Source organism: Nuphar pumila, chromosome 5 (genome assembly GCF_984573655.1).
Source record: "Nuphar pumila chromosome 5, dmNupPumi1.hap1.1, whole genome shotgun sequence".
NCBI lineage: Eukaryota > Viridiplantae > Streptophyta > Magnoliopsida > Nymphaeales > Nymphaeaceae > Nuphar > Nuphar pumila.
Genome location: NC_143253.1, coordinates 22,610,856 through 22,682,944, shown reverse-complemented (window position 1 = coordinate 22,682,944; position 72,089 = coordinate 22,610,856). Strand labels below are relative to the sequence as shown.

The 72,089-nt window shown below is 36.4% G+C and overlaps 2 protein-coding genes across 3 annotated transcripts; one reads left to right on the top strand and one right to left on the bottom strand.

Annotated features, from left to right (window-relative positions):
- Positions 1-18,340: 18,340 nt before the first annotated feature.
- Positions 18,341-23,790, top strand: LOC149837097 (UDP-D-xylose:L-fucose alpha-1,3-D-xylosyltransferase MGP4-like). Its single transcript, XM_090007244.1, has 4 exons — positions 18,341-18,843; positions 20,035-20,196; positions 20,373-20,588; positions 23,153-23,790. Exons 1-4 carry the CDS (start codon positions 18,355-18,357, stop codon positions 23,360-23,362), a joined length of 1,077 nt encoding a protein of 358 aa, XP_089863370.1. The 5' UTR covers positions 18,341-18,354; the 3' UTR covers positions 23,363-23,790.
- Positions 23,791-30,122: 6,332 nt separating this feature from the next.
- Positions 30,123-67,803, bottom strand: LOC149837096 (small ribosomal subunit protein bS16m/bS16c-like). 2 transcript variants are annotated; one of them, XM_090007242.1, is made up of 3 exons: positions 67,557-67,803; positions 67,406-67,451; positions 30,123-30,866 (listed from the first exon to the last, which is right to left on the bottom strand). In XM_090007242.1, exons 1-3 carry the CDS (start codon positions 67,687-67,689, stop codon positions 30,647-30,649), a joined length of 399 nt encoding a protein of 132 aa, XP_089863368.1. In that variant the 5' UTR covers positions 67,690-67,803; the 3' UTR covers positions 30,123-30,646. The 2 variants fall into 2 exon arrangements, with proteins under 2 accessions (XP_089863368.1, XP_089863369.1); XM_090007243.1 differs by having other exon boundaries at positions 67,578-67,803.
- Positions 67,804-72,089: the final 4,286 nt, after the last annotated feature.

Genomic DNA, 72,089 nt, shown 5'->3' with positions numbered 1-72,089 from the left:
CTTTTCAATCCATTAAACTCTCCTCTCATATTACTTGCTTCATCATAAAGCTGTCCACGCAAACTTGATATGCTTAATTTATTCTTACAAAATGCTTCTTCAACTGCTTGTTTGAGTGACATAGAACTTGTTTTAAGAACATGCACAAGAGTAAAAAATCACTCAACCACTAGACCTTTTTCATTAACAAACCGTAAAACAATAGCTATTTATTCTTTAGTTGATACATCATGAAAATCATCAAGTAAAATAGAAAAAAAAGTATCTCCAAGTTCCATGATAATAACATTTATGGTTTGTATAGAAGCAACCTTGACAATATCTTTTTGTTTATGAGGAGATATCAATTTGTTATTTTCTGAAACACTTTTCAATACAACTTTATTTACATCATCATTGATCTTTGCAAATATCTTCAATAACTCAATAAAATTTTCTCTATTAAGAGATTCTTCAGGTTCATCATGCCCTCGAAATGTCAATCCTTGATTTAACAAGTATCTGATTACATTAACAGTTGCCCAAAAATGAAGTCTATATTCATCTTTTTGTCGAACACTTTGTTTATAAAGTATAGCATCAATATGTTATTTTTGTTGTATCGAATTTTGACACTTCATTTATGCTGAATTGTGAAAACTGCTAGAGCTTTCAACATGTTTATCAAACCTCTTCTTGCCTTTCCAGTTATCAAATCCTTCAGATATGAATGCCTCTGCACTAATTTTCTCTGTGTTTTTTAGCCTGAAAAGATAACACTGCAAACAATATGCTTTATGCTTACTTGTATTATACTCCAACCAATCCTTATACTCATCATACCAAGCTGGAATGAATCTTCATTTTTTGTGGTTTAATTGAAACGTACAATCTCGAGGTTGACAAGGACCTCAAATCATATATGCTCTATGAAAATTATCTTGGATATTAGGATGATAACTAGAAATAAAAGGACGAAGTGCAGGGTCTGCAGGTAACTCTGATTCATTAATTTTTGTTTTGCTTATTTTTTGACTTGGTTCTCCTTCTCGAGTTACAAAACATTTATCAGAGATTGACTTTTTCATTATAAACTTATTCATTCCTATGCAACAAAAAAAGAAAAAGACAATGTTCTATGAGCCAAATCTCATTACAAAAAAGGATCGAGCAAAATGAAAATGATAATCTTCTATGAGGCTAGTAATATGCCGCTATGCTTAAAACGTTAGTAATATACTACTAAAAGAATAAACGCACAAGCATAAGTTGAGCCTTAACCCATCATCATATGATCATACGAAGGGGCTCGGTTCCCTGCTTGTAGGCAACAGAGGCTCCCTGCTTGCAAGCTGCAGAGACATGGGCAGAGACACCTCACCCTACCTGCAAGGGTGCCAGGGGCAGGGGCCTCACCCCTGCATAGCAAAGAGCAGCAGAGGCAGGGAGCAAGGGCTCCCTGCTTGCCAGGACAAGGAAGGCAGGGGAACGAGAAGGGACTCCCTACCGAGCATGCCACAACAGAATAGGGGGCGCAACCCCCCCTCTCCCCTGCTGAAAAGGAGAAAGGCAGGGCTCCACCTCTGTCGGCAATAAGAACAAGAACAAGGCAGGGGGGCGAAGCCCCCTGCTGTCAATCAGAGGAAGCAGACCCCCTGTCGACAATCGAGAGACAGGGGGGCAAAGCCCCTTGTCGAGAAGAGCTCACAGAGGCAAGGGGAGTGAAGCCCCCTACCGAAAACACTAGCAGAGGCAGGGGGTCTGCCCCCTGTCGAGAAACAGTAGAAGAAGCAGGGGGGGGGGTCACCCCCTGCCAGGAACTAGGAAGAGGGCAGGGGAGGCTTCGCCCCCGTGCTGGAAAAATATCAAGGAAGCAGGGGGCAAAGCCCCCTGCTTGAAAACATAAGAGGGAAAGGGGGGCTCGCCCCCCGCTGGGAAACAAAAGGACAGAGGCAGAGCCTCTTGTCGGGAAACAACACAAGGCAGGGGGGAGCGAAGCCCCCTACCGAACAACATCAAGAGGCAGCCCCCCCCAAAGCCCCTGTCGACCACACTCGTCGGCAGGTCACGCCCTGTCAGAAAACAGAGCGATAGGCAGGGGCTTCATCCCCTGCCGATCGACTAGAAAAGCAAGAGAGAGAGGGGTGGGGAGGTTATCTGCACCGGTCGGCGGCTGGTGATGGTCGCCGGCGAAAGGAAGATGACGAAGGAGGAGGAAGGTCTGACACGACGACTTGCATCGTCGGAGCTTGCAGCAGAGAGGGAGAAGCTCAGAGGGGGCACCACGGGTTCATCGAAGGGAGGCCGACGATGTAGTCGCCGGTGGTTGCAGAGCAAGGGGGAGGAGCGCCAACGAATGTGGACGTCGATGATAGATGGGAAACAGAGGGGCAGAGCATAGGAAAGAGGGAAAGTGGCAAGAGTTTTACACCTCGCCCCTTTCGGCCTGCATCTTTTAATGACGCAGGCTCTCGAATGATCGAGAGCTCGGGTCAGGCCCGGGTCCGAGCCTGGCTTGGATCCGATCCAGGTCTGACTTAAGGGAGCACCCTCGACACGTGTCTAAATTTTTTTCCTGACTCGGTTTCTAATTCTGGGGTGGGCGACTACCCACCCCTGGCTCCGCCACTGGTTTCTGGTTCTTGTTTTTTCATGGACAAACAATAAACTCATGTTTTTAACCGAAAAAAAGTATCATTAACTACGGCCGTTGGTTGTGGTTAATAGTCATCAATGACTATGGCCGCTGGCCGTAGTTAATAGTTTGCCATTTTTGGTTAGTACTCTCATTTGCTATAACTATCGACTGTAGTTAATGTTATGCTCATTTACTTTGTTGTATTAACTACATTTCGATCATAGTTAATGGTTATTAGATACAATACTAACCACTATGTGGGTTGGCATAATTAACATTTATTTACTATGGCTTTTTTTAGCATTAACTATTGACAATGATCGTAGTTATTAGTATAAAATTTTATAATTCCAACCGAGTATTAATCAGGCTCAGATACATCTAACACGACTCGATGAGCTTATCAGGTTAGGTCAACAGGGTATGAGTGCTAGTCAGATATGAAATTGGTTTTCGAGTTTCTGTACTAAACCAAAATCAAAATACTGATTCAAATTAGATCTGAACTATCCATATGTACTTTTGAAAAAGCAAAAAAGAAAAAGAAAAAAAAAGTGTCCTAGTTGTTGGCATTGCAACTCAGTCATAGGCACCACTAGCAGTCATCTGCCCTAGCAAGTAGCATGAAGATATCCTAACCCCGAGGAGTTTGGCATAGTGGGATGGGGCTTAGGCCATTAGACGGGTGGTCAATTTATGTGAGCTTCACTTTCTTACACAGGCCAACGTCCAAAACAGGCCCTAGGGTGAGGGTCCTAGCCTTTTATGCCTCAGGACAGATGACTGTAGGTATGGCAGGTGAGCCAGCGCTACCAGGTCTTAGAGCCCACATGGTTTCTTCAGTGATAAACCAAAAAACAAAAAGTAGTGTGAAGATATCATAGTGGGTCGAGACTAGATTTGACCGATGGACCTTCATGAGAACAGTACGTGTGGCTTTATTTCTTTGTTTTATCTTGATGTTGATGTTTAGATGATTGTACACAATTAAGTAAAAATGGATGACACCGATCAATATGTACATTTTGTTGTCATATGTTTCTTATCTTGTGCCTTTAAGTAAGGATTTGTCCGAGAATTGAGAGTAGGATTACCACCCGTGAGCTTCATTGTCTTAAAATTGATAACATTAATAAAAACTCAATATTCTAGAGCAAAAAAAAAAAGAGTAAAAGATTACGACGCTAAACCAAATTTAAGGTCTTACCTCTAGGGTAGCAAGCAGTTGGGGGAGCTTAGTTTTCCAAGTCAACAGCTTGGTTCATAGCATAATTTTCTTTTCAAATTATTGAGTAAATTTCAAAAAGAAAAAACACCCCAACTCAACACATGAGCTATATACAATAATAGCAGCTTCCTTTTTCTTTGGTTCATTTGAGTCATAGTCGCAAATATTGATGATTTTTTTAAAACATTAATTGTGCTTTTATAGTGATATTGTCAGACACCAAATATCATGGCCCTATCATGTTTTTTTCTTGCGAAAATATCAATAATTCCCAAACCATCTTGATTTTATCATGGTATTAACGTGTATTTATATTTCTTAAAAATTTACTTTATATATATATATATATATATATATATATATATATATATATATATATAGAGAGAGAGAGAGAGAGAGAGAGAGAGAGAGAGAGAGAGAGCTGCCTATCATGTGTGAACAAATGTTTTTTTCACAAATCTGACCCACAGATGTGTTTGGCATGATCGATTTGCTAGAAAAAAACACTTGGATCATGGTTTTTTGATAAAAAAATGACTTTTTAAGCCTTGAACATTTATAAAAATCTTAGACTGTTGATGTTTAAAGGTTATAAAAACTCACACGTCTATTGGAATTGAATGATCCAAGAGTTGATTCTTATAAAATCATAAAAAAACCCTTCAAAAGCATAGTAAGCTGGTGGTAGGCTAGAAATGTGTTAGGCAGATATCACCTTCTCACAAATCTGACCTTGTAGATGTGTTTGGCACGGTTGATTTGCTAAGGAACGATACTTGGATCATGTTTTTTAATAAAAAACATGATTTTTAAGTCTTGAATATTTATGAAAATCTTGAACCATCAATTTTTAAACCTTATAAAAACCTACCTGCATGTTAGAATCAAACAATCCAAGAGTGGATTCTTATAAAATCAAGCATGTACAACACATCTGTATTGTCAGATTTAAAAAAATATATATGAAAAACCCTCCAAAAGCATGGTAGGCTGGCAGTAAGCTAGAAAAGTGGTGGATCTCTCTCTCTCTCTCTCTCTCTCTCTCTCTCTCTCTCTATCTATATATATATATATATTAGTTTCTAGAATCTTATGTAGTTTAATATTTTTCTTATAACAGCATAAGATTTTAGTGTATCACAAGATTTTCCCTTGTTAAGAAAATCTCAATTATGAGATTTATTTGAAAGGTACAAAATTTTATTTTTGCATTTTCTTGATAAAATGAAGCTTCCTGTATTTTTCTATTAACGCAATAAAATTTGTAGGATTCTTAGATAAATTGTGTCTAACGGTTAATTCAGTGATTTAAAAAAAAAAGTGCTTAAATGTAAACCCAATGCTGTGAACTTTTTTCTAAGTAGCTGATTACTCGGCTGCCTGCATTCAACAATTTACTCTACTACAGTTACCAAAGCACCTGCGCGCTTCAAAAGTAAGAAGCACCACATTTCACCCAAGCGCCTGTCTAGGGTACGAAGCACACACTTGCAAAGAGGGAAGCACCACACTTCAAAGGAGAAACAAGACTCATTATTGGGAAGTGCACTTTTTAGGTAATGAAAAGTGTGCTTCTCACTCTGCTTCTCAAATCACTTTTTAATTTCTTATTTCTTAGTTCTTGCTTCCTATCATTTTTCATTTGCTTCTCTCTTGTTTTTTTAGAAAGGCAAGCTGAGGTTTAGGCCAACTCCTACCAGAACAACAAGGGATTCGATCCTGGGCCTTCAGCTTGACACAGGACCCCGCTTACCACATGGGATACCACCTCAGTGGTCTCGTTTCTTTATTGTTCATATAGTAATACATGCTATACAACAACTACGCCTTCATCCCAAACAATTGGGGTCGGCGATATGAACCAAAAAAGAAAATCATTATGGGTCTTCCACATGAATCCTTCTCCTCCAATCATTTCTATCAAAGGTCATGTCCTCGGTGAGGTTCAAAGCATTCATATCCTTTCCTATCATCTCCATCCAAGTCTTTTTAGGCCTACCCCGACCTCTTTTAACTAATATATTTTCCCATTTCTCCACCCTGGAGCATCCTTAGGCCTTAGCCGAATATGTCCAAACCACCGTAAACGATTCTTTCTCATCTTATTTTCAATGAGTGCAACATCTACCTTCTTACGTATCTTCTCGTTCTGAATCTTAATTTTTATTGTATTTTCACACATCCATCTAAGCATATGCATCTCAGATACACTCATTTTTTGAATATGATGTCTCTTGGCAGCCCAACATTCCATACCATATAGTAAAGCGGGCCTAATAGTCATCCAATAGAACTTTCTCTTCAACCGTAATGACATTCTACGATCGCACAACACTTCAGTTGCACTTTTTCATTTCATCCACCCAACCTTTATCCTATGATTTACATCTCCATCAATTTCTCCATGCTATGTTTTACTATAATCAATTTTAAACTTGCTTTCTACTCGTTTATATATTGTTTCTCATTCCTTTTCACTTTAGCTTCTTGTTGCTGCTCACACGTTTCTTCTTGAGCTTCCTATACATTTTCACAATCCCTTTGAAAATGTATTGTGATTCATGCATCATATTATTTTTTTACACTTGCTTTATCAATTTTATATCTTGATCATTATGCAATTAACTTCACCAACAGGGGCTCCACGTGGTTGGTAAGAGCTGTCAGTGCGCACCACCTTGTGTTGGGACATTGCAAGTTCAAAACCCAATGGTACGTTGAATAACTGGTGGGGCTCTGCCTAACCTCAGCTTGCCTATCTTAAGAAAAAAAATGTGCTTAACCTCTCTTTATGAGCTCAACTTGTTATATGGTTGATTTTTAAAGCCTGTTGTTTTCCCAAAGACAATGTCCAAAGAAAACTGAAATTGGCAAAGAAAGTTGAAACTAAAAGGTAATGCTTCAAGGAGTGCATAAAGAATTTTCTCCAAAGTGTTATAGATTCGCGAAAAACAAGTTGGAGAATTGGGTGCTTCAATTTCTTTTCCCTTTTTAATTTCATCACATAAGCAGATGTGTAATCCTTTCTCTATCCAAACACCGACTAAATATCAACTATGATCATCAGGTATCACCACAATCATCAATCTTAATCCGGATTTTCTCAGAAGTAGAAAATCTTGCCATAAATTAAAAATTCTATGTTCTTGAGAAAAAGTTCAGAAATTCTTGATACATTTATAAGTACGGCACGCAGAGCCAGTGCGGCTAGGTCTTTGATCCTGGGGTGGTTTCTCCATGTAAATATAAAAAAAATGTACAAAAAGTTATGATATTATCATGATAATGTTGTTGGTGAATTCTGTAAAACAAACATTGACAGAAAGTGTACCTGAATTCGCCATAGTGCATGTAGGAAATTCAGTGTTCTCCTTAGCCGGTCGACGCCCACAATGAGCCCAGGGCTTAGGTCAACGGTGAGCAGGACCCTGTTCCGCTGTATCCGAATGCAGCACTAAATTTGGCAGAGTAAATGCTATGAATGTCTCATCATCCTCACAACCCCTAACCCCTTATGTAATGGGAGATTAGGCAGTTACGTATCCACATTCACGTAACTCCCACCCACTATCCCCATTATGTGGCCACTAATGTGACCCACTAATGGGTGTCAAACCGGGTCACACTGTGGGTTGGACCCATAACCCATAATGTCCAACAAATGTTGCAACACATTGGAAACAAATGAGATTTTGAAAAACTCATGATATGATACAGGGATTTTCTTGGCCTGTAAGAATTTCATAAGATAGTGATACTTTCAAAATCATGGTAAGTACTTTGAATCTTGGAGCAATTATTGCAACATAGCCCCATCAAGAATCAAGTGAGGATAACGTTCGAGGCTCTTCTTCAACCACAAAAGCCAATTTCAAGACAAAGCAAAACTGACGTTTTTCTACAATCTTTAATGAAGAGGTTTTCCATAGAGCCAATCCTTTGTAGATGTCACAAGCCTTTTATGCCTATTATGAGCCTTATTAATTAAAGCAGTGGATGTGGAATTTTTGATGTGAACCTTCATTGGTGACACCATGATGTGGCTTATCTTTACAATGAAAACATGTTGTAAACATTGCTTTGCTTATAAGATATGGTGAGATTTTTGGGCACCTATGAGTTTGACCCCAGTTAAGTATCTTTCCATTTTGTTCCATATGCTTTGTTAACCCTAGATATAATTTTAAGAGAAAAAAGAGGGGTAGAGAATAACTAAAGCATGTTTGTTACCTGGTGAATGATCTATTTGTCATTGGTAGTTCCTCATGTGCTTAAAAGAGGTCATTTTTACCAACTGGAGGGGGGGGGGGGGGGGGGTGCTCTGGTACTAGTAACTAGTGCACGCCACCTTGTGTTGGATGTTGCAGGTTCAAAACTCAATGGTATAGTTGTACATCCGGTAGGGGTCTGCCTAACCCCAGCTTGCCTTTCAAAAAAAAAAATCATTTTTATTCAGGGCACTTAGCATGCAGCTGATGACCATTCATCTCAATATTTTGCAAGATGGACATCACATCCATCTCGAGAAATGCCAAGATGGTTAGTCAGTGGCTGCATATAATATGAATACTATGCTAATTATTATTAAAAGAATTATATGATTGACTACTTGACGGGAAAAGATCAGGTGCAATACGATTGCACACATTAATATTTGTGCATTAAGTATCTGATCACCCTCTACCTTGGGGACAGGGCCCGTCAGGTGTGAGCCCAAGACCTGATGGAGGGCGATGAGGTGCTTAATGCACAAGTTTTGTACAATCATATTGCACCCTATCCGGACTCCTACTTATAGCAATTATCTTTATTTGGGAGTTGGGATCAGTTCAGGAGCAGCCCTGCAGTCAGAGTTGCCTTGGATGTCATTTAGAACACCATAGGTTTGCTTTGTTTTTAACCATTCATTCTTTGCACTGTAGATGGAGGTAAATATTTGGTACCAATGAAGGTATGAAACTATTGAATAGAAATAGCTCTTTTCTTCAAAAAAAAACAATTTTTTATAAATCATATGTTACAGATGTGATCTAAGGTGGCTGTTGAATCTTCGAGATGGGATATTGTTGCTTAGGCAAATTAGCTCCTGGATGGTCGAAATCCTCTAGTGACGACAGGTGGACTGGGAGACATCCTTTTGAGATTTGATCGCATTCTTGGTGTTCGAGTAGCAGCAGAGAAAAATTATGTTTTTAGGTGTTTGGATTAATTGAAACTATATCGGGAGAATTAAATCTGGAAAGATAAACCTCTTGATTGGGTTCCCATACTCTTTACGTTGTTCTATTGTATATGTAACTCGTAGGGGTCTGCCTAACCCCAGCTTGCCAATAAAAAAAAGTGCGATTTACATGGTTTGTTTTGGAAGAAATTTGTTTTGAATTATGTGATTATGACAAGTAGGTTTTTAAAGGATTAAAAAATCAGTGGTTCATAATTTGCCAAAACTTCATAGCTCCAAAAATTGTCTTTATATCGGATAGGGATGTCAATGGGTCCGATTCAGATGGAAAAACAGAAACCAAATCCGATTTAACCTAATTAGATTCAGAGTCTGATGAAAAAAATTAAAACCAAATTCGGATCCAACTGGCTTAAAACTTGATATTTACACTTAATCGGGTTTGGGTTTTAGTCGGATTCAAATTTTAATTGAATTTGGGTTGGGTTTCAATGCAAAACTCAATAGTGAATCTGAATATGATTATGGATTTGGTTACCAAATTCAAGACGGTTTTGGATTCGGGTCAGGTGTCTGGTTACATTCGATCTATTGGCATCCCTAATGTCGAAAAAGTACAATCCAAGTCATGATCCTTAGCAAACAAACCATGTTAAACACACATGTGGTTGGATTGGGTTGATACAACTTGCACCTATGATTTCTAGCCCAATAATTTCTTACCTTAATTAGTACTAATTAAATATTTTTCCCTCTAGGTGTGACTCATAAAAAACAAACATGGCTCCAAAAAAATTCAAAAAATGATTGTATGCTTTCCAAAATATATAGCAATTTGATAAAATCCTCCACATAACCAAAATCACTGATGCTTGACTTTTTTAAGATATTTTTTTCCTTTATGGTCAAATTTCTCCGCTTTTGGGTAGATTTTAAAGTGTGTTTTATATATATTGTTTTCTTGTATTCTTAATTTTTTTTTGTAAATATATATATATATATATATTTAATACAGACTTGTATTATTTGTGTTTGTTTGTTATTGTGGAAGATTTATACATGTTTGTATGTATTTTATTTAATATTTAACACCATATTTTTTGTTTAAGCTTTTCTATTTTTAGGGTTTTTTCATAAATATATATTTTTTAGTATTGTAAATGATTTGTGTTTACTTTATTATATTTTGTTTAATATTTGATAGTTTTGTTTTGGGGCAATGAGTTAGGGTTGACTGTGCACAAGCATTCAATTTGTGTGATAGGGTTAGGGTTGACTGTGCACAAGCATTCAATAAGGGTTAAGGTTTTTATAGGTAGTTGGTTTTCAGTGTGGTTGTTGTAAGTATTTTTGTTAATTAAATATACAAAGGATATATTGATGACCTTTTTATCACATGCTATTTTCATTAGATGAATGATATGTTGTGTGGTTGGTGTAGGCAGTTAATGCTGACATCTAAAATAGTTAAAGTACACTACCATAGCAATGATCACGCTAATTGAAGATCTATAGTGGTTCTAGAAAATAATAGTTTTAAAGAATTTATAGCTTTGATGTCTCAAAATCAGATATGCAAAATAGTTATTGAACCTCTAGGATAATTATTCTCTAAATGTAGACAACAAAAAAATATAGATAAATGCTTTGGACGATGTTAATGTAGAATCAATGTTATTTAGTGATGATGTTTACTTGGAGGCTCACAAAATAAAAAAGAAACAGTTGTTTTCATATCTAAACAAGTAGTTGAAAGTGATGTGCAAGAAACAATTGATGATGAAAAATCTATAAAGAATATGTATTTATATCAAGCACCATCTATTGAACTCAGTCCTTTGGTGAACATCCAACTGTCTCAACCAATGACAGATATTGATGTTCTTAACATACAGACATAAGGTATGCAGTTTAACGTGCATGCAATGAACATCCACGAATAGTTGATATTGTATATAATCAGAGGATCACTGCAAAGGATGTGAAACTACATTAGCAAACCAATGCTATTGATCTTCACTGCAATAATTTTGATAGTATTCAACCTTACAGACAAATAACATAACTAGGTACAAGTTGTTGGACTTTATAAATTATGCTTAAGATATATGCGTGATGATTAAGGTGATATTTTTATGGTTAATCATGAAATTTAAAAAATACAGGAATGTTGCATGTATGAAAGCAAATAAAGTGATAAATATGATAACTTTGGGTTTTAGTTTATGCATCCGAACATTCAATTGATTGCAACAACGATCATGTTGACAATGGAGAATTAGATGGTGATTATGAGTATGTCATGTCGAATAACTATAACTCAAAAAAGATAGGAGGGAACCAAGATACTGATGACATGAGACAATTAATGACAGATGCAAATGATATATAAATGGTAATTGAAAAGTCAAATCATTGGTATGTGATCATGCATAATATTCACATTTTATTCATCTCTATTTATGCATGATCCATGACAAACTTGCATTAATAACTCATTGTTATCGTTGTTTTCAAGGTTTTGTTTTAAATTATTTTTTTCAGAAAAAATATCACATTTTTTGATCTAGCCCTTCATTTTTTGATGTTTTTATTAATTTTAGAATTTTTGTAATTATAATTTAGTTAGATTAGGCTGCAATTAACTTATTTTAATTAGTTTAAGAATTTTTCTTTTAAACCCCTTTTGAAAAAACACGTTTTCTAGAGAAGGACTCTTTTGAAAATTGTGAAAATAATTCAGACTCTTTTTGAAAACTTGTGTTTTGACCTAGAGTAGCATTATAAGTAGTTCTTTTCCAGCCATGAGAAGACGTTTTTCTTATGCAGCCTGCGCCCCTCTCTCTCTCTCTCGCTCTTCTCTGCCTCCCCTTCTTCCTTTCTTCATCATTTTCGATCGACTGGTTGCCTACCTCATTCTTCTTGCTTCTTATACTTCTCAATTTTTCTTCTAAACCCCGTAATCGTCGGTTCCTCGCATCCCCTCTGTCGAAGAGAGAGACCTGAAGATCGTTTGGGTGCAGCAGGTAAAACCATCTTTTTCTCCCTCGTCTCCATAGTTTAGGATAATTCATTGCATGCATCGTATTAAATTTTTGCATCTTCATCGCATATATAGTGTAATCTAGATTTCTTTTTATGTGTTTCATGCTTTGCATATTTAGAATCGTTTATGTGCATCATACTCGTTTTGCATTCAGCATAGGTAAAATAGTTCGTTTAGAATCCAGTAGTTTTATTTGTTAAATTAAATATAGAAAAGCATGTTGTAGTTAGTTTTTTTTTCTTAGACAGTTAGATCTTTAGCTATTCTTGAGTTTTAGTTATTTAGTTTTTTTTTTAAATGACTCTGCAACAACGTTTTCTTTAACATCATAGCAGTGTCTTTTGTTTTTTTTTTTAGTTTTGTCATTAGTGTCCAACAACGTTTTTTTTTTATTAGTTTATTTGCGGCAACGATTTTAGTTGTTTTCAATCAACGTTTTAGTTTTTTTTATTAGTCGGTTTTCAATCCACTTTTTTAGTTTTTCTTTTCTTTTTTATTGGTCATACGTCTTCATTAGAATTACATCTTAGTTGTTTTAATAGTATTTCGTTAGACATTATTTTTTCTAGTTGTTGTTCGCATTAGTTAGTGTTTTAATTAGTTATTTCATTAGATCAAGCCATGTTGATTGCTTTAATGACTTATTGCATTAGACATTAGTGTTTTGATTTATTTCATATGCTTTAGAATGTCATTGTAGCTTAGTCTAGAAGAGTGTTTGCATTATCGTTTTGTTGACATGCTTGGTTAATTAGTTATAATTTTGCTTGTGTTTTCTTTATCTTTTATTTAATGTATTTAAGAATCCAGCAACATGTTGTTTAGAATTGCTAGATTAGTTTTATATTAACTAGTTAAATTCAATTGTTCTAGTCACATAATCCCAATTAGTTAAGGTTAAATTAATGTGTACTTGTAATCAGATTATGTAAGTTGCTTTGTTATTAAAGCTAGATTTCATTAAGGGTTAGTTTAGGTTCATGTTCTTTATATTCTATTTAGTAATGGGTGTTAAGTAGTTCGTTTTATGTGTTTTAAGTTAGTCAATTAGTTACATAGTTGTTAAGAAATCTCATCAATTGTTTTCATTAGTTAGCCCTTTATTGTTAGATTGTTGTGCTATTTCATCATTTAGTAATTTGTTTCTAGCTTGTTTAAATCTTATTTTTGCTGATTTTTAAGTGTAGATCTAGTTTAATTTGCTTCGTTCTGTTGTGTTTTGTTTTGATTTTTGCAGGAAAGCGATTGGACGTGTGGTAAGCTTCTTTTTGTACCTGCGAAGAGCCCTCTGAGGTCCCTAAAAAGTCTCTTCGAAAGTCCCTTCAGGCCCCTCAAGCCCTTAGGGACCCCACAGAGCCCTTAATCAAACCATGCAAAAGTGCTCAACATAGAAGAAGCTCAAGGGGACAAAAGACTCAAGCACTGAAGACTTTTTCCCTTTCTTTTTAGATTAGGTTTTATTGTATTTTAATTAATTGGGTTTATAATAAGGCCGTTATTCATTTGTTTAAAGTCTTCCACAGAGAGTTGCACTTTCTCCTTATTTACTCAATTAATTAATTTTTATTTTTGGCAATAAAGCATAGTTAGATTGTGTGTTTGAATACAAAGTATTTTTCATTCTTTGAGTTCGACCCGGACTCCACCACTGGTGCGAATCAGTTTTTATTATTTGATGCACGGTTTGTACAAACGTTTTTATTGAAAAAATATTTTTAAAATGCTTTATTGAAAAAGTTACATCTGTATGTTGTATAAGCTATATGAACATTTATTGTGTAGTAGAATTGTTTTCTACTTTTATACTAATGAGGCATTATTGAATATATTCTCATTTAATAAATTTTCATACAATGAAGAACAATTGAAAATCATTTAAGCAGAGACTTCTTGAATGAATGACAAGTTGCATAATAAAAAACTTAATGATTAGGACTTTTTTCAATGGCTAACAATAAGCGCAAATGATGAAGACATTGTTGTTGCACAAAGGTTTAATGATCTAAATCGTTGTCGAGTTTTTGAAAGATTATGTTATAAAAAGTAGCAATAAATCAAAATTTATGAGAAGCGATAATAATAGACTGACTACTGTATGCACGAGAAAGAACCCATAGAATATGTATGATTGCTCCTGAAATATCCATTGTACAAAGGTGTGTGAAGTAGCATTCTTTCAAGGAAAGAAATGTGAAAAAAAGTATATATGCAGTTGATCATTGAAAAACCTTCGAGTGAAAAAAGTATCTCTTGCATGGACTGTAGGTATTATTTTCAAATGCTTGCACGATAACCCCCGAAGATGACTAAAAAAAAATTTGTAAATAGCATTAACTTTGAGAAAGGTGTAGAGATTAGTTAACGCATTAAGAAAGTGTATCGGCTAAATTTTTTGGCCTTTTATTTCTGCTATTATTCATTTAAATACGAGCCTTTGCAATGGGATGGACATTTAATATTGATGTTTATTGGGCCAGCAAGCCTAATTGACTTTTGGGGTTTGGCCTGACAGGGATTTGGTAGTGTTTAGTTTTAAAGGAAACGTTTATTAAAAAAATCATTGTAATCTCGGCGGTATTGGATTTTTTTTATGATTTTTCCAATATTTTTGTTTTTTATTTTAAGTTTGGTTCAGATTTGTTTAATCGGATTGGTGTGAGTTTATCAGTTGTTCCTATGCATGCAAATGAGATGGTTCATGATGGTTTTTGAGTAGGTCATCATCTGATTGTGGTATTGGGTTTTGAAAATCAGATTTAGCTGAGTTTTTGAACATTCTATTGTTGGTGGTAAACCAGTTTTGGGTACGTTTGGAAGCGAGAAAGATGTAAATGAGAGGTGGAGAATGTTTCCTACCAAAGAAAATTTTATTTTTACACTCTCCACCACCCATCTCACCACCACCATCACCATCGCCCACCTCCTCTCCTATTTTTTTCACATTTTTTCAATCTATTTTATCATGCTACACAAACAAGCTGAACTTTCTTCTGAAAAACTTATGTAAAAAACTCTCATAGGCAAAACCTACTATGAGAGTTTTTTCTCTCTTCAAAACCTGCAGTGCCTACTGCTATAGCTGTTGCAGCAGGACACAAGCGTGAACAAGAATCCATAAGGTCGTCAGAATCTAGAGGTTGAACCCCTGGGTGGCCAATGGACAGGAAGGAATCCGAGAATGCTCCGGCCGAGGAACACTGCCGAATGTCCAGGGGAGGCTTGGCTTCATCAATGATATCGACCCATTGATCTCCCACTTTGAAGCATTGAGAGGCTCCAAAAGGAGATGATATCCTGTGAGTTACTTGATTGAGCTAAACACTTTCGCCAGAACAGTCGAGAGGGGAACTTTGACGATGCTGTAATTTGGGTTGTTGTCCCTAGGACTGAAGTAGCACCTGAAACAACTTGATCTCCTTTTAAAATTTATGCTCCGATAGCTCTGAAAAAATCTAATCGCCCGAGCGACATAGGGGGAGTCTCAGACACTCGCCTCAGGAGGTTCATGAAGCGCGCAAATCATCTAGGCACCACAGTGGTCCAACCATTGGAATCATCTTCTGAGGTGACAGAGAAGAATGGGGGCCGATGGAGGGCATTCACTCGGAAGTGTTGTAGAACTTTCCTTTTGATGGATCCACCGAAGCACGCTAGCTACCATCAGGATGGTAAGAGCACCGGAGGAGATACACGAGGTGAGTGTGGCCAATGGACAGATAAAGAAATCTTGGGAAAAGCTATATAGGGAAACTTGGAGATGGATTTATGTTGGTTTGTGAGATGCAAAGAGGACGCAGCCCCGTCCTGTCCCAAAATTCGGATCTTCATCCCGCACAGGTTTGGATTTTAACCTCCATCCCTGTTTCATGTCCTCTATCCCTGATCCAAACGGGGCGAGGTGGCTCCGTTTTTCTTCGATCCATTGCCATCTCAAAAAAAGGATTGAGGGCGGGGCAAGGCAGGGCGAGGAAAAGCGTAAGTCGATACCCGCCCCCATCCCTTCACGGGTTTTGATTTTAACCTCCATCCTCGCCTTGATCCCCAGTTTCATGTCCTCCATCCTTAATTCAAATGGGGCGAGGCGGGGCAGGGCGATGGCGCGATTTCCCCGGTCCACTGCCATCCCTACTTCACAACGAACTAGGATGATGGAATTTCTAGAGAGGACGCTCCATTGAGACCCGGATCCGGTGGCAGCAAGTCGAAACCGGGTCAAAGATCCACCAGTACGGTTCAGGTCCGACCCATTTGACAGACCCCCAACCAACGCCAAGGAGCATGGTCTTTGCCACTTCGAGTGCCGGGAGTGAGTCTCCTCCCCGATCTCACACACTTCCTCGTCCGTCGGCTTCGAATCCTTCGTTCTCGAAACGTTCTAGAAGGTAGATCAGGTACTTCTCTTTCTTATTCCTCTAGCTTCTTTTCATTTTCCACTCTCTCTCTCTTTCCTTTTCTCCTTGCATCGCTTCTTTTCTTTTTTCCTTTTTTGGGCTCCTTGGCATGTCTTGGGCCCGTGTTTGGTTACCCGGTAGGTTCAATGTTGGTTGAACCTGTTTTCGTATCGTAATGTTGATGGTTATAGTTCGTCTCTCTCTCTCTCTCGTAAGTCGAGAACGAACAGGTACTTCTCTTTCTTATTCCTCTAGCTTCTTTTCATTTTCCTCTCTCTCTCTCTCTCTCTGCGTTTTTGAGGGAAATCTCGATCGCTTTTCCCGGGGAAACTGGAGCCCTAGTCGTCGAAGCGTAGGGTTATCGAAAAGTTTAGGTAATCCGTTTGATTGAAATCTTCAGATTAACGTGAATTTCACTGTTTACTTTCGTCTATTTCGAGTTGTTATCATGAAATTGTAGTAGATTTCTGGATTCGATCGAGTATTAACCGGAAATTCAGCAGCATCCTTCTTTTGTTCGGGTTATGATCGTCAAATCTAGTACAATGTTGAACAAAATCTTAGATCTGTTCAAAGTTATGCTCAGTATGCTAGATACGTCTTTTTAACCAAGATTCAGTCTAAATGTAGTCACTATTTGAAACGTAGATGCTTAAAGATGGAGAATGTCTTGAATTTTGGTGAACGGTTAAGTTCTGACTTTTACTTTTGGGTCCTTAACGTGGATAAAACTAAACTCATTGCGTTTCTTTAAAATTTTGGCCGATCGGTGCTAAAACCTAGCTGGATGAGTATGTCCCTTTGTTCTCATCTTGCGCCCCCCCCCCCCCCCCCCCTATCATCTTTTGTTTTAAGCATTTCTTTGCTTTTAGAAGGACCAAGAGTAGCAGGGGAAAAGCCTTTTCATTTTTAGTTTTACCTGGAAGGGATAGAATTCCAAAGATCGACAATGCAGATTAGGTTCTAGCTTGAATGCGGTCAAAATTTCGAGCTTTTGAATCTATTTTCTTCATTTTGTTGAATTTTTGTAAAAGAGTGATGATTGCTCATCCAACTTTTAGAACATCGGTAGCAAGATCTTCAGAAAACATTAAGGAATAGAAATAAACTTCTTCGGAACATTTCTTCTGACAGTTTATGTTTGTTTTTTGAATTTATGAAAATATTTGAGGCATTTCCATCGGCTTTCCCTTCTTTTTTGATAAGCATACTGTAATCTGTATTTTATTTTTATTTTTGAGCTCGTAGGAAGTGAAAACACATGACAGATTGACAGGTATTTGGTGTTTAAATGTACATTTTCTGTTTTTTGGAAAAATTAAAAAATTTGGTGGAAGTCTTAAACGAAACCTAGATTGTTTTCATTTTGTATAAGGTTTGTTCTTTTGAGAATGTGATATGATGAAAGAGGGGGCTCAATGCAGACTTATCAATTTTGCACTTTGATTTTTCTTTTTTGGGTTGACTGAGATCTATTATAAGTTTTTGATTTAGTAGACTACTGGTGTAGTTTTTAGGTGTTTGCTTTTAAGTTTTGTGCTTCTAGTGTGAGATATTTGCTTTCCTTTTTTATTTGTTCTAAAAAGAACAATTTGGAAAATCAGAGTTATTTCTGTATTTGTATTTCCTTTGCAATTATTGATTTTCTGCTATGCATTGTGCAAGCATTCTTTTCTAGGATTTTGCAAGCGACCACAGACCAAGAAGTGTTGCTGGTGATATGCAAAACTCTTACTGGGTATTTAAGTTATCACGGTGGAAAGTGATATTCTTCTGTTTCTGGAATATTATAAAACGAAACTTAGAGGTGTTGGAACAATAGATCCTCTCCTAAGTTGTCCTTGATCTCTACCGGAATTCTTGCTAGTTTTCTTATTATCGTGGAGAACCATGTCTTTTCTTCACCAGAGGCAACAACAGCAGCAGCAGGAAATTCCGGTTGACTCATTTCCCATTTCACCTCGTCAGCTAAACCTTAACCAACGATCTTCCTCTTTCTTCAGCATGGTTGGGCTTTTTATCACATTACTGTCCCTTATTATTTTACTTGGAATTTTCTACCCTTCGATTGGTGGTTCAGGAAGCCTATTTTCCTCAAGTGGTGAATCTCTTTCAAAATGGAGAGATTATACACTAGCTGAAGCTGCAGCATTTGTAGCAAAGGATGGTGTTGTGATAGTTTGTGCAGTTAGTCAGCCATATTTACCCTTCTTAAATAACTGGTTGATCAGCATCTCCAGGCAGAAACATCAGGAGAAGGTACTGGTTATTGCTGAGGATTATGCAACACTTTATAAGGTGAATGAGAAGTGGCCAGGACATGCCGTTCTGATCCCTCCTGCCCCCGATGCTCAGACAGCCCATAAATTTGGATCACAAGTAATGCCTGCCAACTGATTAGTTCCTTATTGATACCTTTTGATGTAGAGATTCTCATCACAGGTTATGATATATTTTTGTCTCTTTTATATCTTTCAAATGTATACCACCACCACCATCATCGCCATCTTATATTATTTATTGCTTTTGTTGTTATTATGTTAGGTATGTTTGCATGTTTGTGTAGGTGTAAACACATCTGCATTTTCTCATGTAATTTAAAGTATCTAACTAGATAAAAATATTTTAAACTAGGTCTCTAAGGATATTAAATTTATCAGCTTTAAAAGTATATTCTAAAGTTGTCACGTCTTGCAAGATAATGATTGAGCACAAGAGATGATGGGTTGCTGAGTCTTAGATATGGAAGTCCAACTGTCCGTGGTGATTTCCATGGTCAGGCATGAGTTAGTGGTGAATTCAGGCCTTGGTTGGTTGAGTGGCTAAGGAGGTGGTGTCTTTGGCTTGTGTGCTACAATGAAATGCTGCCTATGTAGCTTTCAACTGCTGTTTTGAATTTCTCAGACTATGCTTCAATATCCTGCTAGGTCTATGTAAACCTTCTATGTAATCAGCCATTACAGTTGAACATCAGGTTCAAATGCCATGGGGGCTGGTCCCAAGCTTGGCTATCAAAATGAGGAAAAAAAGGAGGTGAACACAACTTCTTGTCTAAAGGATGGTCAATGTAAACCTCCTCATGCGAGGTTGGTGTTCTTTGCCCAAGATTGCCTTTGGTAATGTTAGGGAAAACATGTGCTTGTCTTCAATCATGTGATTACCTGCTTTCACATCCAAGTTCCATCAGTGTGTGGCTTAACTCTGCATATGTTATGATATCATCTCCAAGTAGCCTTCAAGATGAGGCTTGACTTTGTGTGTTTGTGACCCCTAGCACCAGTAATTCAATGAAGATATATTGTTATACCGAAAATTCAGAATGATCAAGTGTTTGAACAAGTGCAAGCAAAGTAAATGCCAGTAGCCTAATGGTAATTCTAGGTTCATCGTATGAGAATAATTGCAAGAACCACTTGTATGTGATATGAGCTTTGTGTCAGTGTCTCATGTTGTTCTCTTGAAATGTGTTATGCTGCTTGTGCAACTCATCATCTTGTTTACCTGACAAAAAGTTGGTATCATTCTGTTTTTTTTTTTTTGGATTGCCTTGATGTTTATATCATTTGACAGGGATTCTTCAACTTCACATCCCGCAGACCTCGCCACTTGCTGCATATTTTGGAGCTTGGCTATAGTGTAATGTACAATGACGTTGATATGATCTGGCTGAGAGATCCATTCCCCTTCTTTGAGGGGAATCATGATGTTTATTTCACAGATGACATGGCTATGGTGTGTCTGATCTCCTTTCCTTTTATTTGATAAATATATGTTGCCAACTTGAAACTTTTGAAATAGCAGCTTTGTTCTTATATCTGCAAAATAATGAACAACTTCTCAACACAAAAGGATAGCTGCTTTTCTACCTGGGTTAGACCCTTATAAATCACCATTCTTTAATCCTGCAGGTAAAACCTTTGAATCATCCCCACACTTTGCCAGCCCCTGGTAAAAAAGGGCGCACTTACATTTGCAGTTGTATGATATTCTTGCGGCCTACTAATGGAGCTAAGAAAGTGATGGATAAGTGGATTGAAGAACTCCAAGTTCAGCCTTGGACGAGCAAAACAAAGACTAATGACCAGCCTGCCTTCAATTGGGCTCTAAACAAAACTGCTGGGCAGGTTGTTCATTCTGACTTATCAAAAATATTATGTTTGGAAAAAGTACTGTATTGGTATTTTACAATTTAGATCAACCAAGTACAATTAATATAAGTCAATGACAAGAACAGTGTTAAAATATATGTTTAACATAAATGAAAAGCTGCTCCATCTCATATATAGCTCCACTCCAGTTACTTCTGGGAAAGCCTAATGGTAATTCCTGTGGAATTTCTGAGGTCCGTTTAAACTCTACCAATGGAAATCATATAGGCCTAGGTTGATGATGCCTTGCAGACAAGAGTGTTCCAATGATTTATTTTCACCCAGTTCTCACATGATGTTCCAACTATATGCTGTATACATCTATGTCTTAATGAAATTGCACACTTGCTTGTTTTTCCAAGCATGCATGCCACGTGTGAAGCCCCGTAGATCCTCTACTTATGCATGGTGTGTATATAACTTTATGTAAACAATTCTTACATTAGAAACAAGCCTACATTTGAATTTTTGTGGTTTGTGCTCCCTTTTTTTTTGGTAATGGAAGAAACCACAGCTTTGGTTTGGACATTCAATTATGGTCTGAGTGTTCCCACGTTGACCATGGCCCTGCTTCAGTGTGGTGTAGAACTTTATTAGTTCTCCCCCACCCTCCAGGGATAGATTCCCATTAGCTTCAGCCTTGCGGCAAGAGATGCACACCCCTTGTATCAAACTGTTGACATCGGTCAACTTGAACATAGGGCTGGGAAACTAACAGAGCAGCTTGGGCTCGGCTCAGTTCGGTTCATCTTAGGATTGTTCCTGTTTGGTTTGTTTAAATGGTGAGCTGAGCACATGTTCGCTCATTGTAAATAGTGGGGCTGAGCACAAACATGGGGTTTTTGTTTCATCTTGGCTTGTTTAGATAGCTTATGTAGTATTTATGTATCACACATGTTAAAAGATGTATGACAGCAACTGTTTGGATGGATATACTTGTAGCTACCAGGTCAGGGGTTCTATTTTCACTATAGAACCTTTGATAAAAAAGGCTTTTTTTACTTAACTGTGTCAGGTCAGTATCAGCTCCTTTGGCTTGGGCCTGTACAAGCTAAACTCAGCTCGTTTCACACAAGCTAAACAAGCTGAGCCTGAACACTACCTGGCTGTAAATGAGCCGAGCCTGAACAGCCCCTGTTCAGTCTGTTTGGCTTGCTTAGCAGCCCTACTTGAACGCCTCAAGCCAACCCACATAGCCAGGTGTGCGGTGTCTTTGTATGCTTGTGGTTTTTGTTCTTATCGAAGGTTTGTTGTTGTTCTTATGAGTTAGAATTTATACTTGCACCAAGGTTTTCATACACGTTTTGGTTTGATCAACCTCATTGGACACCAGCTATAGAATGTAGTGATATCAATGTGTTTGTGGAGTTCTGTATCAAGAATAGCATTAAGGGGTATGATATAGGAGTAAGATGCAGTATAGTGTGTTACAGAGGTTCATTGCTTGTGTATGTTTCCTACTCTGTTCATCATCTGTTCATTGTTTTTCTTCTTGTTGGGAGCATGGTCCCTTATTGGCTACAGCATGCTCCCAGTTAAGATGGAATCACAACCCAAAACTCAGTAGAATGCTTGAACATAAGAGTTTTACAAGGAGTGAGTGAGTCCACTCGAGACCTTGAAGTGTGTTCCACTATAATGTTGTTTCTTATCTATGAGGCTTTATCCTGATAGCCAAAGTTTTATTCTAAAGAAGTAGTGAGAAAACATTATTACAACCTGAACTCTTAGTTTGCATGCTAACGAAATTTCTGTGTACAGATCCATGGAAGAGATCCTAGGCTCTTTTATAGATATGAACCATTTGTGTCATCTCTCGTAGTATTCCCTTCTTAGAACCTGTGGTATCATTGTGAAAACCACTGGCACTGATAAGCACTGATTCTGGACTGCTAAAGCTACCTGAGTTATTTGCTGAAGTTATGAAATAGTTTTTTTTTTTAAGGAATTTGAGGAAGGTTTAGTGGATGGTATGCATCACATGTATTTGAAAAAACTGCAGAAACCTAGGGAAACATTGAGAAACCAGAGTTTTAGTAGGCTCCAGCCAAAGGTCTTTATGATTGACTCGATATTCATAAGCAATGACTATGGACCTTCCTAAGTGGGCTCCTTTTATTTGGTGATGCATTGGAGAGTAATTTATTGGCTGTCCTTGAGGGTTCCCTGCCATGAATGCCTTAGTAGGTGAAAAATATCTGCCCTTTTATCACAGGAATTTGTGGCTGTTTCATTGATCTGGTATATGCTTAGTGGTCTTAGTATATGTCATACACAAATGTGATGCTCAAATGGTCCTTCGGTTTGAAGTTTTGAAGTCTCTGTGCTCCCTTTTTATTTGTCGTTGGTAGTATCACTCTCTTGTATGCCACCTTCCCACACATTTTTAACTGAGCCCCATGAAGTAAATGTATGTATGCTCATGTGCATGCATTCATGAGAGAGAGAGAGAGAGAGCAGTTCTTTATTCAAGTAGATTGTGTTTAAATTCTTTTGTAGTTGGCTCTACAAATAGATGAGTTAAATGGAGTTGTTTGCAGGTTGATCTGTACTTGCTGCCCCAAGCTGCATTTCCATCAGGGGGGCTATATTTCAAAAACCAAACCTGGGTTCAGGAAACCAATGGGATGCACGTCATTATTCATAACAACTATATCACTGGTTTCGAGAAGAAGATAAAGCGATTTCGTGAATTTGGGCTGTGGTTATTGGATGATTATGTAAATGAGTCGCCACTTGGCAGAATATGAGAAGCAAATATTCAAGTTTTATCCTTTTTGGTATTGACACATCCTGCTGCTAGAGTTTATATGGTGATGTCTTGCAGCAACTATGGAAAAAGTGTGTTTTGTTGATGCTGGGTTACCTGAGAGACTGCACTCTTCTGACCACCATTTAGTCCCAGAGGATCAGCTAATCTTGATTGTGAGTTGGCACTAAATCCACATGGCGTGTTCCACTGGGTTAACTCGATGAGTTGTTGTTTCATTATTCAACTCTTGACGATTTGTTGTTTTGTTGTTCTTTATTAGTCATTTCTTTTTTCCTATTTTCTTTCTCCCGATGTTTCAGTCAAAGAAGAGAATTATCATGTGGCAATCTGATGTTCTCAAGGGGGAACTTTTGAACTTCAGATAAGTTTTGTTTGGTTCACCTGAAATGTGATCAGATTTTGCGTACAAAAGGTCTGTGCTAATTGAAATTCTGCGGTTTATGGACATGGAAATGTGAAAGTTCAAATACCGGAGTTAAATGAACTTGATCATGTTTTACATGGCGCGCACACACACACACATAATTTTTTTTTGATAGGCAGACCCCCACCAGTTATACAGTCATACCATTGGGATTTGAACTTGTAACGTTCCAACACAAGGTGACTTTTTAGAAATTTTCCAGTGTGGGGGGGGGGGGGGGGGAGTGTAAAAATAAATTTTCACAGACTAGGAAACATTCCTCCACCACCCTCCATGGAAGAATGTTTCCTATCAAAAAGTGTACTTTTTAGAAAAACTCTCTGAGCGAAAAAGTCTTTCGTTTGGAAGGGTTAGAAAATCTGTAAGGATTTTTCATTTTGCATCACTTTTCCTACATATTTCTCTCTTTCAAACGTGCCCTTAGGGTCTGTTTGTGTGTCACGGAAAAGGGTACAACCCTTTCCTTTCTGCAGAAATGGAATCGAGCCACCCCCCACGGGAACCGTTTCTGCTGAAAGGGGGGAGGGGTACCGTGTATTTTGGGATCCTTTACCTTGAAAAAAAGGAGTCCACAATTTGTTTGGTCATAGTGGGGCCCACAGAAATGCACACTCATCGATGTGTTTCACGGAAAGGCCCCACTTTCCATGACAAACAAACGGTCCCTTAGAGAATTGAGTATACAACACATGCAAAGAAAATCCAAGATATCTGGCCAGCGGGGTGGTTGTGAAGGCACTGGGATGAAGACATTGTATCAAACCCTGCTAGTGCACGGGTGTGTCCATAGCTTTCGAAGGTGGGCCACGGAAGACAAAGGTGGTCACGAAGCCCCACTCGAGGTTTGCTTTGCTGGTGGCAAGTCCATCAAGTAAAACGAGGATAGCAAAAATTGAGGGAGTGATAGACTTCTCATGGCAGTTACGAATAACATAAATACAACAAAAAGTGACCAACTTCTCATGGCAGTTACAAATAACATAAATACAACAAAAAGTGGCCATGTTGTCCTTGTAAAATGGTGTGTTCTCTGAATTGCCTCAATTTGTCAAAATTCTTCCCATATCCAAAATCTTCGATCTTTAACTTTTTAGAATATTTTTACCCTTTCACAAATATGGAACGACTGTCGCAAATTATTTTTCAGAATGTTACCCAAAATATGTAAACCTTCTTTAACCAAATGCTTCATACATATGTCTGCAAATATTGTACCACCTTCATAAATCATGTTTATGAATGTCACCCAAATCATGTGAACCTCTTTTAACTAAATACTCTTAAAGTATATTTGCAAATACACAAATAATTTTTGTAAATGTTTTCAAATTTTGTGAACCTTCTTTAACTATATTTTTCAATATATGTTCATAAATATAGTACGCCTTTCACAAATCATGTTTGTTAAATTTTATAAATCTCCTTTAACTAAATAATTTCATTGTATATCTGCAAATATAGTACGATCTTTGCAAATTATGTTTGAAAATGTCCCCAAAATGTGTGAACCTCCTTTAATTAAATACTTTCAATGTACGTTCACAAATATGGTATGACCTTTGTAAATCATTCTCAATGTCATTTTGTGAATGTTCTTACCTTTGCATGCTTTATAATTCATATATATAAAGTCATTGCGATATTTTTTTTTGTTTCTCATTAAAACCCTAACATTTTTTCTTTATAACCCTAACCTTTTTCTCTCTCCCCTTTGCGGCAATTCCTGTAAAATTCATCTTGCAGCATTTTGGAGAGGTTGCAACATCCGTTTGGACAACTTTTTTGTCTCATGGTTAACTATAGTAACTTAGGCTGAAAGGTAGGTTTCATTTATTTTCTTGCATGCCTAAGTTGTTTATAAATATATATATATATATATATAATAAGCTTGTAGTATTTGTATTTGATTGTTGTCATGGATGATTTATGTTTGTTTGTTTATATTTTATTTAATACTTAACACCGAATCGTACATTTAGGGTTAGTTTTTATAGATACATATTGTTGGTCTTATAGTATTTATATTTGGTTGTAGATGATTTATATTTGTTTGCTTGTCTTTTATTTAATACAACAACAACAACAACAACAACTACGCCTTCATCCCAAAACAATTGGGGTCAGCGATATGAACCAAAAAAGAAATTCATTTTGGGTCTTCCACATGAATCCTTTTCCTCCAATCATTTCTATCCAACGCCATGTCCTCGGTGAGGTTCAAAGCATTCATATCCTTTCCTATCATCTCCATCCAAGTCTTCCTAGGCCTACCCCGACCTCTTTTAACTAATATATTTTCCCATTTCTCCAACCTTCTAACTGGAGCATCATTAGGCCTTCGCCGAATATGTCCAAACCACCGTAAACGATTCTCTCGCATCTTATTTTCAATGGGTGCAACACCTACCTTCTTACGTATCTCTTCGTTCCGAATCTTATCTTTTATTGTATTTCCACACATCCATCTAAGCATCCGCATCTCAGCTACACTCATTTTTTGAATATGATGTCTCTTGGCAGCCCAACATTCCGTACCATATAGTAAAGCGGGTCTAATAGTCGTCCTATAAAACTTTTCCTTCAACCGCAATGGCATTCTACGATCGCACAGCACTCCAGTAGCACTTTTTCATTTCATCCACCCAACCTTTATCCTATGATTTACATCTCCATCAATTTCTCCATACTTTTGAATGATGGATCCCAAATATTTGAAATAATCATTCACCGGTATATCTTGCTCACCAAGTTTCACTACACTCCCATCACTACTTCGTTGCTTACTAAACCGACATTCCATATATTCAGTCTTACTCTTACTCAACTTAAAACCTCTAGCTTCCAATGTCTGTCTCCATAATTCTAACTTAGCATTAACCCCAGCTCTAGACTCATCAATCAAAACAATATCATCAGCAAACAACATACACCACGGTACATTTTCTTGAATTGATCTCGTAAGCTCATCCATCACTATCGCAAATAGGAAAGGGCTTAAAGCAGATCCTTGATGTAACCCAACCGTTATCGGAAAATTGGTTGTCACCCCTCCACAAGTGCGGACATTGGTTACTACTCCTTCATACATATCTTTAATTATACTAATGTACTTGAGAGAAACACCTTTCTTCATCATTGTCCACCAGAGAACGTCCCTAGGTACTCTATCGTATGCCTTCTCTAAATCAATAAAAACCATATGCAAATCTTTGGGTAATGGGGGTAAGGTTGGCTATGTAGAAGCATTCAATTAGTGTGTTAGGGTTGAGATTGATTGTGCACAAGCATTTAATAAGAGTAATGAGGTTATGGTTGAAGTGATTGATTTTAGACTAGTTATTATAGTCAATTGTGTTAATTAAATGTATGTAGGCTACATGGATGATATTTTCTTACATGCTATTTTCATTTGATGACAGTGTATGTAGTTAATGATGACCTAAAAAAGGATTAAAGTACGCTATCATCTTATTGATTATTCTTATTAGAGATCTATAATGATGTTCAAATGAGTAACTTTAAGAAACTCATGGTTTTGATGTCTCGTAAAATAAAATATGTAGAAGAGTTATTGAGTGTTCGATATAGTTATATAAGAAACTAATAAATATAGATAGAAGTTTTGGATAATGATAATGTGGACTCGATGTTATGTAATAGTGATGTTTACTTATTTGCTTTCATTGTACAATATGGCAATGTTAAACAAGAAGCAGTTGATGAAGGAAATATCCACTGAAGAAGCAATAATGAAAATTGAGTGAAGAATGTGTATCTATCTCAAGCACTATCTATTGAGATTAGTTCTAAGGTAAACATCAAACTCTCTCAAAAAATTAGCAAAATTGAGATTTATAACATGTACAAAAAGGGCATGCAGTTGTTCAAACTAATTAGAAATATTGATGTCGCACGTGCAAGCAATGAACAACTTGCACCAACAAATAGTGTTGTACATGTTCATAGGATATCGAACTACATCAGCAAACTGATTTTATTGATGTTTGTGGCAATAATGTGGATAAAATCCTACTTTTCAGTGTGCATGACATAATTAGGTACAAGTTGTTGAACTTTATAATTTATGTTTGATACGTAGTTGTGATGACGAAGGTGTTATGATGATGAAGGTATTATTTTTACAATTAATTATGAAACTTAAAAATGTATGAATGATGGATACGTGAAAGCAAATAAAAAGATAAATATAATAAAATTTAATTTAGATTGTGCATCTAAATATCCAATTAATGGTAGCAGCCGTCATGGATTTAGTGAAGAATCAGAGATGATGATGATGACTATACCATGTCAGATAAAGATGACTATGAAACAATAGGAGAAGACGAAGTCACTGATCACATGGAACAAATAATGGCAGATACAAATTATGCATGACAATTGAAAGTTTAAACCCTAAATATGAGCATTGATTATCCAGTAGAATTGTTTTTTGTTTTATACCAATCGGACATGGTTGAATAGATTCTTACTCGTAGAAATGCCTTCTTGGTCTTTGCACGGCACATGTCAAGAGATGACACTCCTGTCATTTGACTTTGAAAACTGACAAAACTACCCTCATTTCATGGGGGCACTAAGAATTTAACTGTCTCCAAGTTTTTTGAAAAGGATTATTCCATTCACTTTTCCTTTATTAAGATTAAGCATAATATCTTGAACCAGCATAGTAATCTACAATAACACATCAGTTTGAAATTGAGGACCTAGTGTTGATTTTCTGGATTTGTGACTATATCAGGTTGAGTAAAGGTCAATAATGATTCCTAGGTGTGTTGATTAAAGTTGTGGTATTCTTTTCTTGCATGTGTACATAGATAATAACGAGTGTTATATCTTTTCTTTAAGCCACGAAAGTAATTCCACTTGTAAAGTAAAACATATCGATCTGCAGAATATAATAACATGATATGATGCACAGTTCATGACTCGAGCCATGTTATTTTAGCAGTGCCTTTTACCAAAGTAAAGTGCTTGCATTGGGATCACAAATCCCTTTTCACACTTAGCGTATCTTACTTTGTCATCCTTTTTGGTACTTTGGTTTAGATAAGTTGTCACCATTGTCTTTTTGGATCTGCAAATGAACGTATATAGCCCATCTTAGCCATTTTTTCTAACGTCAGCAGTGGACACGTGTCAGCCTCCTTGCGTTTCTATTGAACAGGCCCAAGAAGTATCAAGTCAAGACCAGTGTCCCAGGTATCACCGAAATCTTTGAAATTTCATAGGCCATGAAAATCCTGATATTTGATGCGAGCTCTTATCACAATTTTGTCATGATTTTTTAATATCTTACATGTTTTCACTTTTTTTGTTATTAATTATATATGTGTCAAGATTTACTCAATATTTCTGAGAAATTGGAGACATTAGGGATGTTTGGAAGTGAGGAAATAGTACGAAACAGAAACTAGGAAAGAAAAAGTGGCAACTTTTTCATCCGTTCCAGACTAGATAATTTTTGAAAGGAAAGTTTTTCTAAACAAGACTTTTATAGGAAAAATTCATCCACGAGGTTGGAAGAATTTTTCTAATCAAAAGTTGGCATTAAAGCAACCCTTCAACCTCAATGCATTTTCATTCCATCGACTTCTTTCTTCCTTCATCTTCACCTTCCTTCAGTGCACCTCTCTCTCTCTCTCATATATATATATATATATATATATATATATATATATATATATATATATATATATATATATATATATATATATGAACGGGCTTCTAATCGTTCCCCTTCTCCCTAACTTCCTCCAATAAGAAAAAAGGTTTTCAACCCTAATTTTTTTATTACACAAGTGAAAAACATTTATTTGAAAAAGTTCTCAATCAAACCTTCTCTTAGGCAAAATGTTCTTTTCTTATGAGACTTTTTCTCGTTTTCAAATATGTCCAAGATTTCCTTTGCCTTGCAGAGAAAATCCTAAGATCGAGATATTGTGAACATAGTTAAGACAATGCAACTGTACTGATTCAGTTCCTACGTTCAACCTGAGTCTCTCAAATGCAAGGATTGACATCAGGTCAGGTTCCAGACCCAAAATGAGCCAGGTTTGAGCTGCCATGGCACAGCCCAAGCCCGGCAAGCACAACCTGGCCCGACTAGTAAACAGGTGTTTCGAGTGCAGAAAATGAGAGATCAATAAGGCTCAGCCCAGCCTGATTAGTAAACAGGTTGTGTTTCGAGTACAGAAAAATAAGGCTCGGCCCAGCCCATTTAGTAGACTGGTTTAAAGTGCCTGACCTGGCCTGGTTGAACCCCAGCCTGATAACAACACCCAGGGCTGGCTCAAACCAGACAAGGGTCAGCCTGTCCACTTCTACATGGCTACATCTGTCAGAAATAGCAGCAAAATGTTTGCAATCCATGCCTATATGTTTTATTTCATGGACAGAAAAACCACCCCCGGAATAAGAGACCTAGCTGCACTGCACTTGTGCCCGGCAGCATATATGTTTAAGATGTCTAACTGCAGACAAATGACAAGCAACATCCTCTTCAAAGACGCATGAGAGAGAGAGGAAGACGGCAAATGTGAACTCTGATCGTGCTACTCGCATCCAACTGCCAATAGTCTATCGTCACTCATTTGAAACTGAAATCCAGTACCACATCAAAACTACCCACAATTAAGAGTTCTCTCCAACTTAATCAAGTACCACACAACTCTCTCTCTCTGGTACGCTGATTATCATCTGATACAATGTGGATAAGTTCCAAGTGTAACAATGATCTCAAGAATTTTCTCTAGTCAGAAACACAGACTTCTGCCCGTTCACCAATATCTGTTGAACAGCACTGCCTACCACCTTTCAAGAGCTTGCTGCTTCGGATTCAGCTTCATCTTTATTGGTATCATCCTCTGGCTTACCAGAAGGGAGAGGACGGCCGCTCAAAGGATCAACTACACGGGGATCACGAGGTCCACCTTTACGTGTCATTGCCAGCATTGGAGGTGGAGGCAAAAGCCCAGACCGGTAAAGAATTCGTTGCACCGGCTCAGACGGCTGAGCACCAACTGATAACCAATATCTGCACTCAAAACAATATCATCATCATGATCATGATCCTTAGTACCATCATGAAGGAAACCTTGCCCCTCCGTAGGGCTTCAGCGTTCACATTTATCCCAGCCTTAAGACTGTACAAAAAGGAAAAGCAAGAGCACAACACGCACAGATGCACACAAACACAAACACAAACAAAACTTAAGGAGAAACAGAAAAAGAAAGGGGAAGGAATTTTGATCTATGAAACAACAATATATCAAACCTTAATTTTTTTGTGAAAAGACTGCAAGACGAACACAAGGAAAATAAAAATATGAACCTCACATTCAAATCATGGTCAGTATTAAGTCATCCTAGAAGCAGGATCACTGAGAACTGGCTAATCTCATATGGACTCTACTGGTTCAAAATTTAAGTTGCCAATCAGAGAACTGAATGGACGATCAGGCATACGAAAAACACTCAATTAACTCATGCAATCTGCTCAGTGTGTATGGGACAAGCATAGACACACATGGATCAAAATGAACAGTGAGTTGCATGAACCGGTCAGAGACTCATGATCAGGGGAAAAAGGCACTCTGTTAGAATAAGAAGACCATGTTATTCAAATGTGATGGGCAGAGCACTTCAACTAGCATAAAACAGGCAGTTTGTGTTGTTTAAAAACACAGAAATCCTACAATGACAGGCATTCTTTAGCATTTTGGAATGATCCATTGGTGCTAGTCTTAGACATCCCCCATGTGTCGTTTACCTGTTCCCCCCACCCCTGGCTTTATGTTTTGGACAGAGATAAGAACAAGAAAGTGGCTGAATGCTGGAAAAGTCTCACTGTATGGGTGATTGATCACTGTAGAATTCTAAGAGGAGCAGAAATACAGGAGGCTGCTGAACTTAGGGAGCTGTTGCTGCGTAGCAGTTTGTTGATAGGTCTTGACTCTATCATTTGTTGGCATTCATGATCAGCTATCATTTTCTGTTTCTACATGCCATTTGTCTTTCTTATCACTGGCATGTTCCTTTTGTGGCTTCAAAGCTGTGCACACCCGGGATGACTCCAAGAGAAGAGATATTTGCTTGGCTGACATCACAGGTCACAACACTGAGACATCCTCATCTTAAAGCCAAAGGATTTTGTTGTCAACAGATGTATTCTATGTCATCATGCAGGGGAGGATGGGCTGAAAGGTAATACCTCACTGAAGGCAGCAATTCACATCCGATTGCTGATACAAACCTGTAAAGTGGTCTACACTTGACTCCACAGGATCTATGGCAAACTGTGACCTATCTTCTGCTGATGCCCCGACATTCAGGAAGTTGCTAGATTGTGATGGTTGGATAAGCACTTTGAAATCATGACACAATGCTCTGTGGAGTTGATAACTGTGAAAATGTCTACAAAGAGACAATACTCATACAAGCAGAAATACTTTGAGAAAGATGTGCACAAAAGCACTCACACAATACTTGAACAAATACGCACAAAGGCGTAAAAATAAGCAAACATGCACAAAAGCATGTATCTATTGAAAGAGGGCAATGTTTGAGACTCTCAAGCTTGAAAATACAATGGGGAAACACCCCTATTTATGCAGTGAGGAATTTATGTAATTTCTTTTTGTATTTTATTTGTGTTCTTCATTAATGAAGATATTCATTTATATTCAATATACTTCACCTTTGTTGTTATGGTTTTGTCCAAATGCATTATGTTTCAACTCTTAGAGCTCTTTTTTTAGTGCATCGGGATCCATGCTATTTTGTGATAGAGGACAGCACCATAGTGAAGAAATCGACCAGTTGATACTTAGATGGTTCATTTGGTAGAGTGATTGTCTTCATGAATTCTTTACGGATATAATGACAATCTATTTCAATATGCTTAGTTCGCTCATGAAATGTATGATTGCTAGAAATATAGACAACTCTTGTTATGACAACATAATCTTGAGGGTTCAGTTATGTAAACTCTTAAATCTTCTAGTAACTATTACAACCACACCAATTGAAAAGTCGTAGTGGTCATGGTACGATATTCGGCTTTTGTAAAGTTCAGGGATACCTTTTGTTGCTTTTTAAATCTCCAAGATATCAAAGAATCACCTACAAAAATACAAAAATCGGTAAATGATCGTGCCTCCTCAATCAGAGTCAACATCTAATGAAGATGAAGATAAAAACAAACCATAATTAATAATATTTTTAATATATCTAACTATTTTTATTACAACACTCATATGTACTGTAGTGGGAGAATGCTGAAATTGATTAGCGGTATGAATAACATAAGCAATATCAGGACGAGTAATAGAAAGGTAAGTTAGGGTGCCAATTATTTGGCGATACTGAGTTGGATCTTTTAGAAGCTCTCCATCATCTTTCTTCATTTTTGCATTGATGATCTCCAGCGTGTCAACTCTTTTTTCATTAGTAAAACCTGACCTTTCAACTATGTCGGTTGAATACTTAGTCTGCAACAAAAAATACCCTCTGAGTGAATAAGCAAGTTCTATTCCAATAAAATATCTAAGAAAATCAAGATCTATCGTATTAAAGTTCATTTTGAGAACATCTTTGATATGACTAACTCCCTATTTATCACATCCTATGATAATCATATCGTCCACATAGAGGAGTAAGATAATTAAATCTGCATCAAAAGACTTTACAAATAATGCAGTATCAGTATAACAAGATTTAAATCCTAGTTGAACACTTTGGTAAATTTGTCATACCAAGCCTTACGAGCTTGTTTTAGACCATACAAAGTCTTTTGCAAACAATTTTTTTTTTGTCAAATCTAACCCAGGAGGAGGTTCCATATAGACTTCTTCATTAAGGGTTTCATTTAGAAAAACATTTTAAACATCCATTTTAAAGATAAGTCATTTTCGAATAGATGCTATGGTAATAAGAGTTCTAACTGTAGTCATCCTAGCTACAGGGGTAAAGGTTTCCTCTTAGTCTATTTCATGTTCTTGACTATACCCTTTAGCTACTAACCTATCTTTGTATATCTAGTGTTCTATCACTTTTGGTTTTAATTTTATAGACCCATCTACACCCTTGTTAAAATGTAACATATATAATATATAATAATAATATAATATAATATTTTTATTTATTTTTTAATTTTATTTATTTTTTAATTTTTATTTATTGTCTAGTTCATTTTGAACTAGACATTGTATTCTAGTCAAGTCCCAACTAGGACTTCACTAGGAATATAGTTGTTGGACCTAGTCCAACGGCTATATTTAGAGTCGTTGGACTAAGGAGAGCTCTAAAAGAGCTCTCCTTTATCTCTTCCACTTGTATAATTAGGGGTGATCTCCCTCCACTTTGTATCAATACTTCTTAAGCATTTCTTGTGAAGAAATTAAGAATTATTATTTTAGTGTGTGCTTTCATTTTTACCCTTTTATGGGTTATGCCGGTGGATGATTCTTTCAAATATTTGGGATCTATCATTCATGTAAATCATAGGATAAAGGTTGGGTGGATGAAATGGAAGAGTGCAACTGGAGTGTTGTGCGATCGTAGAATGCCATTGCGGTTGAAGGGAAAGTTTTATAGGACGACTATTAGGCCCGCTTTACTATATGGTACGGAATGTTGGGCTGCCAAGAGACATCATATTCAAAAAATGAGTGTAGCTGAGATGCGTATGCTGAGATGGATGTGTGGAAATACAATAAAAGATAAGATTCAGAACGAGGAGATACGTAAGAAGGTAGGCGTTGCACCCATTGAAAATAAGATGAGAGAGAATCGTTTACGGTGGTTTGGACATATTTGACGAAGGCCTAATGATGCTCCAGTTAGAAGGATGGAGAAATGGGAAAATATATTAGTTAAAAGAGGTCGGGGTAGGCCTAGGAAGACATGGATGGAGGTGATAGGAAAGGATATGAATGCTTTGAACCTCACCGAGGACATGGCATTGGATAGGAATGAATGGAGGAGAAGGATTCATGTGGAAGACCCAGAATGATTTTCTTTGTTGGTTCATATCGCCGACCCCAATTGTTTTGGGATGAAGGCGTAGTTGTTGTTTGTTTGTGTTATGGGTTATGCTTGAAGTATCTTCAATAGACACTCTTTTGAAGATTTCTCGTGCTTTTGTGGAAGACCACTATTTTATTACATGATATCAAATCCTTGAAGAACTTTCAATCTTGAAGATTTCCGCCTCATTTTCTATGCTCCGTTTGCAAAGAGTGATTTATCTTCTTGTTCGTGACTTAAGGGATCATTTTGAAGAAGAAAAGGACTTTAGAGGAAGCTTGGCTACAAAATTTTATGATTGTGCTCATTCTTCTCCTCTTATCTTTCTCTTTCTCTCTTTTTTCTTCTCTCATCTATTCTTTCTTTTTCTCACCCTTGTAAAAGATGGATGACAATGATAAGATCACCATCGTACCCATGAAATTAAATGACACCAACTATGTAATGTGGGCTTCAATCATGAAGCACCATATTTGGGGAAAAGGGTTGTGGGGTATAGTAGATGGTTCCGATTCGGAACCAAAACTAATTCTCACAAAAGTTGAGAATGATAAAGAAGTACTTCTCACAGAATGAGGAAAGAATAAGGCGTTAGCAACTTATGAGAAAAAATGGAAAGAATGGAGAATAGGGCGCGCCAAAATTATGCCATGGCTAATTAATAGCGTTGATATTAAGAAATGCTCTAGTCTTGCTAAATTTGAGCATGCCGATAAAGCTTGGAAATATCTTAAAAATATGTATTTCCTTAAAGATATTATTGCCTATGTATGCAGTTTACAAGACAAAGTTCGGACGATGACTCAAAAAGACAAAACTATTAGAGAATATTACAATGAGTTATCCGAACTTTAGGAGGAATTGACTTTTCTTGAGCGAAAATGGCATTATTCCGAAGATATCGAGCTTCGCCAAAAGCAACTCGATATGGAACATTTTTATCAATTTATAAACGGTTTAAGACCGAAATTTGAGTCAACCAAATTGGCTCTTCTACATCGTGAAAAAATTCTCTCTATCATTGATACTATAGAGGAACTAACTATGGAGGAAAACAAACTTAGGAAGGAATACTCCAAAAACTGAAGATGACTTCGTTCTAACTATGTCTAGAACGAGTAACTATGTGCGCACTTATAGGCCTCCTTATTTTGGTAGACAAGGTGGTGATTTTGACAAAAAAAAGTCATTTGTCATCATTGTCATGAGTCGGGGCACTATAGGCCTTAATGTCATAAGCTAAAGAGAAGAGACGAAAAGAAAGTTGCATCAGTCGGATCAGAATCAAAAGATCAAGATGCACCAGTATCTATGGCTCAACTGATGAAAATTTTTCAACCTCTTCTCATAGGAGCATCCTCCTCAGCTGAAGGCTCAACTGGAGCAGTTGTTGTGAAATTGTCTACGAAGAGACAATACATAAACAAGCACAAAAACCTTATAAAAGAAGTGCACGAAAGCACTCTCACAACACTTGAACAAAATACACAAAAAGTGTATAAATAATAAACATGCAATAATGCATGTATTTCAATATATAAAAGCAAATGCTTGAGACTCTCAAGCTTAAGAAAATACAAAGGGGGAACACCCCTATTTATACAAGAAGGAAGGAGGCAAGAGGGGGCTCCCCAAAGGAGTCGTTGGGGAGCTCCCAACGGTCACAATTGTGACCGTTGGGGGCTCCCCAACGACTCTATTGGGGAGACCCCCAATGCACTTTTTGAGAGTGCAAAAAAGAAAAAAATAAAAATTAAAAGAATTACAAAACTAATGGAAAAATTACAGCATATTCCAAATGGAATATGCGCAAAATGTAAAATGACAAAAATACCCTTTTCGGGTAAAAAAGATAAAAATGTATAAATATATATACTTATATATAGAGATACGTATACATATAAAATATGTATACGTATCTCTATGTATATAAGTATATATATTTATACTTACAATATTGATTTTGAGTGTACATTTTAACACCCCCCCTCAAACTTATGGTGTGATAACCGCAAGTTTGTCCAGAAGGAAATGAAATCTAGGCGAACAAAGAGCTTTTGTGAAGAAGTCCGCAAGTTGATACTCAGACGTCACGTATGGTAGATCAATGACCTTCTTCAAGTATTCTTCTCTGACATAATGGCAGTCCATCTCTATATGCTTTGTTCGCTCGTGAAAGGTGTGATTTTTGGCAATATAGATTGCACTTTTATTGTCACAACACAGCTTTGTTGGTTCTTGGATAGGTACTCCCATATCTTCCAAAAGTTGTCGAATCCATACAATTTCCATGGTAGTGGATGCCATGACTCTGTATTCGGCTTCAGTGGATGACAAAGAGACTTTCTGTTGCTTTTTACATCGCCATGAAATCAAAGATTCACCTAGAAAAACACAAAAACCAGTGGTGGAGTGACGGTTACTAGGGTCACCTCCCCAATCTGAGTCAGTATAAGCAAGTAATTTTAAATCAGAAGAAGAAGATAGAAATACTCCCTTATTTATTGTGCCCTTCAAGTATCTGACGATGCGAAGAACAGCACTCATATGAACGGTTGTGGGAGCGTGCTGAAACTGACTGGCGATGTGTATAGCATGTGATAAGTCAGGTCTAGTAATACTAAGATACATTAACGAACCTACCAGCTGCCTGTAAGGGGTAGGATCGGTTAAAGGAACACCATCGTCAATTTCCATTTTTGCTCCCACAACTTTAGGAGTTTCGCATACTTTGTCATCAGAAATCCCGGATCTGTCAATAATCTCACAAGCAAGTTTAGACTGAGATAAAAAATAACCACGTTGCGAATAAGCAACCTCAATTCCAAGAAAATATGTCAGAAAACCCAAGTCTGACATCTCAAATTTTGAAGTCAAGACGGACTTAATACCCTTGACTCCTTGAACATCATCACCTGTAATTAACATATCATCAACATAGAGCAATAATATTACAATCCCTGCTTTAGATTTCTTAGTAAATAGAGCAGTGTCAGTATAGCATGAGAAGAAACCATTTTCCAACATTACACTGGTAAATCTATCATACCAGGCTTTGGGAGCCTGTTTCAATCCATAAAGAGCCTTTCGAAGACGAAGAACTTTATTTTCAGGAATCTTCATGCCTGGTGGGGCATCCATATATACTTCTTCGTTAAGATCACCATTTAAAAAAACATTTTTCACATCCATTTGAAAAATGTTCCAATTTTTAATAGATGCAATAGTAATGAGACATCTAACTGTAACCATTCGGGCTACAGGAGCAAAAGTTTCTTCATAATCAATTCCATACTCTTGCCCATACCCTTTTGCAACTAAGCGAGCTTTATACCTTTCAAGGGATCCGTCACTCTTAGTTTTAACCTTAAAAACCCATCGACAACCTATAGTTTTCTTTCCTATGGGTAGAGTTTCGAAATCCCAAGTTTCAGCCCTTTTAAGAGCATTAAGTTCATTTTGCATAGCTTCTTGCCATTCTATACATTTTTTAGCTTCTTCAAAGTTTCTAGGTTCAAAATAAGAATGAATGGCACTAAGACAAGTCCTATATCGGGGTGAAAAGGAATCAAAGGAGACAAAACGAGTTGGAGGTCTCCTATTCCTCTCAGATCTACAGTGATCGAGAACAGGAACAAGTTCACTATATTGATCAATAGCACTTCTAAAGGTGTCTTGGTTTCTACGTGAGTATGTTATTGGATCACTTGAACTCCTGCCTTCTTGTTGGTTATGCTCTTCGACATTACCCTCAATGTCCTCATCATGGTTTGATGATACATCATCATCACTAGATACATCATCATTACTAGACAATAAGTCAAAAAGGAAGGAATAATCAAAATTCTCTTGTTGCAAAACATTTTTTTCAAATCCACTTTCATTTTCCAAAAAAGTTACATTTCTAGAGACATATAACTTATCTTCTCGAAGATCATAACACCGAAATCCCTTTTGAGTTTCAGAATAGCCAAGAAAAGCGCAGGGGATAGCCTTGGGAGAGAGTTTGTCATTCTTATCCGTAAGTATGAAACACTTACACCCGAAGACTCGTAATCTATTATAATCTGGTTCAAGTTTATATAAAATCTCAAAAGGGGATATTTTTCCTAATAATCTAGAAGGCAAACGATTTATCAGATAAACAGAAGCAAGAGCAGCTTCAGCCCAAAAATTTTTTGGTATGTTTTGGGAAATAAGAAGGGTTCTAGTGGTCTCAATAATATGTCTATGTTTTCTTTCGGCCAACCCATTCTGTTGGGGGGTTTTAGGACAAGATCTTTGGTGAATGATTCCTTGATCTTCAAGATATATTTTAAATTGGTTGGAGAGATATTCTCCTCCAGAATCACTTCTAAAAATCTTTATGTTACTATTAAATTGATTCTTGATCATCGAATGGAAAGTTCTAAAGCATGAAAAGACTTCATGTTTGAATTTAAGAAAAAAGATCCACGAATATCTAGAGAAATCATCCACAAAAATAACATAATAAGAAAAACCTCCTTTTGAGACAACAGGTGCCGGTCCCCAAACATCGGAATGAACAATTTCAAAGGGTTTTGATGAGAACATAGTTCTTTGCTCAAAAGGTAAACTTTTCATTTTTCCGAGAATACAGTCATTACAAGAAAAGGAACTTTTACATAGGTCTTTTGCAAAATGTAAGTAAGACAACTTGGTGATATTAGGATGACCAAGTCTTTTGTGCCACATGTTTATATCTTTGTTTCGGGCAACATTACAAAAAGATTTTGGAACTCTAAGAGATTCCATGTAGTATAAATCGCCTTTTCTAAAGCCTTCCCCAATCAATTTCCCGGACAGGCGATCCTGTATTAAACATTTATCACATGAAAATTTAATATCACAACCATGATCCGAGAGTTGAGAAACAGAAAGAAGATTTAAATTAAGTTTAGGTATAAATCTAATTTTTGGAATAAAAAAGTCTTGAGTTTCAAAATTACCTATTCCTTTAATTTCAAGAGAAGTTCCATCCGCAGTGGAAACAAAGGATGGAGAAGCATTTTTTGAATAATCGGAAAGTGAAAACATGTTTGGGGACATATGAAAGGATGCACCTGAGTCCAAAAGCCAAGGGACTTTACCTGGAATGGAAGAAGTAGACACGGCGGCACCGGATGTAGCTCCCTTGAGAAGAGGTTGAAGGGCTTCCATTATTTGGTTCAACGAGAGTGACCCACTTGATGATGCCTCTTCCTTTTGTGGTGCGCCGGTGGTGGCCATAGCAAGGAGCTTCTTCCATTTGGGACATACCGGCTTGATATGCCCCGGTTCTTTACAAAAGTGACATATAGTCTTGCTATAGTCCCGCTTCCCTCTTTGTCCACCATCTCCTCCTTGATTTTGGAATTTAAAGTGAGGAGGACGATAGGTCTTTACATTATTTCCGGGTCTTGATACGGCATTAACCTCATTATTTTCTTCATAATTACAAGGAACCATAAGAACACTTGGTCCTTGTTTACATAAATTCATACGAGTCTCCTCACCACTTAATTTGGTGAGAACATCTTCAAGAGAGGGAGGAGTAAATGAGGATAGAAGTGATGACCTTATTTGCTCAAATTCCGGTCTCAACCCATTCAAAAAATTGAAGAAACGATCTTCTTCAAGTTGCTTGTGGCGGAGTTCAATTGCCTCTCCACTCCATTTTGGTTCAAGCATAGAGAGCTCATCCCAAATAGAGGAAAGATCGGCAAAATATTCCCTAATAGACATTTCACCTTGAGTAAGGGAGAGGGCCTTCTTTTGAAGGTAATACTTATGAGATAGGTCTCTTGATGTATACATCTTCTCGAGATAATGCCAAGCTTCCGATGCCTTTTTGAATTTGATAATGTTGGCATTAATCTTCGTTTCGACGGATGCGAAGAACCAAGAAAGAATTTTGAAATTCTTCATTTCCCATTCGTCGTGTTTCTTGGAGTATTCTTCAAGAGCTTTGATCCTTTCCTCTCCCTCAAGAATCTTGATTTCACTTCCGTCCATTATGGTTATCTTGGGTTCCGGTTCCGGAATTGTTCCTTGCACATAACCCCACAATCCTTTTCCTTTTATGTGGGCCTCCATATTCCCGGCCCAAATATGATAGTTGGACCCATTCAACTTGAAGCCAAGGGCAAAGTGAGACTCTTTCTCACCCATTAAGACGTAGAGAGAAGAAGAAAAAAGGCGTACCAATACGATGTTTCCACTTCTTCTTAGCACAAGATCCTTCTAAAATATTTGAGAAGCAAGATCCACCACTTCAATCTCAAAAAAATCCGAAGGCACGGTTTTCGAGGCACTCGAACAAAGGCGGATCTCACGATCTCCAATCAACAACCAAGCTCTGATACCATGTGAAATTGTCTACGAAGAGACAATACATAAACAAGCACAAAAACCTTATAAAAGAAGTGCACGAAAGCACTCTCACAACACTTGAACAAAATACACAAAAAGTGTATAAATAATAAACATGCAATAATGCATGTATTTCAATATATAAAAGCAAATGCTTGAGACTCTCAAGCTTAAGAAAATACAAAGGGGGAACACCCCTATTTATACAAGAAGGAAGGAGGCAAGAGGGGGCTCCCCAAAGGAGTCGTTGGGGAGCTCCCAACGGTCACAATTGTGACCGTTGGGGGCTCCCCAACGACTCTATTGGGGAGACCCCCAATGCACTTTTTGAGAGTGCAAAAAAGAAAAAAATAAAAATTAAAAGAATTACAAAACTAATGGAAAAATTACAGCATATTCCAAATGGAATATGCGCAAAATGTAAAATGACAAAAATACCCTTTTCGGGTAAAAAAGATAAAAATGTATAAATATATATACTTATATATAGAGATACGTATACATATAAAATATGTATACGTATCTCTATGTATATAAGTATATATATTTATACTTACAATATTGATTTTGAGTGTACATTTTAACAGTTGTTTCATCATTCTCCAATCCCGATAACTTTTCTTGGCTATTTGACTCTGGTGATTCTTTTCATACGACCCCAAATGTCAATAGCTTATCCGAATGTCTTAAAAGTAACTCAAGTGTGGCAAAAGTTTCCACAGCTGATGGTACCTTTCTTGAAATAAAAAGAATAGAAAATTTTAAAAAACTTCTTAAAACAAAAAAAATTTTTATTTCAGAAGTTAGATATATTCCTAAACTGAATTTAAACCTCTTGTCTGTTTGTCAAATATTTGATTATGGGTGTAATATCTCCTTCTCTTCTCATGGTTGTTTGGTATAGGATCGCCAGTTAGGGAAGTTGATTGGGGAAGGTCAAGGAGAAGGGAGACTCTGTTATATGGATTTTTTGGAATTGCCTAAGAATGCTTTCTGTTATAATGTTCAGAAACTAGAGTTGGATTTATAGCACAAAAGACTTTACATCCTTATATGTCTAAAATCCAACATTTTCCAAGTTTAGGAAAATTTTGTAATTCTGAAAGTTTTACTTGTAAAGACTGTATCCTTGGTAAAATGAAAAGATTACCATTTCATGAAAGAACTTTTGTTTCGTCTAGACCACTTAAATTAATATATCCGGATGTTTGGGGCCCTACACCAGTTATTTCAAAAGGTGGATATGCATATGTGATTTTTGTTGACTTTTCTAGGCATACTTGGATTTACTTCCTTAAGTATAAATCTGAGGTTTTTCACATTTTTAAACATTTCATAAAATGGTTAAAAATAAATTTCAAAATGATATTTTCATTTTTCACACTGATTCAGGGGGAGAATTTATGTCCAAAGAATTCAAATACTATCCCAACTTACATGGCATCACACATCAAAGATCTTGTCCACACGTACCACAACAAAATAACCTGGCCGAACGTAAACATCGACACATCATGAAAACTACTAGGACCTTATTAATAGCAAATCAAGTGCCAAAGGATTTTTGGGAGAAAGTTGCACTAACTGCTACCTATCTTATTAATCGAATGTCATCTTCTTCTTTGGAAAACATAACTCCAACTGAAAAACTTGTCAACTTATCTCCTGATTATTCTAGATTAAGAGTCTTTAGATGCAACTGTTTTGTTTTCACCAACAAGAATGACAAACTCTCTCCCTGTGCGATTCCTTGTGCCTTCTTAGGATATGACGATAATAAAAAAGGCTATAGGTGTTTTGATTTTCAAAATGAAAAATTATATGTATCAAGAAATATATCCTTCCTAGAGAAAAAAAGTTTTTTTGAATTCGAAAACCCAATTTTAATAGATTTGACTTCAAAATCCAATGAATGGGATCTTGAATGTGACTTTGACAATGATCAAAGTTCTATTCTTGTTGAAAATAATGTTGATAATGAAAAGCAAACCTATAGGGACGTTAGTCTACAATATTCAAGATGTAGAGAGTCAAATCTTCCATGTGCATTAGAAAAATATTCTGAAGTACCAACCAGAAGGTCATCCAAAATTTCTAGACCTCTTAGAAAATTTGTGTCATACGAATCTTTTTCACCCACATACAGGGCAGTTATTGCAAATACAATTATACGTAGAACCGTCATCCTATTCCTAAGCTAAAAACCATATAGAATGGGTAGAAGTCATGAAAACAGAATTGGATGCATTAGAAAAAGTTACTTGGACTATTCAAAATATTCCTCCGGGTAAGAAACTTATAGGTTGTCGATGGGTTTACAAAGTCAAAACCAAGAGTGATGGAACTCTTAAAAGGTATAAAGCACGTTTAGTGGCCAAAGGGTATGCTCAAGAGTACCACATCGATTATGAAGAAACTTTTGCCCCTGTTGCTCGTATGACCACTGTCAGAACTTTAATAGCTTTGGCCTCTATTAGAAAATGACACATATTTCAGGTGGATGTCAAAAATATTTTTCTCAATGAAAATCTGATTGAAGAAGTATACATGGAAGCTCCATCTGGTATTAGTATCCCTAAGGGTAAAGCTCTTCGTTTAGAAAAAGCTCTTTATAGTCTTAAACATGTACCAAAAGCCTGATATGACATATTTAGTCATGTTATGCTTGATATTGGTTTTCAATCTTGTTTGACAGACACTGTTTTATTTATTAAGAATTTTGATGCAGGCATTATTGTCCTCCTCTATGTGGACTATATAATCATCACCGAAGGCGACAAACAGAGAGTTGCAAACATCAAAAATCTTCTTAAAACTCATTTTGAAATAACTGACTTAGGTTTATTAAGATATTTTTTAAGAATTGAAGTTGCTTATTCCCCTCGTGGGTATTTAATATCTCAGTCTAAATTTGCTTTTGATATTGTTTGTAGGTCTGAAATTATAGATGACAAGAAAGTAAACATTTCAAAGGTTATCAACATCAAAATGAGGATTGATGATAGAGAACCTCTTGATGATCTCACTCTTTACAGACAGCTTATCAGAGCATTTTCCTATCTCTCTATTACTAGGTCAGATATAGCACACATTTTACACACAACTAGTCAATTTCAACATGCTCCCACAAACAATATCAAAAGCATGTCACTACATCAAACATATTGAACCGTATATGTATATATTGTTGAATGTATATATATATATATACATAGACATATATACATATATATTGAACCGTATATATATATATATATATATATATATATATATATATATATATATTGTTTGTGTGTATATTGAACATTTTTTTTGTTACCCTTGTCATTAGATTTAACAATGACAAGGGTTGTAGCTGAAAAGCCAAATCCACCTTCATTAGAGATTGTCCCTGACATTGAAGAGCAAGATGATGCACCAAACTATATAGTCTCTGACACTGAAGAGCAAGACGATGCATCAAGCTATATAGTTCCTGATTCTGAAGATGATGATGATGTACCAGTACCACTACCACTACGTAAATCAATGAAGACAATCCGTGAAAGTTCCCGTGTTCAAGAAGAAACAATCATTCAAAGTGTTTGTGTTGGAGATGAAGAACTTAGCAAAGAATTGAAGGATTTCATACAAATTTTCATTCCCTCTTATTCTGATTAGATTAAGCACTTTTGTCTTAAGAACATGAATTGTTATATCATGCACTTAATGTTTTACTTTTAAGACTTTTGTCACAACTGCAGTTCATGTTTAATGTCATTCACTCTTATGTTTTGACCCTTTAATATTAATTGTTATGCTTCATACATGCTTTATTTATCTCAATATTATGTAATTTATCTTTTTCTACATTTTTTGTTCTTAATTTTTTTTGCTCGCCTATGCCTTTTTGAAGGTCCACCGACTAGCCCCGTCTAGCGCTTTTGACAACATAGGTGTTGTGACAACAAGAGTGCGATCTATATTGCCAACAACCAGACATTTCATGAACGCACCAAACATATTGAGATGAACTGTCACTACATCAAAGAGGAATATCTAACATGAAACCATTGATCTGCCCTATGTTACATAAGAATACCAATTAGGAGACTTCTTCACCAAACCTCTTGCTACTCTCAGATTTCACTTTCTCTTAAACAAACTTTCGCTCATTGTACCGTAAGTTTGAGGGGGAGTGTTAAAATATAAAATGTAACATATATAATAATACAACAACAACTACGCCTTCATCCCAAAACAATTGGGGCCGGCGATATGAACCAACAAAGAAAATCATTCTGGGTTTTCCACATGAATCCTTCTCCTCCAATCATTTTTATCCAATGCCATGTCCTCGGTGAGGTTCAAAGCATTCATATCCTTTCCTATCATCTACATCCAAGTCTTCCTAGGCCTACCCCGACCTCTTTTAACTAATATATTTTCTCATTTCTCCATCCTTCTAACTGGAGCATCATTAGGCCTTCGCCGAATATGTCCAAACCACCGTAAATGATTCTCTCTCATCTTATTTTTAATGGGTGCAACGCCTACCTTCTTACGTATCTCATCGTTCTGAATCTTATCTTTTATTGTATTTCCACACATCCATCTAAGCATACGCATCTCAGCTACACTCATTTTTTGAATATGATGTCTCTTGGCAGCCCAACATTTTGTACCATATAGTAAAACGGGCCTAATAGTCGTCCTATAAAACTTCCCCTTCAACCGTAATGGCATTCTACGATCGCACAACACTCCAGTTGCACTTTTCTATTTCATCCACCTAACCTTTATCCTATGATTTACATCCATAATTTTGAATGATAGATCCCAAATATTTGAAACAATCATCCACCGGTATTTCTTGCTCACCAAGCTTCACTACACTCCCATCACTACTTTGTTGCTTACTAAACCGACATTCCATATATTATGTCTTACTCTTAACTTAAAACCTCTTGTTTCCAATGTCTGTCTCCATAATTCTAACTTAGCACTAACCCCAGCTCTAGACTCATCAATCAAAACAATATCATCAGCAAACAACATACACCATGGCACATTTTCTTGAATTGATCTCGTAAGCTCATCCATCACTATAGCAAATAGGAAAGGGCTTAAAGCAGATCCTTAATGTAACCCAACCGTTATAGAAAAATTGGTTGTCACCCCTCCACAAGTGCGGACATTGGTTACTACTCCTTCATACATATCCTTAATTATACTAATGTACTTGAGAGAAACACCTTTCTTCATCATTTTCCACCAGAGAACGTCCCTAGGTACTCTATCGTATGCCTTCTCCAAATCAGTAAAAACCATATGCAAATCTTTGTTCCACTCTTTATTTCTCTCAATAAGTTATCTAAGAAGATGTATAGCTTCCATAGTTGATCTTCCAAGCATAAAACCAAATTGATTCTCCGATATCATGACAACCTTCTTCAACCTAGACTCAATCACCCTCTCCCAAAGTTTCATAGTATGACTCATGAGTTTTATATCACGATAGTTTGTGCAATCTTGTATATCACCCTTATTCTTATATAGAGGCACCAAAGTACTTTTCCTCCACTCATTAGGCATCTTATTTGTCCCCCAAATCTTGTTTAAAAGATTTGTCAATCATTCTAAACTTTTCTCTCCCAAGCATTTCCAAGCCTCGATAGGTATACCATCTGGGCCAACTGCCCTTCTTGATTTCATTTTCTTCAAAGCCCCTACAATTTCTTTCTTTTGAATCTTGCGCATGAAGTCATGATTCATCTCATGAAAAGGAATGGACAAGTCTCCAAGATCCTGAGCATGACTTTCATTAAATAGCTTATCAAAATAATCTTTTCATCTCTCCTTAATCTCCTCATCTTTGACTAAAACCCTTTGTGTTTTATCTTTGATACATCTAACCATACCCAGATCCCTCGATTTCCTATCTCTCATCTTTGCAAGCCTATAAATATCATTCTCGTCCTCTTTGGTATCCAACTTGTCATAAACCTTCTTATATACCTTATCCCTCGCGTTTCGAACTACTTTTTTAGCTTCCTTCTTTGCTATCGTATACTTCTCTAAATTCTCATTATCACGACTCTTACTTAGATTTCTATAACACTCTCTTTTAACCTTAATAGCTAATTTAATGTAACATATATAATAATATTATATTATATTATATTTATATTTCCTTTTCTTTTTATTTATTTTTTATTTATATTTATTGTCTAGTTCATTTTGAACTAGACATTGTATTCTAGTCAAGTCCCAACTAGGACTTGACTAAGAATATAATCGTTGGAACTAGTCCAACGGCTATATTTAGAGTCCAACAACTCTCAATATCTCTTCCACTTGTATAAATAGGGGTGATCCCCCTCCACTTTGTATCAATGCTTCTTAAGCATTTCTTGTGAAAAAATAAAGAATTATTATTTTAGTGTGTTCTTTCATTTTTACCCTTTTATGGGTTATGCTTCAAAATCAAATTTTCGGAAAAAAAATGCATTTTCAATTTGACCCTGCACTTTTCAGTATTTTTATTAGTTTTAGAATTTTCTTAATTATAATTTAGTTACAGTAGGACTTACTTAATTATTTTGAATGAGTTTTAGAAAAATATCCCTTTGAAAAACGCATTTTTCAGAAAGGGACCCTATTTTGGAAATTGAGAAAAATTATCAGACTCTTTTTGAAATTTTAACCAAATTAGGGATTATAAATAGTAGTTTTGAGGGCTAAAATTTTTTTTTTTTCAGCAGCCTCAAGCCCCCTTTTGCTCCATCTCTCCTCTCTCTCACTTGTTTTCGATCCATGTCGATTCCTCCCCCTCTCTTCTTCTTCTTATTATTCTCTTCTCTTCGCATCCAATCTGTCATCAAAAACCGTTCTTTTCGTCAGGGAGGCATGTGTTCAGTTGGGATTAACCCTCATCTCATCTCATCTCATCTCATCTCATCCAGTCCGTCGGAAACAGATCGTTAAGTTTGCTTCTTTCTCCCTCATTTCACCGGAGTTTTAGGTTTTGCATCGCATAAAGCATAGCATCGCATGTAGTTTTGTTAGATCTTCACATCATCTGCATATTTAGTTTAGTTTCGATTAGTTTCTTGCATCTGAAAAATAAAAAGAAAGAAAATTACAGATTTTGTTTTGATAGTTTAATCATTTTCTTGATTCAAGCATTGAAACATCTTGATTTAGGTAGATCGTTAGTGTTAGTCTAAGTTTTAATATTTTTGTCTTCTTGAATCTTGATTAGCTTAGGATTAGATTTAGTTAGAATACTATACAACACAGTTTTTTATTCATCATCATTTTAGATCATATAAACAGAATATTTGTTTATTAGCTGAGTATTGTGTTTATCGTTTTATTTGTGAAATCCGGTTTTGACACCAAGCAATATGCTATTTGTTTTCAGCAACGTGTTAATATTTTAGTTTATTAGTCGGTCTTGCAAATAGCATTTAAAGTCTGTTTTTATTAGTCTTTTTTTTTAGTCGGCTTGCCTATTGCATGGGGTTGCGTTTTTAATTGTTTTAGTCGTTTGTTTTCATTAGTTAGGCAGTAGTTATTTATTGACTTCCGTAGATGGTGATTCAGAGCAGCAGTTGGTTGTTTTAGTTATTTCATTAGGTTTGATAACATTAGGCGTTAATTGTTTATTTCAATAGTTTGTTAAACATTAGCAGTTAGTCGTAAGTGTTGTATTTTCTTTTTTTTTAAGATAGATAGGTTCATTCCAGATTTGTGTTTAGCTTAGAATCTTGTTCAACATGTCAAATTGGTTGTTTTATTAGTTAATCACTTTACTTGTTATAGATAAAATAGAATAGACGAACCACATTTTTTGCTTTAATTATCATTTTTTGTTTTTAGTGAGTTAACATTAGTCGAACTAAATCATAGCATATACAAATTAAGTCCAGTCCTTCTCATTAGTTAGTAGCAGTTTGATTTAGCTTAGTTTTATTTGAATCATGCTATTAGTTCAGTATTTGCTTTATTTATTCTGAAAACCATGAGAAATTAGTTGATAAACATTAGCCGGTTCTTGTTTTTTTTGTGTTTATTTGCATTGATAACGAATTAGGAGTGCTTTAGTATAGGTGTTATTATTTCCAGCACATAGTAAGTAGTTTAAATCGGTGTTAGTTCACATTAAGTTAATTAGCTTAGTTTAACATTATAAATATTGTTAGCGTAGGACACAAATTATTGCAGCTGGTTTTTACTTTTGAGCTTTTATTCACCGAGTAGGTAGGTAGCATAAACTAAATAGTTAGCCTATTCTTGGTTTGTTTCCAGATTTTGTTAGATAAGCTTTACCTTCCATGCACCATCTACTTTATGTTAATTTAGCTTAATTTGTCATTAGTTGATTTCTTGAAGTAGTTTATAGTTAGTTTGTTTAGCAATTAGTTTCTTGTTAGTTAGGTTGTTTGGCTATTTTGTCATTTAGTGCTTTAGGTTGTTACAAGTTAGTTTATAGCTAGTTCATGCTATTAGTTTAGTTCATATTAATTAGTTTATGTTTTTGTAATTTGTCTTCATATTTACCTTTGATTTTCTCGTAGATTCCTTTGTTTGCTTTGTGTTTTGTTTTTGTGTTTTGCAGGGAAGCGTTTGAACGTGCAGTAGAGCCCTTTTCGTGCCCTCGAAGTGCCCTCTGAGGTCCCTTCAAGCCCTCAAAAGAAAGAAAGAGAAACACAGCAGAAGAGGAACAAGAAGAGGGAACAAAAGACTCAAGCACTGAAGATTTTTCCTTTGTTTTTATATTAGGATTTCATTTATTTAAGTCATTTGGGTTTGTAATAAGGTACTTTATTTATTTGTTTAAGCCATTTGCAGGGGAAACACTCTCTTGTTTATTTATTTAGTTAATTAATCTTTTTATTTTCAAGGCAATAAAGCATAGTTTAGATTGTGTGCTTGAATACAAAGTATTTCCTGTTCCCCGATATTGACTCGGACTCCACCACTCGTGCGAGCCGGTTTTTATTATTTTGTGTCTGACTTTCACACTTGTTTTCATTAAAAATATTATTTTAAAAATCATTTTTAAAAACTCACACCAAATTTTGTGTTAAAATGCATGTAATCAATATATATAATACCTGATAGGGGTATTTTAGTCATTTCACATGTACCCATTAGGGGTACTTGTTTTTCTCTTCTTTTTATTGTTTATATTTATTTATTTTTCTTTTTTATTTTCCTCTTTTTTACCCACTTAAGGGGGTTCCACCATTGAGTCGTTGGGGCCCCCAACGGTCACATTTATGACCGTTGGGGCTCCCAACGACTCCATGGGAGCCCCCTTTGTGGCTCTTCTTTTGAGGCCATTTGGCCTCCCCCTTCTCTCATTTTATTTGTATAAATAGGGGTGAACCCCTTTGTATATTTCATTTCTAGAGAGCTCTTTCTCTTTCAATAAAGAGGCATTTATATTTTGTGTTGTGTTGTCCCTTGTGGACTTGGGTATTATCTCTTTTGTGTGTCCATTGGTGGACATTGTAAGTGCTTATAGCACTCTTTGTATTTCCGTATATCTCATTACATTTTGGCGCCGTTGTCGGAGAACGGCGATTAATACGAGTATTCACTTTATTGCCAATGTTTGTTCGTGTTTTGATAAATTGCTAAGCCCCATGGCTCAGGATCAACAGTTGAGTCGTCCTCTTCGGAAGTACTTCACTCCCAATGCTTACGCTCCGACCTCCTGCATCGCAAAACCCACTGTACGAGCACCGCAATTCGAGATAAAAGTCAACATTATACAAATGCTACCATATTTCTATGGCTTGAACAACGAAGACCCCTATCGTCATCTCAACGAGTTCATCGAGATCTGTTCTACGATATGGATCAACAATTTTGAAGATAACGCGTTGAGGTTAACGTTCTCGTTCTCCCTCAAGGATAAAGCCAAGCACTGGCTGAAGGCTTTCGGTACTGTTCAGATTAACACTTGGGAACACATGCAACGTGAGTTCCTCAAGAAGTATTTTTCAATTGATAAGACGAACCAATTTCGTAAAGCCATTACCAGTTTCTCTCAAATTGAGGGAGAACAGTTCCATGAGACCTGAGAGAGGATGAAAGATCTTCTCTGAAAATGTCCCCACCACCAGGTGCCCCATTGACAACTGGTGCAGTACTTTTATGATGGCCTGACCGAGAAAAACAGGCAAATGGTTAATTTTTCGTGTGGGGGCACGTTCATGCTCAAGAGCGAGGATGAGGCATGGACCTTGTTTGATACATTGAGAGAGAATGCCATGCATCATGCCCTGTTCTCGCAGCTTGATAGGACCACACTTATTCCTACTGGTCTTAAGAAGGGAGGGATTTATGAAGTTGGGTCCGAACATGATCTGCAAATCAAAGTGGACCAATTGACCAGGATAGTTGATCAATTACTGGCCAACCAAGCTTCACTAAATCCAGTAGGAAAAGTGTGTGAGTTATGCGCTAGTCTTGCATACTTTGTTTCTGAGAGCATTGCTTGCGAACCCTAGATACCCGCTTACCTTTCTTGCACGGCCCACTTTTTAGGATACCCTTAGAGTTGACTGCGCACGATTGATATCATACTCATAGTTTATTTTTTGCATAATATCTGTTTGGGTGCAAGTGTGTAGTGCTTGTTTACTGCTTTTTAGTATTATTTTTCTTTTACCTACTTTGTAGTTTGTTGTGGTTTGGCCGCACTGCATGTTAGGTAGGTAGAAAACCTTTTACTTAGGACGGTTATTGCACCAGTCTGTTGTCAACTTGAGGGATAAAGAACTCGTGCACCACGGCCTGCACCTCACAGAGTCCCACCAAGATCAGGCCAACTCTGTTATGACCCTTCGGAGTGGAAAGACATTCCACCCTACTCAGGAGTCGACTGGCGAGCCCACTGCCCCACCTACTGACCAGTCGATCTCCTCTACTAGGCCCAAAGAGAATGGGCAGAGCTCATGACCTGTGCCTTTTTCGTATATCCCTCGAGCCCCTTTTCCTCAAGCCTTAGAAAAACTGATTGCTTTCGGCAAGCAAGGGCCACGCATGCACAAGATGCTTGACATATTCAAGCAGATTCACATAAACATCCCTTTGCTTGATACCATCCAACAAGTGTCTGCATATGCAAAGTTGCTCAAAGAACTTTGCACGCAGAAGAGAAAATCGAGGTCGTTGCCCAAGGCGATCTTCTTGACTGAGCAGGTGAGCTTCGTGTTTCGACACTAAGCCACACCTAAGCTCAAAGATCCTGGGACACCGATTATCGCATGTGTTATAGGGAACATGATTATCGAGCGTGCATTGCTCGATCTTGAGGCAAGCATGAACATATTGTTGGGTTCCCTTTTTGACACGTTTGAGATTGGGGATCTGAAGCCCACGACTATTGTCTTGGAGTTGGCTGACAGGTCTACCAAGCGTCCACGAGGAATCTTGGAAGATGTGTTAGTTAAGGTCAAGGACTTCTACTTCCCTGTCAATTTTGTTGTTCTAAACATGCAGGGTACCAATGACGCTCGCCAAATCCCCATCATTCTAGGCAAACCATTGTTGGTCACTGCCCATGCTCGTATAAATTGTCATACTGGGGAGATGGAGGTTTTTTTTGGCAACAAGTGTTTGCGCTTGCATATCTTTGATGTTGCCACGAGAGTGACAAGAAATAACGAATGCTTCCACGTGACAGACATCACAAGGAAGCAATCCAATCTATAGTTGGATGGGTGTCTTGATAGTTGTTCGGTTTATGACTCACCATCCTTTGAAACTAGTCTCCACGTGAAGACTAAGCTCTGTCATTTTAGGTTTCAGAGTGATTGTAGGATTTATAGGGGTAGAGTTAGAGGAAACATAATGCGAAGTGTCACATATGACACTCTTTTCCTCAGAGCCCCTGATTGCGAATGACTTCACGTCCATTGATCTCATGGACGATGAAGGGTCTTCAGAAATCCGTTTGGCTGATGACGTAAAACCTAGCGCTTTATGAGAGGCAGCCGATATTTGTGATGTACTATTAGTAGTCTTAGTAGTTTTCTTCTTTCGTGAGCGTGAATGATAGGGTATGTATGCATTGCATTTTTCGTATATGTTTATGAGTTGCAAACTGTGAGACAGATGGAACCACTGCAGAGTCACTCACATGCCGTATCAGGTACGGTTCCACAGCGTGGATCAGATGACTTCTACTACTTATCTCCTATTTATTTTTGTTTCTCATGTGCATTCACTCAGTTTCACACAAGCATGGGGGAATGCCACTGAGGACAGTGTCATTCAAACATGAGGGAGAGTGTAGTTGCACACCCAAACTTTTTTTGTCTTTATACTTGCACTTTTAATGTTAACTCATAAAAATTGGGCTTTTAAGGAATGAATTTGATCTTATATGAATGCTTTACATAATCTAATGTTTTTAGAGAATTTTTAAGCCCCATGAAAAAAAAATTCTGACACTGATCTAGAACAACTTGTTAAATTATATACCTAAATCGTTCAATGTAATATATATATTTTATATATATAAAGTAATACATATACATATATTAATATATATGTATATGTATTTACTTATTATATATATAAAATATATATTTCTGTTTTTGTTTAGCCGTAGGGGTAGAATAGCCTTTTCCTTCATTTTACGCACATTCAATTTATGAATGTGATTGTAATTTATTTTCGTTTTTCTTTTTCTTTTATTTTTTGTTTTTTTTGTTTTACTTTATGTAAAGTACCTTGGGGGGCCCACTAACATAGACGTTGGGCCCTCTCCAACGGTCACATTTGTGACCGTTGGAGGGGCTCCAACGTCTATGAGTGGAGCCCCTCCAAGGCCCCTCATGTGTTCTTATAAATAAGGGGTTCACCCCTTTGTATTCTTCATGGCTTTGAGTCAAAGCCCAAGTTCTCAATAAATCGATTCCATTGTTTTTATGCCTTTGTGCATTTGTGAGTTATTTGTGAGTTGTGCCTTTGTGCACAAGTGTTCTTAAGTGTTCTTATTGTGCATTCGTGGTGGGTTTATTATCAAGAATATTAAGGTCTTGATCCTAGTATCTTGGTGGAGATACTTTTACATGGTATCAAAGCCTCGTTGATGAAGGAGGATAGAGCATCCCGCCACTTGTGAAGTACCTCGGTAATCGTGCCCTCAAGCTTGTGAAGTTTTGAAGTATATCATCTTTTTCGGGCGATATTTTAGAAACAACTTTTGTCAAGAAAAGTTGGAAAAACTCTTAAGGTACACATTATTTTCTATCATCTTACCTCTCTAATGGGTGAAAAAGATTCCCACTTCTCTCTTGGGTTTAAACTTAGTGGTTCGAACTATCATGTTTGGGCCGGCAATATGGAAGCACATATCAAAGGGAAAGGCCTTTGGGGATACGTTCAAGGTTCCATATCGGAACCCGAACCCAAACTTTCTATCATAGAGAAAGGGGATATTAAGATCCTTGAGGGTGAAGATAGACAAAAGGCCCTTAAAGAATATTCAAAAAAGCATGATGAGTGGGAAATGAAGAACTTCAAAATTTTATCTTGGATTTTTTCATCCGTGGAAACCAAGATCAATGCCAACATCATTAAGTTTAAAAGGGCTTCCGATGCGTGGTTGTACCTTGAAAAAATGTATACTTCAAGGGACCTATCACACAAATATTATCTCCAAAAGAAAGCTTTGACTCTTCAACAAAATGATTTGTCTATTCGGGAATATTTTACCGAATTATCATCTATTTGGGACGAGCTTGCTATGCTCGAACCAAAATGGATCGGAGAAGCTATTGAATTAAGACACAAGCAACTAGAGGAAGATCGATTTTTTAATTTCTTAAATGGTCTTAGACCCGAATTTGAGCAAATTCGGTCATCTCTCTTATCCGCTTTCACATCCCCATCTATTGAAGATGTCATCACCAAGTTAAGTGGTGAGGAAACACGTATGGGGATTAGTAAAAATAATCTGAGTATTCTTGCTACCCCTTCTCAAAGTGATTATGAAGGGGTTAATGCCGTGTCAAGACCCGGAAATAACTTGAAAACCTATAAACCTCCACATTTCAAGAATCAAGGGCAAGGAGGAAATGATCGATATGGGAAGAGAGACTATAGTAAATTAACTTGTCACTTTTGTAAAGAACCGGGGCATATCAAACCCCTTTGTCCTAAATGGAAGAAATTTCTTGCCGCGGCTTTAGCATCCCAATCAGAAGAACGACCTTCGTCATCAAATGAGTCTCTTTCGCTTTAACAAATTGTGGATGCTCTTCAACCTATTCTCAAAGGAGGCATTTCTGGAGCCGCTATGTCATCCTCATCCTCTCTCGGTAAGTCATCTTGGCTCCTTGATTCCGGTGCCTCATTTCATATGACTCCAAGTCCTTGTTTTCTCACTGATTATTCTAAAAATTTTCTTCCATCTTTTGTCTCAACGGCGGATGGAACACCTCTTGAAATTAAAGGAATGGGCAACTTTGAAAAACAAGACTTCTTTATCCCAAAAATTCGTCTCATACCCAAATTAAACTTAAACTTACTTTCTGTCTCTCAACTCTCGGACCATGGTTGCGATATAAGGTTTTCTTCTAACAAATGTTGGATACAGGATCGCCAGTCCGGGAGGTTGATTGGGGAAGGCTCTAGGAGAGGCGACCTCTACTATATCGATTTTCTTAAAATTCCCAAGGATCAATTTTGTAATGTTGTTCAAAACAAAGATATTCATGTATGGCATAAGAGATTGGGTCATCCCAACATTGTTAAAATCTCTTATTTGCCCTTTATTAAGCATCTTTGTAATGAAAATTTTGTTTGTAATGAATGTATTCTTGGAAAAATGAAAAGTCTCCCTTTTCCTCAAAGATCTATGTTTACAACAAGACCTTTTGAAATTGTTCACTCCGATGTATGGGGTCCGACTCCGATAATCTCTAAGGGAGGTTTCTCATACTATGTTATCTATGTGGACGATTTCACTAGGTTTAGTTGGATATATTTTCTTAAACATAAACATGAAGTTTTCTCAACTTTTAAAACATTTCATATGATGGTTTTAAATCAATTCAATGGAAAGTTAAAAATTCTTAGAACCGATTCGGGTGGCGAATATCTTTCCAATGAATTCAAAAATTATCTTGAAAACTATGAAATTCTCCATCAAAAGTCTTGTCCTAAAACTCCCCAACAAAATGGGTTGGCGGAACGAAAACATAGACATATTATTGAAACAACACGAACTTTGCTCATTTCGCAAAATATTCCAAAGAAACTTTGGGCAGAGGCAGCCCTTACTTCTGTCTATCTCATAAACAGACTCCCATCTAAAAACTTGAACAAAATTTCTCCATTTGAAAAATTATACGAAAAAGAACCTGATTATAGCAGGTTAAGGGTTTTTGGATGTAAATGTTTTGTCCTTACTGATAAAAATGACAAACTCTTTCCTAAGGCCATTCATTGTGCCTTTCTTGGTTATTCTGAAACTCATAAAGGTTTTCGCTGTTATGATGTTAAAAGTGATAAACTTTATGTTTCCAGAAATGTAAGTTTTTTGGAAAATGTTAGTGGTTTCGAAAAACTTGAAACTAATGACGAGAATATAGACTATTCCTTTCTGTTTGATTTATTAACTGAAGATGATGATACTAGTGATGATGAAACAAATCAAAATGACTTGAATAATAATGAAACTCATTCTGATCAACATATCAATGAAGAACATAGAGATCCTATAACCTACTCTCATAGAGATAGGAATACTTTTAGAAGTGCTCTCGAAAGATATGATAGTGAGTCTACCCCTTCAAGTGAAGGAAACCTTCATAGGACCGAAAGACCAAGAAGACCTCCTGCTAGGTTCATCTCATATGAGTCCTTTTCACCAAAATATAGAGCATGTCTAAGCGCCATTCACTCATACATAGAACCTAGGGATTTCGAGGAAGCACGAAAATGCCCGGAATGGATAGTCGCTATGAATAATGAACTTGAAGTTCTAAAGAAAGCAAAAACCTGGGAGTTTCAAGACCTTCCTAAAGACAAGAAAGCAATTGGGTGTAGATGGGTCTTTAAAGTCAAAACTAAGAGTGATGGGTCTCTTGAGAGATATAAGGCCCGCTTAGTTGCAAAAGGATATGGTCAAAAATATGGGATTGATTATGAGGAGACTTTTGCCCCCGTTGCTCAGATGGTCACCGTCCGATGCCTTATAACCGTTGCTTCAATCAATAAATGGAACATCTATCAGATGGATGTTAAGAATGCCTTTTTAAACGGAGATCTAAACGAAGAAGTATATATGGATGCTCCTCCTGGAATGGAGTATCCTAAAGGAAAAGTGCTTCGTCTTCGGAAAGCACTCTATGGTTTGAAACAAGCTCCCAAGGCTTGGTATGATAGGTTTAACTCCGTTATGTTAGAAAATAATTTCTCATCCTGCTTTACTGATACTGCTTTATTTGTTAGAAAATCTAATGCAGGGATTGTTATTCTACTGCTTTATGTGGACGACATGCTTATAACTGGGAGCGATTCTAAAGGGATTAAAAGCATAAAATCCATTTTAAAGGATAAGTTTGAAATGTCTGACTTAGGCTTCTTAACTTACTTTTTGGGTATTGAGGTAGCTTATTCTCATAGAGGATATTTTTTGTCTCAAACTAAGCTTGCATCTGAGATTATTGACAGGTCAGGTATTACAGATGATAAAACTTGTGAAACTCCTGCTATAGTAGGAGCTAAAATGAAGATTGATGATGGTGTTCCTCTCTCTGATCCTACTCCCTACAGGCAACTTGTAGGATCGTTGATGTATTTAAGTATCACCCGACCAGATATCTCTCATGCGGTGCATACAGCAAGTCAGTTTCAGCATGCACCAACTTCTATTCACATGGGTGCTATCTTACGTGTCGTAAGATATCTAAAGCACACTATTAATAAGGGAGTTTTTCTGTCTTCTTCTTCTGAGTTAAGATTAATTGCTTATACTGACTCTGATTGGGGAGGTGACCCAAATAACCGTCACTCCACCATTGGTTTTTGTGTATTCTTAAGTGACTCATTAATCTCATAGAGATGTAAGAAGCAGCAAAAGGTGTCTCTATCATCAGCTGAAGCGGAATATCGTGCCATGGCAACTACTACCATGGAAATTGTTTGGATTCATCAGTTGTTGGAAGACATGGGGATCACTATTGAAGAGCCTACTAAGCTTTGCTGTGACAACAAAAGTGCAATTTATATTGCTAAGAATCACACTTTTCATGAGCGGACCAAGCACATAGAGATGGATTGTCATTACGTACGGGAAGCATATCTTAAAGGAATCATTGACCTTCCATATGTCACGTCCGAATATCAATTGGCGGACTTCTTCACTAAAGCCTTGTGTGCTCCGCGTTTCAACTTTCTTCTTAGCAAACTCTCGGTCATCCTGCCCTAGGTTTGAGGGGGGGTGTTAAATTATATACCTAAATCATTCAATATAATATATATATTTTATATATATAAAGTAATACATATACATATAATAATATATATGTATATGTATTTACTTATTATATATATAAAATATATATTTCTGTTTTTGTTTAGCCGTAGGGGTAGAATAGTCTTTTCCTTCATTTTACGCACATTCAATTTATGAATGTGATTGTAATTTATTTTCGTTTTTCTTTTTCTTTTATTTTTTGTTTTTTTTTGTTTTACTTTATGTAAAGTACCTTGGGGGGGCCACTAACATAGACGTTGGGCCCTCTCCAACGGTCACATTTGTGACCGTTGGAGGGGCTCCAACGTCTATGAGTGGAGCCCCTCCAAGGCCCCTCATGTGTTCTTATAAATAAGGGGTTCACCCCTTTGTATTCTTCATGGCTTTGAGTCAAAGCCCAAGTTCTCAATAAATCGATTCCATTGTTTTTATGCCTTTGTGCATTTGTGAGTTATTTGTGAGTTGTGCCTTTGTGCACAAGTGTTCTTAAGTGTTCTTATTGTGCATTCGTGGTGGGTTTATTATCAAGAATATTAAGGTCTTGATCCTAGTATCTTGGTGGAGATACTTTTACACAACTGTGGTTATTTATATGAATTTCAAATGTTAGAGTTTATTTTGAATAATAAATATGAATATGCACAGTTTTATTTTTGAAAAACTAAGCAAATAAACAACATTGAAAATAAGAGCTCAAAAGTGAAAAAGAGCATACGTTTAGTTGTTTGGTATTTTCGTACTTCCCAGTAGTTTGGCTCAGACACAAGTTGAAGTATTTGATTCTCATGTCGAAAAGGATAACAAAGGAAATCACTTCTATGTCTAGTTGATGTCTGTGGCCTATTTTGTTCGAGCAAGTAGAAACTGAGAGGTGTTTACACTTGGTGCCCTAAAGCCATCTGGTTTGGGAGCCACCGGCCCGAAAGCCCGTTACATGGACTTTATAGAGAGCCTAATAGATATTGACATTACATATGACAGATAAGCGGACTATACGTAAACTATGAAAATTGAAGGTCTAGTGACTCGAGCAATTAAGTATGAGGAATACTTTGTATCTGGTGCCCTAAGGTCGTCTGGCCTGGGAGTCACTAACGCAAAGCTCGTTACACAGGTCACAAAAATGAAAATTTGAAATAGTGCTCAACAAAAGAAAGAAAGAAAAAGGGTGAAAAATTGAAAATCAAAGGAAAAGAAAAAGTGCGTAAAAGAAAAAAAAGTTCATTGCTTAGAAGCAAATTTTGAGAAAACATATGAATGAGGATAAGTAAATAATGACATGTATATATTTGATTTTCTGAGAATAAAACGTAAATGATTATGCTATTTAGCAAAGTAGAAGAAATTTTTTTATTCTGTGGTGGCCTGTAAAAGACTCTAATCATGTTTTGATAATGTAATGACATGAAATATTTATGAAAATGAACTCCTTAATTGTCTAATGCTTTTTGAAGTTGATAAGTTTATGCATACATGATAGAGATGTTTGTGGGTAGCATCACTGTCAACCCTCACGAGACCTTATTCATCCACTGGGGTAACCCAGGGGTTGAAAGGGCTTATTGCATACGCTAAATGCAACCGTGATTCCTACGAAAGTGAGTTAGATTTTTGTTTTGATTAGTTTAGAATTTTTACTTTTTGTTAAAGTTTGCTCGAGGACAAGCAAACGATAAGCATGTGAGTATTTGATCATGCATATATTTTGCATTTTTTTAATCTTTATTTATGCATGATCCATGATAAAATCGCATCAAAAACCCATCTTTATCGTTGTTTTCGAGTATTTGCTTCAAAATCGAATTTTTCGAGAAAAATCGCATTTTTCAATTCGACCTTGCGCTTTTCAGTATTTTTATTAGTTTTAGAATTTTCTTAATTATAATTTAGTTATAGTAGAACTTAATTATTTTGAATGAATTTTAGAAAAATATCTCTTTGAAAAACACGTATTTCAGAAAGAGACCCTGTTTTAGAAATTGAAAAAAATTATCAAACATTTTTTGAAATTTCAAATATTAACCTAATTAGGGATTGTAAATAGTGGTTTTGAGGGCTGGAAAAACTTTTTTTTTAGCAGCCTCAAGCCCCCATTTGCTCCCTCCCTCTCTTCTCTCTCTCCCTTGTTTTCGATCCTTACCGATTCCTCCCCCTCTTCTTCTTCTTCTTTTTCTCTTCTCTTCGCATCCAATCTGTCGTCGGCAACCATTCTTTTCGTCAGGGAGGCGTGTGTTCAACTGGGATTAACCCTCTTCTCTTCTCATCCAGTCCGTCGAAAATGGATCGTCAAGTTTGCTTCTTTCTCCCCCGTTTCACTGTAGTTTTAGGTTTTGCATCATATAAAGCATAGCATCGCATGTAGTTTTGTTAGATCTTCACATCATCTGCATATTTCGTTTAGTTTCGATTAGTTTCTTGCATCTGAAAAATAAAAAGAAAGAAAAATACAAATTTCGTTTTGATAGTTTAATCATTTTCTTTATTCAAGCATTGAAACATCTTGATTTAGGTAGATCGTTAGTGTTTGTCTAAGTTTTTATATTTTTGTCTTCTTGAATCTTGATTAGCTTAGGATTAGATTTAGTTAGAATACTATGCAGCACAGTTTTTTATTTATCATCGTTTTAGATCATATAAACAGAATATTTGTTTATTAGCCGAGTATTGTGTTTATCGTTTTTTTTGTGAAATTCGGTTTTGACACCAAGCAATATGCTATTTATTTTTAGCAGGTTAGTGTTATTTGTTTTCAGCAACGTGTTAGTATTTTAGTTAATTAGTCGGTCTCGCAAATAGCGTTTAAAGTCTGTTTTTATTAGTCTTTTTTTTAGTCGGCTTGCCTATTGCATGGGGTTGCGTTTTTAATTGTTTGTCGTTTGTTTTCATTAGTTAGGGAGTAGTTATTTATTGACTTCAGTAGATGGTGATTCAGAGCAGCAGTTGGCTTTTTTAGTTACTTCATTAGGTTTGATAACATTAGACATTAATTGTTTATTTCAATAGTTTGTTAAACATTAGCAGTTAGTCGTAAGTGCTACATTTTCTTTTTTTTTAAGATAGATAGGTTCATTCCAGATTTGTGTTTAGCTTAGAATCTTGTTCAGCAACGTGTCAAATTGGTTGTTTTATTAGTTAATCACTTTACTTGTTATAGATAAAATAGAATAGATGAATCACATTTTTTGCTTTAATTGTCATTTTTTGTTTTTAGTGAGTTAACATTAGTTGAACTAAATCATAGCATATACAAATTAAGTCCAGTCCTTCTCATTAGTTAGTAGCAGTTTGATTTAGGTTAGTTTTATTTGAATCATGCTATTAGTTCAGTATTTGCTTTATTTATTCTGAAAACCATGAGAAATTAGTTGATAAACATTAGCCGGTTCTTTTTTTTTTGTGTTTATTTGCATTGATAACGAATTAGGAGTGCTTTAGTATAGGTGTTATTATTTCCAGCACATAGTAAGTAGTTTAAACCTGTGTTAGTTCACATTAAGTTACTTAGCTTAGTTTAACATTATAAATATTGTCAGCGTAGGACATAAATTATTGCAGTCGGTTTTTACTTTTGAGATTTTATTCACCGAGTACGTAGGTAGCATAAATTAAATAGTTAGTCTATTGTTAGTTTGTTTACAGATTTCGTTAGATTAGCTTTACCTTCCATGCACCATCTACTTTATGTTAATTTAGCTTAATTTGTCATTAGTTGATTTCTTGAAGTAGTTTATAGTTAGTTTGTTTAGCAATTAGTTTCTTGTTAGTTGGGTTGTTTTGCTATTTTGTCATTTAATGCTTTAGGTTGTTACAAGTTAGTTCATAGTTAGTTTATGTTTTTGTTATTTTTCTTCATATTTACCTTTGATTTTCTCGTAGATTCCTTTGTCTGCTTTGTGTTTTGCATAAAAGCGTTGCAACGTGCAGTAGAGCCCTTTTCGTGCCCTCTGAGGTCCCTTTAAGACCTCAAAAGAGCCCTCAAAAGAAAGAAAGAGAAACACAGCAGAAGAGGAACAAGAAGAGGGAACAAAAGACTCAAGCACTGGAGATTTTTCCTTTATTTTTAGATTAGGATTTCATTTATTTAAGTCATTTGGGTTTGTAATAAGGCACTTTATTTATTTGTTTAAACCCTCTGCAGGGCAACACTTTCTTGTTTATTTAGTTAATTAATCTATTCTTTTTCAAGGCAATAAAATGTAGTTTAGATTGTGTGCATGAATACAAAGTATTTTTCATTCCCTGAGATCGACCCGAACTCCACCACTCGTGCGAGCTGGTTTTTATTATTTGGTGTCTGGCTTTTACACTTGTTTTCATTAAAAATATTGTTTTAAAAATCATTTTCCAAAACTCACACCAGAGATCGTTCTTGATGTTTGCATTCCTTTAAATGCGGCATTTTTTTTTCATTTTCAAGTCATGGCAGATGTCATAACCAGTATCGAGTCTGGATATAAAATGCATTTATATCATGCTTTGAGAGAAAAAAATTTAAATAATAATGTGAATGAAGTGAAATCATATTGTGATGAGATGAGGCAGTCATGAATAGAAACTGAGTATAGTACCATGGCAGATGGGTGGATAGACAGAAAGTCAAAGACCTTAATTAATTTCCTTATTTATTGCCCCAAAGGAACTATGTTTTTTAAGTCAATTGATGTGTCTAATACACCCAAGACAGCAGATGTATTGTTCAAGGTTTTTGATCAAGTCGTGTAAGAGGTTCAACCTCAAAACATTGTTCAATTTATTACTGATAATGCAACAAATTATAGGCCAACAGGTAAAGAATTGGCAAAAAATTATGAGTCATTTTTTTGGACCTCATGTGCTACCCATTGCATAGACCTTATGTTTGAGGACATCGGCAACATGGATGAGATACAACATAAAGTTGAATGCTGCCAAGAAATTACTAAATTTATTTATAATCATGCATGGGTTTTGAACTTAATGAGAAAGTACACTAATGGTGTTGAGTTGATTTGTAGTGCACTTACTAGATTTGCTACGAATTTTTTGACAGTGCAAAGTTTAATAAAGAATAAAAGTGTACTAAAAAATGTTTTCATCAGATGAGTGGAATGCATATCCCCATTTACAAAAAAAAGCCAAGAGAAATTGTAGATATTGTATTTAGTTTAGAAGTGAATTTTGGGATTCATGCATTAAATTGTTGAGAATAACTACACGTTTGGTGAAGGTGCTTCGATTGGTGGACAATGAAGACAAACCAGCTATGGGTTATTTTTATGAGGCCATGGATAAGGCAAAAGAGATCATTAAAGATAATTTGAATAGACAGAAAATATTGTATTTGCCTATATAGAACATCACTGATCATAAGTGAAGTGTGCAACTTCATCAACCTCTTCATGATGCAACATATTATTTAAATCCTGCATTTAGATACTCCTACAATTAAAATAAACAGAAAAGTTAACAAAGGTCTCTTGGATTGCATCAAAAGGTTGAACCTTGATTATGGCATTCAAGATCAGATTCATAAGGAAATGAAAATTTATGACAATGCATTGTATGATATGGGAAGACCTGCAACCAATGTTGTGAAAAGCGTTGAGGCGTAGCGAGGCGCTCCACAAAAAACCAAAGTGAGGCGTAAAGCGTAAGCCTAAAAAAATTAACTTAAAAAACTTTAAAAAATCTAAAAAAAAAAAAACCAAACTATAGGTGCATACGAGAGAGTGTTACATTCACAAATATAAAAAAAGCAAAAAAAAAAAACAAAATATAGAGAGTACCTATCGGTGGTTCTTATTCTTCTTCCTTTCAGCAAAGAGAGAGAGAGAGAGACAGAGAGAGAGAGACATAGAGAGGGAGAACGAGAGATGAGAGAGAGAGAGAGGGAGAGGGAGAGATACTGAGAGGGAGAGACGAGGGAGAGCGAGAGAGGCTGAGAGGGAGAGACGATAGAGAAAGAGGGAGAACGAGAGAGAAAGAGAGAGGGGGAGACTGAGATACAAAGAGAGAGAAGGAGAGAGAGCAACGAGAGAGAAAGAGATGGAAAGAGAGGAGAGGCCCTTTAAATGGGGGCTTTGACCCCCATTTGACCGAGGTGCGCCTCGCCATGAGGCATGCATCGCATAACCCCCGAGGTGCACACCTCAAGAGTTTTACGCTATAAGCATGCGCCTCAAGGCGCAAAGTGCCTCACCATAAGGCAAGGCGTGCCTTTTGCCCCTTGAGGCACATTTTTAATAACATTGCCTGCAGTAGTGCGAAACCGTATCACGATTCGTCCAGGTAATTTAAATTGTTTATTTCTATTTTAATTCATATTGTTATATAGTTATAATGTTTTGTACGATTGTATCAATCATTGTATTATTGAGTTCACATTTTTTTATTTTTTATTTTCAGACGTGGTGGATTGGGTTTGGAAGTGATGTTCCAAACTTGATAGCTTTTATCATTCGCATTCTAAGTAAAACATGTAGTACAAGTGGATGCGAAAGAAATTGGAGTGTCTTTGAGGAAATACATACAAAATGAAAAAATAGATTGGAGCACAAAAGGCTCAATGACCTCGTGTACGATCGCTACAACTTACAACTAAGGCAAAGGTATATAAATTTCTAAAGTTTATTTCTTATATTGATATGTTTATTTAATGTTTTTTGTGCATACAAAACCCAAATAATTTTAAATTTTCATGTTATCTTTTTAGGCAAATAGCTATGTCACATGGGTGCGGGTGCGGGTGCGACACGGGTGCGGCACAATTTTAAAATTTTTGGACACGGGGACTCGGCAAAAATATATATATATATATATATATAATTTTATTTTATTTTATTTTTAAAATGCCACAGGTGTCTGTGCACAGTCACAGACTGTGACTGTGCACAGGCACAGCACTGTGCACACTGCAAAGACTGTGCACACTGCAAAGACTGCACAGTCACAGTGCCTTTTTTATATATATTTTTTTAAATAAAAAATATAAAAAATTAGTTTTTTAGGGACATTTTTGGACTCGGTCAAAGTTGACCGAGTCCAAAATGTGGACGGACTCGGCCTGGACTCGTTGACCGAGTCCGACTCGGCGTTGACAGAGTCCGGGCCGAGTCCGAAGCCGCACCCGAGTCCGCACCCGTGTCGGGGCGTGTCGACTCGGGTGCGGCACCTCCTTAGCCGAGTCCGTGTGACATAGGCAAATAGAAAAGTTATCATCAAGGAGGCATAAAGAACAATTTGATCTCATTAGTTTGAAAAACTTTGATGTATTAGATGCATGAGTTTAAGAAAAAGCAGACCTTCGGAATGAAGAGGACATTAAGTGGATAAACATGGAAGGAGCTCAGGACGTAGATGACGAACAACCCATGTACATTGGAGATGATTTGAATGTCGAAGGAGGAGAAGAAGAACAAGAACAAGAAGATAATGACGATGATGATGATTGATAGTATACTTTTAAAAAACTTGGTTACGTAACTGTTAAGTATTCATAAACTTGGTTATTTTGTTTTTTTTTATATAATATGAAAGTATGAGACATAAATGCTTTCTATGTGATTTTATTTTTTAAAACTTTTACTATTTTTTTCTTTTTTTTCTTATTTTTCTGATTTTTTTAGAATTTGTATTTTTTTTTCAAAATTTATGATTTTTGCCAATACAATATGTATCTTATTTTGGGCATGACCGATACGGGTTACGATACAATACTTACAACCTTGAGGAAAACCAATACACATAGTTTGGGCTTTCATATCCAAATGGAAGATGTTAGCCCTACATTAGTTGGCTAATGGCCAATTGGCCATGCCGCTGGCCCTCAAAGTGTGCTCACTCTACAACTGCAGGCAATGTTATGACCGTCAACCGACTATACAAATTAACAAATTTATTCAAAATCAAAATTCAGTTGTTATGGAATAAGACCCAAATGAATGGGCACAATTTTTGGTGCACAGACTCTACATGGAAAATGGATACAGAAGACATCAAACTGAAAATAACCCCCTCTGAAGCAAGCCATAAATCCCTACCATTCTCACTTCATTCTCTTCCCGTGCTGCCCTACTCTGCATCTACTATCTCTAACAAATATGGCTACACAAGCAAGAAGGTTAACCATTCCACAAATATCCAGATTGCTCCATGCCCTTTGTGCGCATTCAACCCATGGCCAAAATTTTGAACAAAATATCCTTTGCTCAGCAAAGAGTAGGCTATAAATTGCATCTGTGTGGGAAGCTCACGTGCCAAAGTTTGTAAAGGTCTACTTGAAATCTGAGGATCAAATGTTGTTATAACATACTAAAGCAGTCACTTTCATGCTTACGTAAAACCGTTAAACCTATCCTCTAGCAAGTGCTATATGAAATGCATCTTGAAAAAAAAAAGTCACCAACTCACAAATAGCACAAAGTTAGACTTCCAAGCAGCAAAGCAGCTAACTCTCTGAAAATAAATTACATCAGCAAACCACAAAAAAACGAAAAACAAATGCTTATTTTTTCACTGAACCAAAAACAACCAGTCCATCAAAGTGCTAAAACCATATGACAAGAAACCAACTAATACAAATGTCTAAAAAAAATCAATTTCTTTAATTAAACATCCAATTTGGAAGCACCAATGAATTCTTAGAAAGAAAACGCAAAACTCAAACAACAAATACCAAAAGAGGATTCATGGTGAGATAAACTTACTTGACTCTATCGAAATTCAACCCCATGCGTTTACCACCATCCTGTCCTGCACTACCCACAAAACTAATCTCTCAAAAATGGTTCCGGAAATGAAAAAATGACACCAAAATAAAGAACATCAACAAGCATTTTTCTTTTGAAAAACAAATACCAGGAAGAGGATTGTAATAACCCAATACTTCGAGATGCTTTCCGTCTCTCGGGCACCTGCTATCGGCTGCCATCACTCTATAAAACGGCCGGTTTTTGCACCCAAATCGTGATAATCGAATCCTAACAACCATCTTCCCCCACTTATTCCCGTCCAAGTGAAACTTGTTTTCGGTTTTCTTGAAGATGGGCAGTTAGAAATCACGAACTCTGTGAAGAAAGGATTTGAAAGACGCCAAAATGCTAAAAGTTCGGGAACTAGGATTTGAGCGAGAGTATTGAAGGGGTTTTCTCCTAAATCCAACATACGGCTTAAGGCTATGAACGTCTACTGTTCGGTTCTGGGTCAGAAATCAGGCTTACCCGTATCCGTAAGGTTTGTCTTGGGTATCCGATCCTAAATGAATAAAACCTAATGAGTATGACATTTTTGTTGGATACCAGACTTAACCCGGCTTGACCCAATTATTTTGTACGTGTTTTTTAAGTAAAGATATGTTTGAATAGCGTTTTACCTTTCAATTGTATGGTTCATGTAATCCTTATAGTATCCAGATATGGTTTCTCTTATGGTGGGTTCAATTGGATTGGATCCAGACCCGATACCAACATCTTAAATCAAGTCTAGATCTGGTTCCACTTGGATCCAAACCAAACCGGAACCGTTGACACCAGGGCACTTTTTCTTTTGGTAGGCAAGTTAGGGGACAATCTCGTGACATTCAAACTCGGACCCTCTTTTATGGTGGTATTATTTAACAATTCCGTTGTCTAAATTGACACCTTTCTAAATGATTTTTTCAGCTAAACCCCTATCAATATATATATATTAGATAGTCCAAGAGAACTTGTTGGATTTGAGTATAGATCCAATGTAACCATATGGGGTAACTAATGAAAATTTGAAAGCCACGTATATGGTGGGCGCATAACTCACATGAAATCAAACACATGCATTAAAAATATATTAAATGTGCTAAATAAATATATTGAATATGAGATGGAAACACCAAGGGAGGTTATAAATTATCCCTCATAAAAAAAAAAATGATTGGATCTGGTAAAAATATATTGGATCTAGTTGAACCTGTATGGATATGAATAGATCTAGTTGAATGTGTGTAGATCAAGGCAACAATATTAAATTCAGTTGAACCTATTAGACCTATATAATATAAGTGAATTGGATCCATATTGGCACCATGCAATCCAAGAGTATTTTTTGGGTATGCCTTATGGATAGATCTTATTTTATTATATATGAATCTATTGTAGTTCTAAATTAGTATAGTGACATTCAAATTTATTTAACTTGGTTACGTAGGATTATTTATGGTTTGATGTATGCATAATTTGGATAGTTTCTTATTGGGTCATTGTATTTAATGAATCTAGTGATGGATTAAGAAAAATATAATGTTAGATGTGGGGTATGGATTTATTTGACTTTGGAACCTAAGAAAATGAATTTGGACTATGGACAAATCTTATGTAAATCATATTTTTGCTTAAGCTTTCATGGAGATCCATTTTTTTACTATGGATCATGTTGGACTTGATGATAATATCTCAAGTCGTTGTAACACTTATGAATTTTATCAGCTAAATAAATTTGAATTTCATGGTCAAAATTTGGTACGAGGATATTCATATTGCTTTTAGTTTTATCTTTATTTAGATCCTAAATATCCTGATTGGATCTTCGATATCGGATCCCTAATATCCTATTCGAATCCTCGATATTGGATCCCAAACATCTCAATTGGATATTTATTAGTAGATTTCAGTTATTGGTTCAGATCCTTAATATCAGATCCTCAATATCATGGTTAGATTGGATACTGGATCCAAAGCGTATTATGCAGATCCACGAATCTTAAATTGGATCTTGAATGGGAAAAATCTTATATGGAGTACATAACATTTTAATTGGGTCCATAATAGTCTATCAGATGTTTGGATCCCAAAATTTATACCCGAAAGTTTAGATCCATATTAACTTATTTGGATCATGAACATAAAAATTTTTGATATTTTAATGTAGATTTTACATTGGAAGCATTAAGGTCCAATTAAAATTTTATATTGGATCCATATCGGAAGTTTTAAATCCTTGTAATATAATGTTAAAGCTTGGGATCTTTGGGCGGATCTGGATAGCTAATATGGATCCATGAATATATTGGATTGTGGATCCATATCACACTAGCAGCCATTATGGCATGGTCCAAATTAAAAGGATTTGGATCCTTGGATGGACTCAGATAGCCATGGTTTGGACCCAAAACATAATGAGTTGCGGGTCACGATATAGAATACCCAAACCCGCAAATTTTTTTTATATAGGGCTCACGCTATCACGCGTGAAAGTGTATGGCAAATTGATTTTTTTTTTTATAATGGGGCATTAAAAATAAAAAGGGGTCCACTATTGAACCCTTAGATAAAAGAGGGAACGGCGTTAAAACCTTTTTTTCACGCAGATTGGGGAGAGGGAGGAAAACTGACCCCCACCACTCACCCACGACTCTCCTTCTTTCCCATTTCCTTCTCCCACTCCCTCTCACGAAAATCCTTAAAGGGAGAAACCCCCAGCAGGCGTGAATCACTTTCATCTCCCTTCTTCATCTCTTTCTCTCTCTCATCTAATATTCGGTTACTCTTAAATTACGGGGGTTTGGATCTACTTGTACTCTGAACTGTGCACAGTCACCATCTCTCATCCAATATTCGGTTGGATGTATTTTGGTAATGTTGAATGATAAATGTTCTCTCTCTCACTCTCTTACACTGTCTGATAAAAGGCTTCACGAAATCAGCAAGAGGAGAAAGAACATCGAAAAAGGTAGGATTTTCTGTGATTTTTACGTTATGTCTTGTTTTCAAGAGTGCAATGTATTACCGCATAACCCATTGACATGAATTTAACCTCAGTAAACGCAGAATCCGTGTTCTGCGTGTATTACAATACACGGGTTACTTGATCAGTGTGTTTTAATTTGGGAATCTATATTAAATTCTCTGAAATAAATACTGGCCTGCGTATGTGTAATGTTTTGAAGTACGGCAGAATGGATTTTTGTTTTTTATCTCTTTTGATGAATAAAATATGTGTGCATGTACCTGTATATTTTTTAATCATGTTAACTGGAACCATGATGGAACTTAATGAACTGCCAATTTATATTTTGGTGTTAAATCCAAAGACAGATATGCATAAATTAAACTGATCAAAACTTCTAATATGCTTGTTCTGAGTTTTCTCTGTGGAATCATTTTGTAAGAGGTGCGATAAAAACATGTCAGTGTTACATGCTTAGATCCAGATAATAGCCTGTCAAATATTCACTTTCAATCTGTGGTTTGACTGTGGAGATAGATTGTTCATTTTGAAGTTTTGGTAATATCTTGTGAAGGGGAGTCATAAAAATCTTTAGGGATGCATGCTTAGATAGGAAAATATTCACTCCCAATCTGCGGGTTTGATTGTGGAGCATAGATTCAAATGTCTAATTCTGCGTGTTTTGAATTCTAATAATATTTCTGTAAGATGAGTCATACAAACCTTTCCATTATGCGTGTTTTGCCTTGAAAAATATTCTATATTTTGGTTTCAACTTTTAATCTGCGGGTTTAGCTTTGAAATATATTTTAGAATTCCTGATCTGTGGGCTCTGTTTTGTTCTAGACATTAGAATCCTTGATCTGCGTGTTTTGGCATTGAAAATGCTATTGTATCATGTGGCCTTTTGAAAAATTCTGATGTACGTGAATCTTGTTGGAAATGTTCGGTAGTATGTTCAATGAAGAAATATTCAGATCGGTAGACTTGGCTCATAAATTTCATAAGAGAGTGTTCAAATTAAGTATTTTATTTGAAAACATGTTGTAATAGGTTCACAGAAAATTTTACTGATCTGTGTATGGGCTTGGGACAAAATCTGTGACATGAATCAAATAAAAACTATTTATAGAGTGGCTTGGTTGGTCTATGAAATTTTCTTTAAGTTTTCAGATATAACTAAATAATAATATAGTTCAAAACTTTGATTAGCAATAATGTATATATATATATATATACATCTTGTCAAGGATCTGCGTTAAGTTGTTTGATGTAGGTTGGCTGGAGAGTTTAAAATTGTTATTGAAATCAAATATTTAGAATCTGATGAATGTTGTTATGTAACAAATATTAGTTACACTTTTAAATTCGAGTAGGAATCTGATTTATCATCTATGAAATTAATGGTTGTTGTCATGTCTAAAATATTAAGTCTGCAAGTGATTACATGTCCATTTATATATAAGCCCTCATTAAAATTTACCTTGACTCGTGGTTCTGAATTTAGGCAGCAAAAGTAATTCCTTCCATCCTTTCTTCTTTATATTTTTATTTATAAATATATGCTGATTCATGTTAACAAAATCTAGTAATATGTATTTTGTCAACATGCATTTATTTGATCCAACCACGGTGTTAGCTTTGAATATCCACTGGTATTTACAACAATTATTGCTTTCTTGGTCGGTTGCT

Bases quoted from the DNA above. Each gene is read 5' to 3' on its own strand.
- LOC149837097 (XM_090007244.1), top strand. From the start codon at position 18,355: ATGTCTTTTCTTCACCAGAGGCAACAACAGCAGCAGCAGGAAATTCCG. The intron at 20,197-20,372 runs GTGTGTCTGATC...TTAATCCTGCAG, and splicing joins TCACAGATGACATGGCTATG to GTAAAACCTTTGAATCATCC. The intron at 20,589-23,152 runs GTTGTTCATTCT...AGTTGTTTGCAG, and splicing joins TAAACAAAACTGCTGGGCAG to GTTGATCTGTACTTGCTGCC.
- LOC149837096 (XM_090007242.1), bottom strand. From the start codon at position 67,689: ATGGTTGTTAGGATTCGATTATCACGATTTGGGTGCAAAAACCGGCCG. The intron at 67,452-67,556 runs GTATTTGTTTTT...TGGGTAGTGCAG, and splicing joins TTATTACAATCCTCTTCCTG to GACAGGATGGTGGTAAACGC. The intron at 30,867-67,405 runs GTAAGTTTATCT...TTTTGAGTGCAG, and splicing joins TTGAATTTCGATAGAGTCAA to ATATTGGTTATCAGTTGGTG.